Here is a 72089-nt window from a genome sequence, read left to right on the forward strand (position 1 = left end):
CATGTCTTCCCTGGACCGGAAATAAGCTTCCTAGGACCGGTTTCTGGCATTTCAGCCGTCTTCAGCCAGGCTTGCTTGAATCCAGTGGCAAAGTGAGCTAGGGACTCAACGTCTGAGCATACCCTGCCAACTTATGGCGAACAAAGCGGTACAAAAGGGGGTGGTGATGGACGGAGCATCAGAACCAATCAAACACTCACACCCATGCCAAAAAGAGCATTTTGTGCATTTCACTGCCCAACGTGGCAGGCACTACACTGTGACTGCCACTTGGTGCAGTGAAATGTTAGGGGGTACCATGGGTACCCCCCAGTGCACCCTCACCTCCCCCCACCACAAAGGGAGCCCGCAACGGGCCCCTAAGACCAAACTCCGCCTGCCGTTGAACAGCGGTTGCACCGCCACGGAAAGGTTGGCGGACGGTGCTTGCTAGGCACCGCCACCATTTTGTGGATGCAGATCGCTCCACTGGGCAATCGTAACGATTGCCTTGGGCGGTTCTGTGGCGAATGGGCTTTACCTCTGCCACCATCTGAATCCCACCGCCGTAATGTGGCAGTAGGAGAATTGCGGTCCGCAGGGCTGGCGGACCTCACCGGCGGTGGCGGCCCTTCCGCCATCATAATGAGCCCATAAGTTCTTTTTTTTAAAAACTATTTTCTTATTTATTGTCGGTATTCTCTTTCACGATTTTTTTTACTAATTATTTTGGTTCTTCCCATTATAGGTACAGGAACATGTGTAAGCAATATTTTAGACACCATATTTGTGTTGCTTAATATTTTTGATACTGATATTCTGTTATAAACCTGAAGCCCTGATAGCTTCCCTGTCAAATTCTACAAAAACATTTTACCGCATTTGAGCAAACCAATGGCGACCTCTTTCAAGACATTCGCTCACTCAAAAGGCCTCACCATTATGACATATCCTTGATCCCCATACCGTGGAGAATTCCTGAAGAACTCCCATCATACAGACCAATAGTGCTTCTAAACTCAGGCGCCAAAATAATCACAACTAGTATGGAAACTCTTGTGGGCCTGATTGATGAAGTGGGGTTTATCAGACACATGGACATCATTTAGGGGTCACCAGGGGTCACAGCTGCGGCCCTTAGCTTGCCCCTTGGTATCCCTGGTACTGCCTTTGCAACCCTGGCTTCAAAGGTGGCAAAATCAGTGCCGTGTACACAGGGGTATCTCACATTATCAGAGTCAGGCTCTAACCTTGTTTTATGCTCATTTTATTACATTAATAGTGAATTATTATGTATTATTCACTATTGGTGTAATAAAAAGTGAAGTAGCAATATCTGTACCTTCACTGGCTTAGATAAGAAAAATACGTTGATTTTGATGTATGTTGTGTGCATGCAAGTGGGGGAGAGAGCTTGTATATGTGTGAGCATGGATGGTTGTATATGGGATCGCAGATGTGTGTGTGTGTGTCAAAATGAGTAAGTATAAGTGAGTAAGAGTGAGTGAGGGAGTGCGAATTAGTAATTCAGTGTGAGAGTAAGTGCATGAGAGTAGGTGAAAATGAATGAGTGCAAGTCAGCGCTACTGATACAATGAGTGTGAATAAGTGGATGTAAGTGAGTATGTGTTGTTATGCTTGCAAATCTGCTGTTGGACCTGGCATGCATCTTAGCTTATAGAAGCACTCTTGACAAAATGTTGTCACTGAAATACCGCCGGTATTACTTGCATTTCGGATACCCTCGTCAAAATGCTACTACTGGCACTCTGTAGGTAATTTTTGGCAGGAGCACCCATGAAAAATGCTACCACTGGCCTCTTCAAGAAGATTCTTGGTATGGTTGGCACCTGTGGCAAATTGCTTGTGATGGCACATTGGAGGAAATACTTGGCTAGTGGGACAACAACTGTGGCAAGGTTATGGGGCCATCCATGACAACATTTGGTCCTTGACATATTCAAAATAACCGTTGACATAAGGGACCTCCATAGTGCAAGAGAAGCATTATTAGGAAAATTGTGGCAGTGGCATATTGTATTTAATGTTTGGGCAAAAGGGACCACCATGGCAAAATTCTGATCCTAGCAACGGAGGTAATTTTTGACATACAGGAGGGCCCATAAGACATTTTAAAAACATAATTGGGTGAACTAAGAGGGACCGTCAGATTTCGGTAGCTTGGCACACCATGAAAGGACTTGAATGTTTAGTGAGTGTTTTTTAGAGCCTATGACTTTAGCAACTGTATGTGAAAATTGTGTATTAAAATGCACTAGTAAAGCCCATTGTTTTCAAAATGTTCTCAGGGGAGAGAAACCCCCCCCTGTGTTTTCCCCTAAAAGAATATATCATATAAATTATGCAATTATATAACTTCATCAGTGTTAATTATCGTGATGCCATCAGGATTAAGGTTATGTGACATCACTTCTTGGGACAATGTACAGTAAAAGGTCATATGATGTCACTTCCTGTGACATCATTAAGGTCAAAGGGTATATGATATCACTTCGGCTGCCCCTGGCATTTTGGTGAATCGATGTCCATGATCAGACAGTGGCATAACTTTAGGCATTTGGCCCACTAAGTAGAAAAAGCATCTAAGAAAGGACTTCATGCTATCTTTAGATGCCGGAAACATTTGATTTCCCACGCTTGGATTTCTTCAAACAGTTGCTGGACAGGATAGGTCTTGGTGTGAGGACGAAGGGGAGAATCAGGGTGGGATACAAATGTTCAACGGCAACTGAATAACTGGGCAGAGGTTCAAGAAAGTATCTATACAGTGTGGTATTTGGCAGGGCTGCCCTCTTTCACCTCTGCTGTTTGCCCTAGTGGTGGAGTCTCTGACTGTGAGAGTTAGAATGATGGCTCAGATGAAGAGAAACCCATTTGGAGACGGCATCCTCCTAACTCTGACAGACCCAGCTAATTCCTTGAGTGAGGTACTGAAAGAACTAGACCAATTTGAGAAAGGTTTAAAATCAACAAACAAAATAAATCAGAAGTCCTGAATCTAATGGTCCAAACGTACTGGAGGCCCTCAGTCCTTTGCGATGGGAAACATACTTCATTAAGTACTTAGGGTTAAGTATAACAAACATGCTGGAGGAAAGCAAAGAGGCTGGGGAGAGGCAGCTGGCACAGGTAAACGCGGTGTAGGGGCGAGAAGTCGACAGACGACGGAATAGGTATAATTAAATAAATAAATAATCCCTATTCCATCATCAGTCGGCTAGGGAGATCAAGATGGCCGCTGGGAAGGAGCTCCTCAACAAAGCTCCCGGGCGCTAGGCTCAGCAATCTAGGTGTAAATCTCTGCTTGCCCCCCTGCACGCCCCTTGTTGCCGTTCCCTCACCGGACCAGGCAAAAAGAGGTCTGAAGCTGGATTCAAACGCTGCCGCCATCCGCAAGAATCGACATAATTAACCGGACGAAAGACCAAAGCCAAGAATCCGAAACTGAAAGTCCCTGGGGCCCGGGCACTAGGATCACCGACACTCGGTGGAAATCCCTGCTTGCCCCCCCATACCACGTCTGCCGCTCCCCCAGCACCGTATCGCGTAAGATGGGGAAGGAAGCATCACTCACCGCTGCCACCATCCGCTAAAAGCCATTGGGAAACTGGACGAATGAAGTGAAGCCCCGGAACGAAACTGAAAGTTCCTGGGGCTTGCAAGCTCCCACCGCCCTACAAATCGGCCGTGGACCCCCTGGCGGCTCAAAGAACACTGGAAGAAAGAAGAAATAAAGGCAGAGGGAACACAAAAGTGCTCTGACCCCCATTGCCCGCAGATGAAGGATCGCGGACCAACAATTGAAGAAACGCGCTCCTGACCCCTACCGACGCTCTTCTGGGTAGAAAATAAAAAAAACACCAAGGCACTCACCTCTGGGCGAACGCCTCGTGGGCCCCGCTTCCAAGACAGGAGCAGCAAAGGATAAAACTCGACGCAGAGACTCTGGGACAGCACCGACCCTCGTAGCCCTCGGATGCCTGACAACAAAATGGCCGCCCTGGCCGGACTCCACAAGATGGATTCTCGATACAGCTGTGCCAATAAGTGAGTAAAAACAAAGAGGCACTCGGAACCACTGAGGTACAGTCATCCACCCGTCCCCAGTAAGGCGCGACCCCCCTCCCTGCTAATTAAGACCTGAGCCCCCACCACTCGCCTATGCCTGTCCCCAAAATGGCTGCAATGCCTGCAAATCGGCAGGAAACTGAAAACGAATGCCCCACCTAGAAGTGATCTACACCTATAGATTTTAGGATTCGACCTGTCCCTAGTGCAGCGTGACCCCCCCCGCCCCCCACCGCCGCAACCTTTAACCGACTCCTCCCCTCCCGAGGGGCAGAGCTCTCTGGTGCCAACCACAAGATGGCCGCCTAAAAACACCTCCCAGACCTGCCAACCACCTAACTACCACCACTGAATGGCACTTTTCCCCCCTCGGACAGGAGCTACACGCCGCTCAATGTGTGCATCTGGTCTGATATCTCCCTTATCTCATCTGGTCAATTTTGACCACTTTTGAAGTGAAAAACACCACAGGCTAAACTCTAGGATGCTCCGAACCCACCACCAACAGGAAAAAGGGAGAGAAACCGAACGCACCTGCGACCTCCATCAATTCACCCTTAACTTCTGGAGGGACGCCCAGGAACATAACTCTCAACTGAGGCGACCCCGCAATCCACACCACCAGCACCCTATCCACCACATCCCTGAGTCTGGCCTCCTCTATTAGCCCACGTAATAACCACCTGAATCTCGCAAAACTTGAATCTCTCCTCCCTCACCTATTACTTTCCTGAGGACTCGCCAGATACAGCTTCCCAATCCACCACACCCCGGAGCTTGCCCTCCTCTAATAGCCCACGTAATAACCACCCGAATCTCTCCAAATTTGAACTCCTCCTTCTCTCACGTACTACTTTCCAAAGACTCTCCGGACACAGTTTCCCACCGTCCAATACGGAGCCCACGTAATAACCACCCGAATCTCTCCAAATTTGAATTCCTCCTCTCTCACCTACTACTTTCCAAAGACTCGTCGGATACAGTTCCCCACCCTCCAATACGGAGCCCGCTCCCCCCATACCATACACACACTATGCCTCCCGACACGACAGCCCACACCGCCCCCCCCTTCTACGAACGACGTAACTCCGCACGGCCCGAACTCCCTCTCGATATGCTTCCCACCTGACCTCTCACCCAAAGTGAAGAAGAACTTTAAACAGAAACTGATCCGACAGCCTCCCGAATCACTTTTTGCAGACACCTACCACTGCCCCTCCAAAGGAAAGGTAAAAACTGACCTTATCTTCCACACTGAGAGACACGAAGCATAGAAATCCATCCTCAGATCGCACCTCATTATTTCAAAAACCACCAACACCTCACATAGCTGTAACCTAACAATATCACTCCCCCACCGCTCAAGGCATCCTGGAAATACCACGGTGACCATCTACTACAACGGCACAGTCCTGATACAAGCCAACAGCGACCATCTAGAGTCCTTTGACACCCTCTTCCCCTCACTCCGGAACACACCCTTTCACGCTCCTCCTCTCCCGCCCCTACTCCCCCCCTGAGGAACCGGACCAGCCATCTGAACTCACCTACCGCTTTGGAACTCACTAACAACAGCTCTCGCCCCCTCAGTATGCGACTTCCCCCCACCACCCCCAGAGAGAACACGTCCCCTCCTCTTCCCCTGTCCGATTCTCATCCCCACCTGTCACCCACATCTCTGATACCCCCTAGCTACACCGCATGCCCGCCTCCTCGCAACACCCCACGCTCCTCTCACAGGGAGAACAGGAAACATTTCCTTCCCCATCAGCTCTCACTGCCGCCTGCCACCTACTGCCCGATACTACCTAGTAACCCCACACGCCCCCCACTACATGACATTCCCCTCACCATCCCCATAAAAAACAGGACCCCCCTTACTTCCCACCCTCGGCTCTCACTCCCACCCGCCACTTGACGGCTCGCACCCCCTCCCACCACTTGCTGACTCTCACCCCCTCCCACCACCTGCCCCCCACCCACCCCAAAGCACGGCGAACAACCTGAACACCCTCCTACCCACAGGCAACAAAGCTGCTACACCCCAACTAGGCCCCTCACCACAAGACACTTCCCTCACCACCCCAGAGAGAACAGGACCTCCCTACTGTCCACCGTTGGTGCTCATCCCCATCCATCACCTGCCTACACAACACACGACATCCCCCTCACCACCATCATAGAGAACAGTACCCCCCTTATACCCACCGTTGGCTCTCACCCCCATCCGTCACCTACCGGCTCTCACCCTCACCCACAACCTGCCCTCCACTCTCCTCCTCACGCCGAACAACCTGAACACCCATCCCCCCAAACACACAGGCAATAAAGCACCCACACCCCAACAAGACCCCCACCCTGCACTCACGGCCCCGCCCAGACCCCACACAGACAACACAGCCTCCATTAAGCTACCGAACACCCTGAGACTCTCCACCCCCAAGCCCAACACACTCGCACAGATCCAATCCCGCTACCTCAACTAATTAGTGACTCAGCAGCGAATTTCCTCGCTGGAAACCTAGATAACTACTATAATCCGGGGCCTTAGTGAAATCCTAGCCAACCTCGCAGCGCCCCAGCAATTGCACCACACTCACTCTTCCATCACTCAGATACAACAAAGACCATCCACTATCCCCCTCAGAGATGGGTAGCTAACCCCCTCCCCAATCTGTCACAGAGACCGAAAAGAACCAGAGACGCTATGTCTGAGAACGAGGCGGCGGATCTCGCCTCTTGGTACGACAATCCTATTGCTGTCACCCCCCAATCCAAAATCCAGGTGATCACCAGACTAGAAAGAGACCTAGCCCCCAACTAACCTAGGCCACTGACCACCCGTACTAACATCCCCACGGCCCCCCTCACGAAGACACCAAAAACAGAGACGACCCCCACAAACTGCATGCTCATAAAATGCAGATCAGCCACCAAACATGCCACAGAATTAGCAGAATCCATCCTCACTCATGACATTGACATAGCATTCATCACCGAAACCTGGCTTAACGACTCCTCCCTTCCACTCCTGGACACCCTCGTCCCCCCAGGCTTTACAATCACCAACAAAGACAGAAAAGACCAAAGAGGAGGAGGCTTAGCCATCATCCACAGAGACAATATTTCTGTGACGGAAACAGAATCATCCAACTACAACACCTTTGAGTGCCTAACTGTCAACATCAACACCTGCAACAAAAAAACACTAACCTGCCACCTTATCTACTACCCCCAGGCAACTCCACCACTTTCACTGAACACCTGTCTGACCTAATTGCCCACTGCTCCCTACGGGATGCGAACAACCTTATTCTGGGCGATCTCAATTTACACTGGAATGAAGATAATAATCCACTAATCCAAAACCTGAGCGAGTTACTATGCAATAACAAACAATCACAAATATGGTTTTAAGCACCGCAAAACATCAGCAGCAAAGGAATCAGAGTCCGTGATCATACAAGAATAATAAGAGTAGATTATGTTCTTGATGTTTCAATCTTCCATTTTTATTATTTCATTTTAATCAATAGCGGTATTGCTTTTTCTTCATCAGCCGACGCGTTTCGTCCTATTGACTTAGGACTTCTTCAGGGCAAAATGGTGGCACACCGACCACCCTTGATTTAAAATATTTGTATGTCCATATAACCGCATATTTCTATATGATGAACCGGACGAAAGTCGGTGCTCTTTTTGAGTATAAGTCGAATTGGACACCATTTGTCTCATTGATTCCAGACTTTCCTATTGGCTGTTTTTGGCAGATATTGTTGTGAAAATGTCGGTTAGCAAGCCATTCTTGTCTAACGATAGTCAAGTTTCATCACAAGACATGTATTGGACGTCTTTATGTATCTGGGAATTTTTGGGAAAATATTCGATATAGAAATATGCGGTTATATGGGCATACAAATATTTGAAATCAAGGGTGGTCGGTGTGCCACCATTTTTCCCTGGAGCAGTCCTAAGTCAACAAGACGAAACGCGTCGAAAAAGCAACACCGCTATCGATTAAAATGAAATAATAAAAATGGAAGATTGAAACGTCAAGAACATAATCTACTCTTATTATTCTTGTATGATCACAGACTCTGATTCCTTTGCTGCTGATGTTTTGCGGGGCTTACAACCATATTTGCGGTTGTTTGTATTGTATCTCCTTCAGTGCGGAGGTGCCCCTGGGCAGGGAGTCCCTTTGGTTTTTATAGCACGCCACTCATCATCTTTACTATATAGGTGACCTACGGTACAGGTGCTGCCACGTGTGTATGGTCCACTGCTCCTTGTTTTTGTATTGTGACTATGCAATAACAACCTCATGCAACACTGCACAGAAACAACTCACAACAAAGGAGCAACCCTTGATGCCATCATAGCCAATCAAGGCACAGTGATGATAAACCACACCCTGTCCGTAGATTGGTCCGACCACCACCTAATCCTCTTCCACCTCACTCAGCCAGCCATTATTCAACCCCCCACCCAAGAACAGCCCAAATGGACCAGAAATCTCACTCAGATCAACATGACTGACCTGGAGGAAAAAGTCACCTCTCTCCTCACTACCTCCTCAGATGATCTATCCATGGCAGAACTCACTGACCACTACAACACATCCCTGACATCCATTTTAGATCAGATAGCCCCTCTGAAACTAAAAAAAAACAGGAACATCCCATCCAGATCCTGGTTCAATACAGACATCAACAACGAAAGGAGATAACTTAGAGCCATAGAAATACTCTGGAGAAAAAACCCCTCTGCTAGCCTTCTCAAACAACTCAAAGCAGCTCGGAGAAAATACAAAAAACACATCCACAATGAAAAAAACAAATTTTTCTGCTCTGCACTGGACAACGCAAAAAACAGGTCCAACAAACTATTTAAAATCATCAAGCAACAAAACACTAAGCCCCCCGTACACTTCACCCAGGCCTCCAAGGAACTGTGCGAAAACTTTGCCATGTTCTTCGAAGAAAAAATCACCAAGATTGAACACTCGCTAGACATCAGCAACGATCCCGCCTGCGAAAGCCTGCCCCCAGCTCCTATAGAAAGCACATGCCTACACCGCACAACTACATGGAAGTCCTTCATTCCCATCACGGAAGCCGAGATTATCAAGCTAATCTCCACCTCCAAACCTGCTTCTCACCTCCTGGACCCCATACCCACTAAACTGACTAAAAAACTCAAACTCTCCATAGCCCCTTTCTGGTGCAGAATCATCAACAGCTCCCTGAGATCAGGCATCATACCTGAATGCCTTAAAGTCGGCCAAGTAACACCACTACTAAAAAAACAGGCCTTGACTGCATGGACCTGAACAACTTCAGACCCGTCTCCAATCTCCCCCTCCTATCCAAAATCCTAGAGAAATGCGTCCTCTCACAACTGACTTAACACATGGACAACATCAACCTTCCTGACCCCCACCAATCGGGGTTTAGAAAAGGTTTCAGCACTGAGACGGCGATCCTCAATATCACAGACGGCATCCACAAGTCACTAGACTCCAGTCAATGCTGCCTTCTCATTTTCCTCGACCTATCGGCAGCCTTTGACACGGTAGATCACCAACTTCTCATCAAGGCCATACAAGAAAGGGTTGGTGCCTAGGAGAAGGTCCTCCACTGGTTCACCTCTTTCATCCAGAACTGCTCGCAAAAGATAAAAATCAAAAACTTTACCTCCGACCTCCACCCTGTCAGCAGAGGTGTGCCCCAATGCTCAGTGCTCTCACCACAACTGTTCAACATATATATGGAACCCCTCACCACCACACTTAAAAAGGCGAATATCCCCTTCCACCTATATGCCGATGACACCCAGATCTATCTAGAAACCTCCTCCCCAAATGACATCCTCAGACTTAACAACACTAAAAGAAATTCAACGCTGGCTATCCCAAAATCACCTTAAACTCAATCAGGAGAAAACGGAGATCCTCCTCATCTCCAACAAAGAAGAGAACCCACAAATCGCAGAGTGACTTAAAGCTTTGGATGCTCTAAACGGTAATCTCACCCTGGCTAAATCCGTAAAATCCTTAGGAATCACCCTAGACCCCAAACTGGACATGACCAACCACATCAAAAACTCTGCATAGACTGCCTTCCTCAACCTAAAGCTTCTATACAAAATCAAACCATTCATCCCTACTCAGTCAGTCAATAGGCTTTATTTTGATAAAATCTTATCTTAAAAAGCAGTACATACAATATGGTAAAAAGACAAACAAATAAAACAAAGCCATAACAATACAGTACAGTCGATAAAATATACCATAAGCAAATGACATTAATAAGTTACCTTGAACACACAGATTTAAAATCCTCCAATTAAACAATTAATTTAAGCCTTCTTGATCTGATCACCCAGGCCCAACTTAAAAACTTTGCCATGTCACACACAATTAGGGGCCGTGTGTCTGACTTCAATATTCTCAAGGCTACCATATAGTGCCTAGTACCCAACTCCTTACATACTGGTTTTAACCACCTAGATCTAGGCGCTTTGTAGGCAGGGCACTCAAACAATAGATGGGCAACCGACTCAGTCCTCTGCGAACAGAAAACACACAAGGGACTAGTTTGAGCCGGGATTTTCCAGCGGGCAGTCAATTCTCCCACTGGTAGAACCACAATTCTAAATTTAATATACAAGGCCCTGTCTCTGGATTTTGAAATTATGTCGAGATAGGGTTCCCGAAACGACACATCCTTAACCAAGAAGAATTCACTGGAAGATCTACATAAGTTTGGGTTAGAGTTGTTCCTACCCACTACCCAATTCCAAAAAATCTTCTTCAAGGCGGATTTGGGAGGGGCAGACCTGGAATACCATGACTCCCAGAGACCCAATTCCCCCAGCAAAAATTTAACATCCCTTAACCACCCAATTTTTGACCAGCCGAGCAGCGATAAAATCTCCCTCAGCCCATCTGCATAACTCACTAATTCAGGGACTCTCCATAGGCGAGCCCAGAGGAGCAAGGGGCGAAGCCTGGCCTGATCACTAATAGAGCGGCAGCCCATATCCAAAAATAGAGGTAAGGACGGGGTACTATAAGGGAGGTACAACAAATCTTCCAGAAATTTACTCTCTGAACATGCTAGCAGGTCAGTGTTCTGCAAACCCCATAGCTCAGCACCATACAGGGCCGCACTAACCCCTCTGGCTGTGTAGATGTCCAACACAGGAGCAATGGGTTTGGAGGTGGATAATCGTTGCTCTTTAAGAAAAGCCCCTATCACCCTTTTATGACTCAGCAACATGTTCTGGAGATGGGAAGTCCACCGCATAGTATCAGTGAGACGGATACCAAGGTAATCAAACTCCTTGACCCTTTCCAAAGACACCCCGTTTAAAATTGGAAATTTTCCAAGTTTCTTCGGGGGATTAAGGATCAGATATTTGGTTTTATCTGTATTAATTTGAAGACCCCTTTTCTCGCAAAAAGTTTGGAAACTGTCAAGGAGACTTTGTAAGCCCATCGGGATTTGGAGATGAGCAGGGTGTAATCGGCCAATAGTAAGGTGGGTATTCTCCTGCCCGCCAGGGAAGGTGAATTGGTAGGATTTTCCAAAAGATGCTCCACCACACCGTTCACATACAAGGTGAACAGAGTGGGAGCAAGCACACACCCCTGGCGGACACCCCTATTCACCGGTCTTCTCCCCCTGCTTGCCCCACCTCACCTGTGCAAAATGTCCTGTGTGGAGCTTCATTACCAAGGATAATAAATATGCAGGCATTCCCATTTCCGACAGAACCTTCCACAAAGAGCCCCGAGGGACAAGGTCAAATGCAGAACGTAAATTAATAAAGGCAAGATACAAACTGCCTTTACCCAGGGCAACCACTTTCCAATACAAGAGCATCAGTCTAAGTGACTGCTCAATAGTCCCGGTGCCTGATCTAAACCCAGCCTGTAGGTCTGAGAGAATTTTCATGTCATCCACCCACTGAAGCACTCTCCCCAGAACCACCTTCCCCGCCCTTTTCTGGGAAGAGTCAATTAGGCTTATGGGCCGGTAATTAGCTGGGTCGTCCCGGCCCCCCTTCTTGAAGATCGGAACGACCTCAGCACCCATCCAAGAATCAGGAAGTGGTGCATCACAATACGAAGCATTTAATAGTGAAGAGATAAGTAACCCCCATTCTGTTAAGTTAAGACGGAACAGATCCCCCGGTATCCCATCTGGGCCTGAAGCTTTGTTGGGGACAAGAGAGTTAATAACCTTCTCCACCTCCTTAGGCGTAAAAGAAACATCTTCGCTCGAACCAGGAAGGCTCAGAGAAGGTAAGACAACCATCCCACTGGTATCGTCCTGGGAGGGAGAATAAAGTTTGGAGAAATGATTAAACCACATCTCCTCAGAGATGTTACAAGTTAACAGAGAGTCAACCGGCCTGTTCCTCGACCTAACTAGGTCCCAAAAACCCCTCGAGTCCCTCCCAGCACTAGCCATTTTCAAATCACACCAGAACTTATCGTCCCACTCTTTCTTAGCGATACTGATAGCATACCTATATTCCATTCTAGCCACGCCAATCAACTCAGAACTCTTGGACTTCACAGCTTCAATTAAAACCCCTTTCGCTCTCTGACATTCCTTGGAATACCATCCATAGTTGCCCCCAAATTCCCTACAGACTCTTGTTGAAGAACCCTTATTCCGTATCACAAATAACTCTCCCAGGGCTTCAATAGTGTCACAAAAGATGGAGGGAACGTCAGGATAGGTCAGGGGGCCAGTACCTAGTCCTAACATAGCCTTAGTCAAGGTCAGACCTATTTCTTGAACCTCCCCCTCGTCCAAAATGACCTTTTGCCACTTAAGACGCCTCCCACAATTTGCTGGACAGACTTCCCCAGTTGACCGCAAAACTGGAACTTCTTGAGAGCGAATACGGGCTGACAGCATAGGGGAGAGTGACAAAGAAAGCGGGTTATGATCACTGTCTATAGATGGAAGGACAGCCATGTCAATCATATGAACCCAGAGCTTAAGGTCCAATAAAACATAATCTATTCTAGAGGAATGGCCGACCCTGTTGAACGTATGTGCTCCACAGCTTGTTGACATCTTGGTCGCCATTCGTGACGGCGAGGCGAGCCACGAGACACGCCCACCTCGGTTGGCCACGCCCCCTCACCAAACCTATAAATAGTGCGCGCAGATCTCTTAGCGCGACACTGATAGAGACTCCTGAGGCGGAAGCCGGGAGGGCGAAAGACATCTTTTTAAAAATTTGTGATAACATGTACCTTTTAATTACTGCTTGATCCTTGCTTCTCCTGAACAGCGCGCCTCGCGCTGCAACGCTTGTTGACATCTTGGTCGCCATTCGTGACGGCGAGGCGAGCCACGAGACACGCCCACCTCGGTTGGCCACGCCCCCTCACCAAACCTATAAATAGTGCGCGCAGATCTCTTAGCGCGACACTGATAGAGACTCCTGAGGCGGAAGCCGGGAGGGCGAAAGACATCTTTTTAAAAATTTGTGATAACATGTACCTTTTAATTACTGCTTGATCCTTGCTTCTCCTGAACAGCGCGCCTCGCGCTGCAACGCTTGTTGACATCTTGGTCGCCATTCGTGACGGCGAGGCGAGCCACGAGACACGCCCACCTCGGTTGGCCACACCCCCTCCAACGCCCCGACCAACCAACATAAATTATGTGCCTTGGCAGGAAGCGCAGCGGACGAGCGCAGCGGGCGCGACGATTGCGCGCCGAAGGCGCGCTTAAGGCAAGCTCGTCTGCGCTCGTCCGCGACCGTCCGGGGCAAGGGGCACGCCACTCTGCCTGCTTTACCACCTACTCACCTGCCCAACTGCGCTGCCTTCGGGGCCCATGGCCGTTACCTGCCTCCACCTGCTCCCACATCTCGTCTCTTGGCTTAGCTCCTCTTGCCCCTCTGACAATACCTTGGCCACAACCTCTGCCCCCGACTCCCTCTAGCGGTAGCGCTTCTCCAGCTGCTTCTAGGTCTCTTACGGCGTTCTATCTGAACACTAGGTCTGCAGTTGCCCACGCCCATGAACTGTCGGTCCTGCTGGATCTCCATGCCCCCGACCTTCTTTTCTTAACAGAAACTTGGTTCCGCGATGACTCCCTCCCCACCTTATTGGCTACTCTACCAGCTCCATATTATGCTATTCGTGCCGACCGGGCTAATGGCAAAGCTGGAGGTGGGGTGGCGGTCATCGCTCGAACCGACCTCCCCTTTCAGCCCCTGTCCCTTCCTGATATCGCTACTACGGAATTTTTAGCCATCCGTACCACCTCCATCACGCCCCCTCTCACCTGTATTCTCATCTATCGTCCCCCCCAATCTCCCTTATTGTTCCTTCCGGATTTCTTGGAAGTTCTGGCTACTATCACAGTCAACAACTCTTCCATTTTACTTTTGGGTGATTTTAATTTTTGGCCTTCTGACCAAGCCGAATGCCCATCTTCCAAGGAGTTCTCAGTTACCCTTTCCTCCCTTAACTTTACACCCCACATTCACTCTCCCACCCATGTCAAAGGTCACACTCTCGACCAGATCTGGTCCTCCAATTGTCCCGTTGAATCCCTTTCAATCTTACCCTGCACCTGGTCCGATCATCACCTGATTTCCTTTTCTCTTCCCATTCACCCTCCGATCAAGCCCCCGCTCCCCAAAAACACCTGGGTTCGAGCATGGGGCCGAGTAGACCCTAACAGTCTATCCTCCATACTCACTTCCTCCGCTCCCCTCCTCCAAGATCTATCTACCTGTTCCCAGGTCACGGCCATTGACCAATGGCTCTCTGCAGGCTGTGACACCATTGCTCCTCTGAAGCGGGTCTCAACCAAACGAGAGAAGGACGCCAACCAGTGGTTTAATCAAGATCTTAAAGCCACTAAACTGGCGGTGCGGCGTGCGGAGCGGGCTTGGAGGAAAAATTATTGCCCCTCCTTACGCTTAGAGTTTATAAACATCCTGACCCTATATAAGAAAAACATCCTTGAGACAAAAACCATCTACTTTTCCTCCAAAATCCTCGCAGCCGAAAGCAAATCTAAGGAAATCTTTTCGATTGTTCACAACCTAGCGTACTCGGACAGAACCTCTCTCAAACCCACCCCTTCTCTGGAACTCTGTCACTCCCTAAATAATTTCTTCATTCAAAAAATCGAAACCATTAAAACCAATATTCCCCCTCCTTCCCCTGCCTTTGTGGACCCTCAGTGTCCCCCTCCCAAGGACCATCTCACCACCCTCCCACCTCTAACTAAGGAATCAATAATTGCCATAATCCCACTTGTTAAATCAGGGTCCCCGCTAGACCCCTGCCCGGCTCATATCCTCCGTCATATCTTCTCTAACTGCCCAGATCCCCCCCTTCACCTTCTCAACAGCTCCTTATCCCAGGGTGTGGTACCCAACTCACTTAAATCTGCTGTAATAGTCCCTATCCTGAAAAAGCCTGGTGCCGATCCATCTATTCCAGCCAATTTCCGCCCCATCTCTCTCCTACCTTTCCTGGCGAAAGTACTCGAGCGTCATGTCACCTACGCCCTGAGTTCTTTCGTGGAGAAGAACGGGGCTCTTGCCCCCCGCCAGGCCGGGTTTCGCCCCGCACACTCCACGGAGTCGGTAGTGCTCTCAGTCCTTGATAACCTCAGGGAGGGAATGGATACCAACCAACCTCAGGCCCTGGTTCTCCTCGACCTCTCAGCCGCCTTTGACACGGTGGACCACTCCATCTTACTTTCCCGTGTCAGGGCGGCGGGGATCGGGGGTACCGCGTTGGTCTGGTTATCCTCCTTCCTGAGGGATCGCACCCAGGCTGTCCGCCTGGGTGATTTCACTGCAGACTTCCGTGACGTTCAGTGCGGGGTTCCCCAAGGCTCCTCCCTTTCCCCCCTCTTATTCAATCTTTACATCTCCCCCCTTATTTTTTCATTGCAACAAATGGAGGTCACCGTATTTAATTATGCGGATGACCTCCAGCTTGTGTTCAACCTCTCCTCTTCCCCCGATTCTGTCTCCAACTTTCAAACTATTATGATTCACATCCGAGACTGGATGAACCACAACCATCTTAAGCTCAACCCAGATAAGACCGAGCTGGTGTTGACGGGTGGTTCATCCAGCCCCTGGTCCCCCATTTTCTGGCCCCCTTCCCTTGGTGCCCCACCTGTTCCCTCCACCTCGGTTAAAACCCTAGGCATCAAGCTCAATTCACAACTCACTCTTCACTCCCAGGTGAGCTCTGTGGTTTCTTCCTCCTTTCTGGCTCTTCGCACCATTCGCAAGGTGTCCCGTTTCTTTTCTTTTGATGCCCTAAAACTTATCACTCTTGCCATGGTCGTATCCCGCCTGGATTATGGCAACGCCCTATATGCAGGTATCCCTGTATATAGTCTTCGGCGTTTGCAGCAGATCCAGAACCAGGCGGCACGCCTGGTGTTCAAACTCCCTAAATCCTCCCACACCACTCCCCTTTTGAAAGCTTTACATTGGCTTCCCGTCTGGGCCCGTGTCCAGTTTAAGCTTGCATCTATCACCTTCCAAGCACGACTGGGCACGGCGCCAGCTTTCATCTCCTCGGAGATCATTCCCTACGTTCCATCTAGGGAACTGAGGTCATCTTCCCAATCCCTTCTCACTGTCCCACGGTTCCGAAGAAAGAAATGGGGAGGCTCGAAGTTTGCGACTCTCGCCCCGACTTTTTGGAACTCTCTGCCTGCAGTACTCAGGGCTTCAACCCCATATCTGTTATTTCGGAAACAACTCAAGGCATACCTTTTTGCCAAATCCTTTAATTAATACCTTAGTCTCTCTTTTTTCCCCTTACCCGGGACTTCTTCTCTGACCTCTTTCAGTTTTTAGCGCCAAGAAACCGCTGGTGTACGTGCGCTGTACAAATAATTTTAAATAGAAATAGAAATAGAAATAGAAATACAGCGGTCCGAAGTTGTTCTGCCATTTGCCGCCCTTAAACCATATTCCAAAACTAGGGCATTAAGCTGCATGGCCCGTTTGGTCCACCCTTTTATAGGTGCTATTGCTAAAGGTGGGATATCTCTCCTCAGATCCTCCTCTGCAATACCCAGGATGTCATCTACAGCAAGAGGCTCAAAGGTGCAATTAAAATCTCCATCAACAAAAATATGCATATCAGGACCACACCGAGTAAGTTTGTCTTCCAGCCCTGCTAAAGACCTCAAACAAGCCACCCAATCGCTGGTGCTATCCAGACTCGACTATGGCAACGCAACCTTAACCGGCGCCACAAAATCCCACATGGCTCCCCTCAAAACAACCCTCAACGCAGCAGCCAGAATGGTCACTGGAATCAGGAAATACGACCACATTTCACCAGCACTAAGAGAACTAAAATGGCTCCCAGTTCAACAGCGAGCTACTTTCAGAACGGCATGCCTCACGCACAAAGCCCTCCACAATGGAAAGCCGGACTATCTGGCCGCCAAACTCAAGAGGGCCAGGCAGACAAGAAACCTCAGGAGCTCGAACTTCCTCCTTCTCATCCCCTTGAGAACACGCAAACACAAAACAGCCGCGAGGTCATTTGCTGGAACTCCACCAAAAATCTGGAACTCCATCCCAGCAGACATCAGAACTATCCCGTCCTTCACAAAATTAAAAAAACACCTAAAAGCCCTCCTCCTGAACCGCGCCCTCCCAAATGGATAGCCACCGCCCTCACGCTATCCCTGACGCCGGTGCTCTATGACTATACACTGCTCAGATCCTCCTCAGCCCGCTTCAAGACAATTGTGCAAAAAGCATTAAGCTGTCTCAAGTTCTTCGGTCTACCCCAATTTAGCATTCAACGAGGCTACCTCAGGACTCAACCACTACCTCAAGAAGCCTCAGTACTCTCGGACTACCGAACTTTATGTTCAAGACTGCTCTACTATGTTAACTGGCATGAAACACTGCTGTAAAGCGCTCCGATACCCTAGGGTCAGGTCAGCGCTATATAAAACTCCAAATATAAATAAATAAATCAGTCAGCCCCCCCCCGCGGCGCCCTGCCCCGCCCCACCGCCACACTGTGTTTACCTGAGCCAGCTGCCGCGGCTTCTGGCAAACAGAGGTGTGAAGACCTAAGATGATGGAGGACATTTTATATTTCCTGGCTGGGATGTATTAAAATAATAAAAATTAGCATCCTGCAGAGGGTACTGTATCTGTTTCAGGATCTTCCTGTTAATATATCAAACTGGCCATCTTAGCCCTCCAGAGAGTTGGTTGAATGTGTATGGGATAGGAAGAAAGAGCAAGTGCACCGGCAGATACTACTGGCTCCCAGAGATGGGTGGAGGAGCTGGCCTTTCTCAATCTTTTGCAGTATTGTTGGATGGAACATTGGAGGTTCCTGATGGCATGACCCATGAGAGTGAGAAAAATGGTTCTTCATGGATTTGGCAGAGGTGGGTCAGTCCATATGGACTTTTGTATGCTTACAGAAGACACAATGCCCTCAGAATGCACATTCAGGGTTGTTTTCAATGGGAAAATTAATGAAAACAGTCCTGGAGGTGTGGGACTGAGTAGCTGAAAGACGGTGTTAAATCATTCCTAACATTATAAACACCTATCCACCACAATCCAGACCTCACATCAACCATTAGTGGGAGCAGCTCTCAGTGGTGGGAAAGAGGTTACTGCTGAAGCTTGGCAGATTTATTCTACAAGGGTGAGATCAAATCATTTTTCCATAGCAAGTCAGATTGAGAAGTGGGTGAGGCTGATAGGCTACAGAACTGTCAGCTTTTACACTGGGCAATGTATTCCTCCCCACAACTCCCCTCTTCCCACATGCAAGCCACCAAAAAGCTGAGGGTATGGATATAGAAGATAAGAATACAATATTTTTAGCTATTACTAACTTTTAAAAAATATTGTTGTATATAATATCATTTTATTTAATATTGTTGTAAAAGTATAATTTATTTTAAATTAGTTTGATAAATATTAGTTATTTTACTATGATAAGTAAGGCTTCCAGTTTTCCATTTTAAAGATTTTTACAGAGAAATACAAACAGAAAACAGTCTATTTCCCGTCAGTATTTATTTTTAAAAGTGGAGAAATACAGAAAATTGTGTTTCTTTTGAGTGACTCTTCTTTGCTGTCCTTCATGAATTCCAGACCAACTGCTAAGCAGATAGAAACCATGGGGATTTAAAAACAGAATAAGATTCCTTTAAATACATGCATTTCAACTTATATTTGTATATAATGCTAATTTTCCTGTCAGTGTCATGTTTTGTTATATGTTTTGTTATATTTGGCTGCTTAACGTGCTAAAACGCGACAGACATCAAAGTATGAACACTTATCAGTTAAATAAATGTTGAAATATACCATTTTAGAATTCCATTTAATCTTAAAACATAAAATAAACATGGATAAATAGCAATAAAAAGGGGAAAAAATAAATATGGATTATTAAAGAATGAAAAAAAAATACTATAAAACCGGGAGCCCAAATTTGAAGTTACTAGTATTATAATATTATTTGTGTTTAACTAATTTTAGTTTAGTTTGTAAGTTTTATATGAAAGTATATATTTTTTAAATGTAATTAGAAATGGTTAATTTAGTAGTGGAATGTTCTGTTTGTAGGGAATTAGGATTGCATGTGTTTACAAATTTGAATTATTGTTTTTCATGTATAATTAATTTCTATGTAATGTACTTTTTTTATTAATAATTATGTAAAATTGTTGATTGTTTTTATTTTTTTATTTTTTACAATTGTAAATTAGTTGATCAGTTTAAAGTGTGCTAATTCACTTTATATTGTGTTTTAATTGTTTATTAAATAATACATTTAGTATTTACACTTTAATTTTTATAATATTTTATATTATCAATGAAATTATTTTGTTAGCTTTCTTTTAGGTTATTATTAAAATATTTTAAATATGTTTTTAATTATACTTTTTGTTATTTGCATTTTAAAATGTGTATTTTTTAAATGCTATTTTGTTTGTTCAATATTTAATGAATACATTTATTCTTTTAAATATCTGATATAATTGTTTTGGTCTATATTTATATATTTTACTTAATAAAAAAAATAGGAGTGGAAATAATAAATATATAACCCCTCTAAAGTCCTTCACTTTCCAGTCTGTTGCATAGATTGGTGTGGGAACAGTAAATCTGATCACTCAAAATAACAACACTTTCCATAGTTTTGCTTACATTGGAGTGGGAATAGTAAAAATGATCCCTCAGAAGTCCAGCAATGTCCTTACTGTTGCTTAGATTGGAGTGGGAATATTAAATGTAACCTTTCCACAGTCACAAATTCCCTACTTTTTTATATAGAAGAGTATGTATGCCACAGTATTATGAGTAGATGTACTTGGTATTTTAACCTGTAACCTGTCATCAACAATGTTCCATGTATAAAACAGCAATAAAAAAATCAAATGTAAGGATGCAAACAATAAAGAAGAAAATTGTTGATTGTAGTTTGTGTCCATTGTTCTTGTTTAATCTTTGGTTTTTTAATAATTTTGAAAGGGATTGCCTTGATAATGGCTGCACAACTCTAGTTAATCCATACACAGCTGACACATGTTTCATACCCCTCGACCAGCAAGCCTAGTGCCTTTTCAAGGCTGAAAAGACAGAGCACATGAAGGCTTTTTCTAAATAAAAGTAGGCAATTTTAGAGTAAGGTACCACACACTTTTTGGATACACTTCACACTTTTTTATTTTTGTGCTCATTCACCTCGTTCACCTCCAGCTGCCTACCCCCAGCTCCTTTGTTGCCCCCTGCTGTTGTCAGGGGTCAAAAGTTTACTGAGCTTGGGAAGATCTTATTGACCCTTTCGATCTGACCAGTACCTACCGGGCTTCCAAGATCCAGATCTAGTACAATCATGGGTCAATTCGACTAGGATTCCTCCATGGGTTTCTTCCTTATCATAAATCTCCCCTGGTGTCCTACCTCATTCCAGATAATCAGTGGCGCCATATCTGCAATCTTCTTGCAGGTGTGGTGTGTGTATCCATTTTTAAAATGTAACCTTACAGAATCAAATCATTCTGATTTGGTAGGAGGTACCTTAGATATCCACTTACTGCAAATGTCTCTCCTTACCAACAATATCAAATAGAATGACAACTTACTGTTGCTTTTAGTCAGCTTCACAGTCTCTTCCATTCTCCCCAAAATAATTATACCAAAGCTTACCTTGATATCTACTCGGATGATTCCACTTATAATCTTGCCCGCTTCTTCTCACTATTTCTATATGCTGAGACACTTCATAAATATGTGGATGTTGTCAGCCTTTTCTAAACCACATTTCATACAGGATAGAGAGTCCTTTTTCTGGCAGCTCCCAAAAATATTTTGGAGTCCAGAACACTCTGTGAAGGGAGAAAAGATGGTTCTTTCTTAGATAAGCATAGTTTACTGTGCTATAAAGTGTGTGCATTGATACGTGCCATAAATCTTGAATCTGCTGGCCTAGCAGGTTTCTCCCCATAATACCTCTGATAGCACAAAGTCCCCATCCATGATGTCCAGTATCAGCCAATAACACTGCAACCCCTCTTTCCTCCTTGAATTCACTTTTAGTAATTGCTCTTCCAGCTCGTTGATATTCCCATAGTCCATCCTTAAAACTCTGGACCAGCGTTTTAGTTGAAGAAACTTAGGGCCTGATTTCGCATCTGGCAGACTTCCAACCGCCAGATTCGCAGAGGCGCAGCAGTGGCGGTCCACTGACCGCCGTATTACAACTCCTAAAGTCGTTGCGGGGGTGGACTGTCGGCTGCGCCAGGGAACAGTTGCTCCCTGGCGGTGAGGTAGGAGTGCCACAATGCAATCTCCTGAGCAGGGACTGGCACAGTCCCGTTCAGCATACTACGGGTTCCTGGCCTGTCAGCCTTTTCATGGGGGAGCCCCGCCATGAAAAGGCTGGCGGTGCAGGTACATAGGGGGCCCTCATGGCCAACCCACTATGGGTATACATTGAGGGGGCATCACATGTGCCCCCCTGTCTGTACCCCAACACTAAGTCCCAGCACGGCATGGACTTCAAGGTCCATGCCGTGCTGGAACTTTTTTGCTGTTCCAATTGCGGTGCTTATTTTCCAGGCACCGCCGTGGGAATAGCAAAGGGCCACCGACCGTATCACGAGCTACACATTTTTGACTCATAATACGGTCTGCTGTGCTTGCGTGGCTTTGGCGCAGCAGAGGCGGCATTGCACCGTCTCTGCTGCGCCAAAGTCGTAATTAGGCCCTTAAAGCTGGAGATATTCCCCTGGACTGGACTGCCCTCTCTACATCCTTCCAGGGGTAAATGTTGCCATCCTGTAGTAAATGGTTCCAACATTGTATACTCATTTCCCTAATCTGGGTTGCTAGCTTATCCCTCAGACATTCTGGAGTACCAGGGACTCCCAAATAGGTGCATGCCTACTATAGAATGGGAGCGTGGTGGCCCGTCTTATCTGTGACCAAAGAAAGGCCATTGCCCGCAGGACTCTCAATCTCACCTTCTTGTAAAATGTCACATCTCCAAACTTACACAAAAAGTGACATTCACCCTCGCTAACGTCTTTCAACATTGCCTCAAACAGGCAGCCCATACTCAAGCCATCTACATTATTAAGTAAACACATACAATTTTTTAACTGAAAACCTCATGCATAAAGCTGAAAGTCTGGCAGAGAAAACCATCCCTTGTTGCGTCTCCTACGAAGCTTCTTCCAAGAGATCCTTGCGCCCTATGATGCCCAAATAAAGGTGTTATTTTCCATGCAGCTTCTTCAGCCACTCCTTAAAATGCTGGGGATTATGTTAAAAAGAAAGGTGGATTTTGGCAGGATGGTAATTTTTAATTAGATTGGTTCTACCGAATTTTGTTAGAGATAAGTGGGACCAACTCACTAACTATTTACCGGTATCCTCAAACGCCTACATTCCACACTATTATTTCCATTTTTGAGGGGTTCGCTACATAAACCGACACCTCACCAAACTGTTACCAACTGCTCAATAGTCGGGAGAGCGGTTTACAAATCTGTAGTATAGATCATTAAGTTGTCTGCTTAGAGGGAAACTTTCTTTTTCCAGATGCCGTATCTAAAGGGACTTATTCCACTTCAATATATAGGTTAAATATTAGTGGGGATAGTGGGCAACCCTGCCTCATACCTCTTGTTATTTTAACGGCTGGTGTTAATCTACAGTTTAAGAGAATTCTAGCTGAGGGATTCGTATGAATCAGCTGCATTTCCCTCTGGAATTTATCACCTATGTTATAGAGTTTTAAAGTTGTGTTCAGATAGTACCAGTTGACCCTATTGAATGCTTAGCAGCATTCAATGACAACACAGCAAGTGGAACTTTAAAGGTTGTGGCTTAATCAATTGAACTTATTAACCCATGAGTCAGCTCATTCAAATATCTTCCCTTCATAAAATCTTTCTGATCCTCATGGATTAGATCTCCCACAACCTGACTCAACCCCTTTGCTAAAATATTAGTAAATATTTTGTAATCACTATTCAAGAGTGATATAGGTTCATAAGGCTCGCAGAAGGTAGGATTTGTATCTGGTTTCAAGATTAATGTTACTGTGTCTTCCTCCCTTGATTGAGGCAGAGTTGTCCCATTCTCTAAAATGTCCCTGAACAGTCTAGTCATAAATGGTATAATTGAACCACCCAACACTTTGAGAATTCATTTGAAAGGCCATCTGGGCCTGCTGCTTTCCCTCTCTTGCTAGAGTTGACTGCCTGCCAGACTTCACTTTACGCAATTTCCTGATATAAATATACCTTCTGAAATGTTATCTAAAAGTCACCCTCAAGCCATTCATTAACCTTCTCCTCTGTGTTTGCCAAATTTTCTGTATACAAAAAATTAGGAAAAGCTTTTTCGATATCTAGGCTATTTGTTAAGCGTGATCTTGAACCCTCACACCTTATCTAACACAGCATTCCTGGCTTGGTCTGTTTTAATTTTCCATGTCAGCAGCTACCCGGCATTTTCTCCATACTCAAAATGGGCCATCTTCCTCGCCTCCCATCTTGACCTTAGTTTAGTCTCCATTAGCACAGTAAGCAGATTCTTCCTGTCTTGTAGCTCTCTCTTGAACAGTGCTTTGTTATTAGCTGACAGCTGCTGATCCAGTAGTTGCCTCTCCGAATGACCTATTTCCAACTCCAGTCCCTCAATATCCCTTCAATATGTCCTATTCTTCTGAGCTGATTTTCTAATTAGCTTCCCCTTCATAAATACCTTAAAGGCAACCCAGACTAAATTCAAAGAAGCTGTACCTACCTTTAATTTCATTAACTCCTCCGTCTTTACCCTCAGAATGTCAGTGACCTCCTCATCTAGTGGAAGTGTATGATCTAGGGTCCACCTCTTTGAGTCTTGCCTATTAGTAGGTTTCATTTCTAAAATAACAACCACGTGGTCAGACAGGTGAGCTGTTATGTGTCTAACCTCCTGGATTTCCTCGCGTATGACTTGATCAACTAAAAATAGTCAATCCTGGATGAATGACCGTATTTTTTATTATGGAATGTGTATCCTTGGTCCTTTCCAGCCCTTATTCTCCATATATCGCACAAACCTAGCTATATAATCTTTTTTTTAATATATGATTGCATTTTCAGGGACATAATAGGCCTACTATTAATGGATCTGTCTAGCTTGTTATCCATGATAGCATTACAATTGCCTGCCATAATAATGAGAGGGGGGAATTCTAATACATTTAAAAATATCATCCTGGGAAGTTCAAGGTTTTCAACGTTTGACCTCAATACCCCACTAAGGTGTATCTTTTATCGGCTAATTGAAGGTTAGCAATTTCCCATCTGACTAACCTATCTGTCACATTTTTTGTTATAGTAGTCTCCACTTTTTTTTTATTATGATAGCCACCCCTTTAGCATGGCCACTTTGATCTGTACAAGTTACTTGTTGGACTAACCACTGTGCACTAAAAAGTCTGAACATTCTTTTCTAGTTAAATGTGTTTCTTGAAAAGCAATGATCTTAGCTGTTGAGTCCCTTAAATACTGAACTGTTATTGATCATCGTCTACTCATGTGAAGCCCATTTACGCTTCAGGAGAGAATTTGAATTGGTGCTTCCTTCCCCCTAATTCTAACACCCATGTGCAACATATTGTACTGTTGGGGTGAACATTTTTAGTGTTGAAAGAGATACCTTAGGACTTTGTTTTTTCGTTTTTTTCCTTTGTGCTTCCCACCCTGTGCTCCCATCCTCTTTGATCTCAGCTTCCCTACCCTTGGAGAACACTCCCATACTTAACAGCCCTTTGAGTGCTCATTGGGATGCAGAAAAGAGATAATAATAGAAAAAGAAAAAGAAAGAAGACCGATTGACTCTTGCATTACACCACCTATTAATCGCCTATGTGACCCCATAACAGCATAATACAAGTGTAATACTTATGGCGGATTTCCTTTCATTATAGTTTTAATCAAATCATCCACCTCCTTATGATCCCTTAAGTTATGCATTTTATTATGAAACATTACCCTAAGGGTGGTGGGAAATCTCAACTGGGCAGTGGCACCTAGTTTCCTAAATTCTTCTAGCCTTATCCCCAACTCCCACTGACTATTCAGAGTGTCTCTGAAAACGTCAGACTTGATCTCAAAAGTAAACCCACTTGCTTTTAGGGATTTCTCCTCCAATCCCTTGGCTAAAAAACGCTTTTTTACAGAGTATGTAAGAAAGCTTATTAAGATCTTTGGGACTTGCTTCTGCTGGGGTGCTTTCTGGATTGATCCCCATGAATCCTTTGGATATCCCTGGTCAAATCTTACTCTGTGTCCTCCCACACTCCCCCTGCTTTGAGCAGAACTATGACAAAATTCTTAATGTCCTCTCCTTCGGCCTTCTCCTGCACATTCAGAATTCTTAGGTTGTTTCTTCTAGCACTGTTCTTCAACGCCTCTAGCTTGTCCTCTCAATCCCTCTCTCTGCGTTTCATAGCCCTAATATCAACCCTATCAAGAGCAGTAGAAGCATTTAGCTCCAGCACCATTTCCTCTAGAGCCTGCATTCTTAGCGTCAGGGAGTCTAATTTTTTCGCCAAGCTTTGGCACACTCCTTATATTGCTCGCTGGTTGGTTTCGGAGGTAGTGAACCCATTTTTAACCTCCTTTGAGGGAGTCTACAGCTTAAGCTCGACTGGATGTACCAAAGCTGCAGTGGTAGAACAGCCTGGCGAGGGGACAATCTGAGCTGTTCTTTCCACTGAAGCCTCCTTACCTCCTTCTCCTACTTCTCCCACTCCTATCGCAGAACGTCTGTCTTTCTCCCCTGCCTTCATCCATGTCCACCAGTGCCTGATACTTGTTAGTATCAGTAAGCCTTAAATGTCATCCATTTCCAATTCCACTGATCTAAAGGGCTGATCTATGCTTGCCTCTTAAACTGCTGTAGCTGACACTTTAGAACCGTATCCCTGCGTCCCTTTGGCCCCACAGATTCCATGGCCCCTGAATTATCCACAAACACCTCAGAAGTAGCAATTTTAGGCAAAATCTTAAAATAGGACCTCAGAGAGGGGGTTACTCTAAATTGCTGTTGTTTTTGCAGGGCACCCACGTTCCTGTGTCTCCCGGGGCACTTGGGGGAAATGGTGGTGAAATGTGTGCTTAGAGTCTCCAGTTTCTTCAATGGGGCCAAACACCATGCAGAACAGTCAGGGTTGCTCACTTTGCCCCCTTGTTTTTAGTTTTAATGATAGAAAGCTCACAAGGCTGTATGGTTTTACACAGGGGTGCTTTGTTGTAAAACTCTTTTACCGCACTCCTCAGGTAGTATCTATTTCTTTTCTCCTGCCCACTACTTCCTATCCCTTCAGTTTGACCCTCTATTATCCTACCTTTGTCTTTGCGAATCTCAGGTCATCCAATGGGCTTGTGTTATTCTCCTCTCACGCTAGCTTCTCCGCGCTGTTCGACGTGCAGGCTCCAAACCTTACAGGTTGGCTTGCAGCGAGGTCACGCTGAGCAGTCAATGTGCGTGTGCTGCCTCTACCGCCTTTCCCCCTGAGGGGAATCACAGCCACTGCCCTATGCCTTTTCCTCAACTCCAGCTCACCTCTGGTCCAGCGCTTGGTGTCGGCCTTGGCTGCAGCGGCTATACGCACCGTGGTTATTCGTCGGAGGGCAGAAAATGGAGGCTCAGCCCCCCAAATACACTGTACTGAAAAAGGGTGTTGTTGTGGCAGAAAGTGTCCCCAAAGAAACAATAAGTAGGTCCATATCAAATAAACCCACGAGTCAAATCGCCGTTATTTTGCATCCCAATATCGAGCACTCTATAGTAACTAGAGAACTAGTAGTTGGCCGCCATGTTCTCTCCCCCGTGTTAGGCGTGGCTGTTTCACACCCCTTGGCCAACAGGCCTGGGACTTTTTCAAGGCCGAAAAGACAGAACACATTAAGGAAGGGCTTTAAGTGGGCCGGTTCTATAAAGCAGGAGCTGAGACGGGTCCCTTATCGGGCTCTGCATTTTGCCCTCACCCGCAGGGTAATTTTTTTTTTTTTTAACTCTGCAGCAGTACCACCACCCTTCACTGCCTGTGATGTAACATCAAATAGTCTCGTCATAGCCATAGTTGTTGCTTATTTATATTATGCATCTATTAACCATTGGCAAAGCCAATAGTTCTGGCTTGTTGTAGGTGTAATTTTACTTGTTGTTTTATATATCTGGATGCAGTGACAGAAGCAGCAAATTACCAGTCGGGAGGCACACTTTTCTAAGCACAGATTTTTTGCTTCCTTTATAAGCCACGCCCTAAATACATTGGCCGCGCCCCTTTGGGAGACCCCAGTTTTTTCATCCCACTTAAAGCCCTACATAAAAGCATATTTCAAATGCCAGTTGGCAATTTGAGAGTGAGATGCACACTCTTTTTGTACAAACTGCACGCTTTGTGGATACACTGCACACGCAATCCTTAGCATTACAATTACTGCTAAGGTGATTTTTTTGTTGTAATTTCTAAAGGGATTACCTTGATAATGGTTCCACAGCTCTTTTTGATGTTTTTTTCATTAATCCATATGCAGCCGACGCGTATTTCACATAGCGCTGTCAGCACACCTGCGGCTTTTTCAAGGTTGAAAAGACAGTGCGCATAGAAGCATATTTCTAATCACAGTTAACAATGTTAGAGTGAGGTGACACACGGGACAAGTGATCATAAGCATTTACTTTTACTGTTACGGTGATGGCTGGTGATTCGTAATGGTATATGTGTGAAGAAAACTTATGGTGCACCTGCTTAGGGGGTTCATTTTTATAGCAAGAGTACTTTATTTTTCCATTCTCAATATGTTTTTATATTTATCCTGTATGGTCTGTTTGGCTAGTTAGTAGGAGAACACCCTATAAAAATTAGAACAAGGTATCAGGTTTGCCTATTTTTATGTAGATTTTATTGTTAGTTTCTGTGCTATAGGCACACACATTTCTATGGGTTGTGTGCTGGGCCCTAGGCCCACATAGCGCAGGCAGGACGACACGGACACTTAGATAGTCGACTGGAAAACTAACAACCAGCACGTGCACTCGGGCTCTTTTATTTTCGGGGTCACCTGACTGGTGACGCCCGTGTTTGATGGGTGAGAGGGTGCGTGTGTGGGCCAGCCCTCGGGGGAGTGGCTGGCAGAAACACTAGACTGTGTCCAGCAGGACACAACATTCCTCCCAAATATTATTAAAACGGAAAGCAACAAACAAGAGTCCAACCTATGGGAAGGAATGAGAAAACAAACTAAAACAAAGGAGGTCTCAAAGTTCACAGATGTAGCTCACAGGACAGCGGTGGATAGGTGCAGCTGGGAGCACCCGGACATCTTGGCACATGTTCATCCTTTAACCAGGCATATCTGGATACGAACACGGTGCTGATGAAGTCCGGACCTTTCAGCTTGACGCCAGCTGAGTGACAGTCCACCTAAGTGATGTACGTCGGTCCAGCATAATCTTGCTATGAGGCAATTACTGTCTTGTTGTTCAAAATAGGTGCACCAGGAGCGTAGGGGGGAGTCCATTGTAAAGCACAGGACGATTATGACGCTTGATCCTTTGACAACGGTCTTGGCATTCTGTGACCTGTTGAATTCTCGTTGTATGGCCTGGCTGCTTCCTGGAATCCATTGGTGGGGCAAAGTAAAATCTATCTCTCACGCTCTGGGAGGCCCCTTGGATGAGTTGCCCCGGGACTCTGGAGCCACCGCCTCGTCACTCGTGCAAACTTCAGGGGTGGATTTGTCTTGGTCAGAACATGCTCTCTCTACCAGGATCAGGACATGCGCCAGTTAAACAGATGGTCACTGTATCTTCAGGTCGTCGCTCGGTATGGCAATGGTGCAGGACTCGTCGTGATGCTTGATGCTCCAGGGATGGTAGTGATGCACATGATAAATGATAGAGTAGCTGTCATGAGACAACTGTACAACAGATGGTGATGACTGGCAGTGATTTGGAGTGTCTGGCGAACCTTTGCCGTCATGATACTCGTCGTACGCTGGGTGCAGCTCTTCTTGTTTGGCATGTGTGTGTGCAAACAGGGATGCCATTTCCTTTAAGTAGCCGGCGACAGGTGGCTGGACGGTCTCTGTGAAGAATGTCGTCACCGCACCCCAGTGGCTGTCGTGTCTTAGAGGGTGCACTCCGGTGATGGTGCGAGTACTCGTTTTGGTCCCCTTTTGTTGATTTCTACTGCACATCTGTTGTCGTCTGTTTACCTGGAATAGGACTGTCACCATCCTATATATCTCCACTCCTTATCTTATCTGAAATGTGGAGACAGGTCACGTAATGCAGGTCGCTTCTTGCTGCAGTGGCATCCTCCTGCAGTGGCATCTTGCTGCAATGACATTGTGTTGCAGTGGCATCATGCTGCAATGGCATCGTGCTGCAATGGCATCGTGCTGCAATGGCATTGTGCTGCAATGGCATCATGCTGCAATGGCATTGTGTTGCAGTGGCATCATGCTGCAGTAACCGCGCAATGGAAGTCGCTTCAACACCTGCTTTGAATAGTGGCGAAAGGCCACGCAACGCATGTTCCATCAGTACATGCTCTGAATATGTGGCAAAAGGGCCACGCAATCTCACAGGGACCTCCTGCTCACTCCGTCGTGTTCTCTGGGCTTTGCATTTTCTCCAATTACCGACCACTCACCGGTCCGGTCCTTTCAAATAGGACTGGGTGTCTTCTCAGGTGCGTCAGCCATTTCAGGGACGGCAGTGGCGATAGGAGCGCTTTGATGGATCCGTTCTGTAATGCCTTCCATAGCCTTCTTCTCCTTGACAGAGTATTCCGGCTGTAATTTAGGATCGCTGTGGGAGGTAAGTATCTCCCTTCTCTTGCGTCAGTTGTGGCGGCACGCCACTCGGAGTGCAGAAATCTCCGCATGCCTGTAGAGGACCGATGCACACCACAGTCTTAAGGCAGTATTGGAGGCACTCTCTGAATAGTTTCTGGCCCACTGCTGGGCAATGTTGGTGCAGGTAGGGTGACCACAATCTCTCTTCTTCCTGCGTTCGGGCCACACGGGGCTCCTCTCTCCTCTGGGGATCTCCTCGGTGCTGTGCAGATAGCGGGTAATCTCCCTTCCGCCTACTCTTCGCTCGAAGGTATTACTCTTGCACCATAAGACTGCACCGTCATGCCGTTGGAACCTGCCTTGGTTTCTGCATGCTTGGCAGGGTTGGTAGCTCCTTATAAAATCCTTCTAGACAGTTCTGGGGCAGCTGGCTGGCACGCATTCCTCCATGTAGCTATTCACTGTCCATGCGCACCAGTGAGTAGACGCTCAGTCTGTCGGGTGCATTGAACATAGTGGCTGCTCCTCTCTTGAGCTTCCTGCTTATGCAGTCTTGCACGGTCCATTAAGGTACTGGCTCTCATGCATGTCATCCTTTCTTGTGCTGGAAGAAGGGCATCCGTGGTGCAGCTGGGCAATGGCTCTGTGCTCCTTGCATCTGGGCCATTTCTGTATCATCTTTTGGGGGCATGCGGCACCCTCCGCCATGGTGGGTTGACCTGTTGGTCCAGTGACGTTTGTCGCATGTTCCTGGCAGCATGTGGCACGGGTGTACCATGGGCTTCTTCAAGGGTAGGTGCAGGCTTTGTTGGCACTTGTGGAGTTGCAGCTGTCCTTCTCCTGCTGCAGTTTATTTTCCAGCAGCGCTTCTCTGTGGAGATGTCTCTATCTAGCAGGCACCTGCCCGTGTTGTCAGGATCTGGGTGTTGGCGTCGGTGCACCTCGGAACTCCGCGCTCCTGGTCCTTGCTCAAGAAGCCCTCTTCTTGTGCTTGCTGTTCTTGTTCTTCTTTCTTGCGGTGGTGGCCGTTCACCCTTTTGCCATGCGGCGCAGCTTCCTCGCTTGTGGTGGAGTTCGTAGCCACTGGGGTTGTGCGCGCGCGGCGCACATTCTACTTGTGCTCTTCATGGGCTAGCTGCATTTATCTTGGGTGCTAGGGTTTAGCTTGGCTCTTGGGCGCTCTTAATCCTTGGTGCTTTGTTTCTCATCTGGTTTGCCGGGCCGCGCTTGGAGAGGGGGATCAGCAGTCTCTTGCTACGGTGTCTCAATAGAAATGTAGGAAGTCGGTGCTGCTGTCTGATTAGCAGGACCTTTGGGGAAGTGAGACAGTCTCCTCTGTCCGGGCGATCAACGGTTCTTGTTTCTCATGTGATAGCAACGGGCAGCTATCAGAGGCATGTGGTGTACTCAGCTTCCTCTCAGTTCTTCTGGTCTCCTGCTGCTCCTGGCAGTGTTGCATTAATTGACACTTGAGGTCACTGCAGCCTGCATAGTGTTTGTTGCTGGCTGTTACTTTTCAGGATTGTTCAGTTTATTGTTCTCTGTTCAGCAGTGTGCATTACCTCTCAACGGCCAGTAGGTGGCACTGTTGTTCTCATTGCAGGCTCGTGCAGCTTCACCGGGGCTGGCAGCTTTCAAGAACGGTACGAAGAATGGTAATTTGTTATATATTTTTTCTTTCTCCCCCGGGCTGTCCTTGGCGCTCACAAGTGCACAAACCTGTTTGGGGGCTAGATTTGACTCGCTTGCATTAGTGCGGGAGTGTCCTCCGAGGCTGTATCTCGAGCCGTGTGTTTTCGTGGCCCACTTCCCTAGCCTCTGTATAGGGCGGCAGCTGTCAGCACAGTGGCCCTGTAGCCACTCTTTTATTTATTTATTTTTTAAGTCCTCATACGCCATTATATATATCCAAAATCAGCTTTCTTCTTTCTGCGGCCTCCCTTGCGTTTTATAACGCCGGCAGTTAAAAAGTGCTGATCTGGTCTTAATGGATGGACTTTGCACTGAGCCTCTCCTAAATAGTCAGTTCAGTTTTTTTTCTAGCTGGATGACCCATGAAACTGATCCAAGAGATGATGCGTCTGTGCAAAGGCGAAATCAGTGGACAGATGGATCTCTGTACTCACAGGTCATCAAGCCAGCCCATACATGGCAACCAGAAATCTTTCTTGCTCTTCCAGATGGCTCTATCTAATTTTAATGTATATTTGATGGCGTTTACCCAATCTAGAAAAGTTGGAGAAGTTTTCTTGAGCCAAGATTTGCAAATTTCTCTGCGAGCCAGCAGAACCAGATAGAAAGACAATTTGCTTATATCCCAGGGTTGCGACTCATAGTTCGGGAGAATTCCAAAAAATACCAACGAGATGCTCACCTGGCAGTCACACCTGAACATTGCCTTCATACCTTCCATGACCGCTCCCCAGAAAGTATGCAGCATTGGGCACCCAAAGAACATATGTATGTCATCTGCTTTTTCCTGCTGACACTTCGGGCAGCTGGGAGTGGGTCCCCTAGAAAATTTAGACAGCCTAAGAGGAGACCAATAGACTCTGTGAAGAGAAAAAAGATGGTTCCTCTTTAAATTGGCAGCTGACACAGTAGAATGTAGTAAATCAAAGGATACTTGCCAGACATCCGATGGGCTATGTTCCAACGAGAAGTCTCCCCAGAGCTGAAATGGTAAGGTAAAATCTTCATCTGTAATATCGATCAATATCCAATAAAAATTTGCTATTTCTTTCTTATTCCGAGGATTCATAAGTAGTGCTCTCTCCAAATCATTTAAGATGCCTACCGCGGTGTCGATTGCCTGCCACCAGCTACTTATTTGTAGGTATTTAAATTTAGATAATCTGCAGTCCAACATACTGTTCAGCTCATCCCAGGAAATTAAGGCGCCCTCTGGAAAAAGTGCCTCGCCCCGCTTCTTTCAGAGGAATTGCCAATACGTCTTTAGTCCACTCCGGTGATCCTGGGGAATCCCATATCGGGGCCAGGGCACTATAGTAGATAATTTTCGCAATCTTTCTAACTTTGTACCAGATGGACGCCATGTCTCTTAAGATCTTTAGACAAACCTTTTTAAAGAAGCGTGGGTCTCCAAACTTGAACAAGAAAGCTTGATCGGCTCCTTTTAACTCCCCTAGCATAACTTTAAACATTTTGCCTATATCTGTGTCATCTGGCTGGCTCAAGAGCATTTTCCCCGCCCTTGTTAAAATCACCCATGCATAAAGGATTAAATCTGGTGCACATAATCCTCCTTTGTTTTTCTTCCTTCGTAGTTTCTTCTAGGAAATTCTTTTGCCCTTGCAGTCCCATATAAAGGAATTCATTTTGGCCTGAGTTTTCCTTAGAGCCTCCTCCTTAAACGCTAAAGGGATATTCTGAAATAAGAATGTAAGTTTAGGTAGCAGCATCATTTTCACTAAGTTGACTCTACCTATTAGTGTCAGAGGAAGAAACGCCCAGTTTTTTAAAGAGTCTGCAATTTCTTTATCTACTCTACGTAGATTTGTTTCGGGGATATAATTTATATTTTGAGTGATTCTGATGCCCAAATACCTTATCTCATTTTTCAGAATGGGGAGGTGGATATTCATATTCCATGCCATACATTCTGTCTTTGACTGATTGATCTTATACCCTGAGATTTGACCAAACTCTGAAGCTATATTGTAGATTAAAGGAATAGCTACTGCGGCATCTGACGTGTATATCATCATGTCGTCAGCGTAGAGGGATACTTTCTTTTCCCAATTTCTAAATCTGAAGGGGATTATAGAAGTTTGCTTTCTGATCCTCTCCGCGAATGGTTCTATATAAAGATTGAATAGCAGCGGACACCCCTGCCTTGTCCCTCTTCTGATGGTTACAGCCGGCGATATATTGCCGTTGACCAGAATTCTGGCTATGGGCTTTTGGTAAAATGACAAGATCGTTCTACAGAAGTTTTTGCCCAGATTACAGCTGTCTAAAACCTGGGCTAGATACCCCCAGTTCACACAATCAAATGCCTTTGTGGCATCTAGAGTAACAATAACTAAAGGCAATTTATGCAGTGTCGCTATGTCGATGGCCCCCACCAGGTTGTAAGCCAAATCCTGTATGCTCCTACCTTTGACAAAGCCTTTTTGGTCACTAGATAGTAAATCTCCTATGACCCTATTTAATCTATCAGCTAAAATCTTGGCAAAAATCTTGTAATCAAGATTGAGTAGGGAAATAGGCCTATATGAATCACATTGATTTGAAGGCTTGGATGGTTTTAAAATCAGGGCCACCGTTGCTTCGTTCCATGACGGGGGAACCTTCCCTTCATTCTCAAATATATGAAGAAACAGTCTATGCAGCACGGGGCAAGGGTTCCCGCTAAAGCTCTATATAGGTCCGCTGGCAGCCCGTCTGGTCCTGGTGCCTTCGCCTCTTTACCAGACTCATTTGCTTTAATTATCTCAGTGGAGCTGATAGTTTTATTGAGATAGATGGACTCACCCGTTTTAATTTTGTTTAAAGGCCACTGTTCGAGCCAAGAACGGATCGAGTTCTCTTGTGGAACAAGGTCTTCCCCATAGACCTGTTCGAAATGCTTAAAAAAGGCCACTGCAATGTCCTCAGGTTTATCCAATAACTTGCCAGAGGATTCGCATAATATTTTCCTTATACTGTTTTTATTCAGATCTTGTTTAGTTTTCCAGGCCAGGAGCTTACTGCAGGATTCCCCATAATCAAAATGAGCCATTTTACTGGTCTCCCACCTTTTCCTCACACTGGAGTCTAGAACCCCCATCAGCTCTAATTTACATGCAGCTAGTGCCCCAGCAGTATCCCCTTGGGCTGGGTCCATCTGAGTCGTGAGAACTTGCTCTATATTACGGATTTTTGCCTCTATTTCAGCTATCTCAGCCTTGTATTTCCTTTGCCTAGCAATTTGTATAGATGTAATCTGGCCTCTCAAAAAGGCTTTATACGTATCCCACACCATTTCTATTGGAGCGGACTCTAAGTTGCTCAAAAAGAAGTTCTTTGTTTCAAGAACCAGTTTCTGCACCACTTCTTCCTCCAATAGAATAGTTCTATCCAGGGACCATCTTTTAGTGGCCTGCCTTATGGGGAGATTCAAAACAAGTGATATTGCCGAATGGTCGGATAGATGGCTTCCTAAATGGCTTGAGTCTGTGACCCAACTTTGCAACTCCACACTTAACAAGAAGAAATCTAGTCTGGACTTATGCCCATATTTTTTATTAAGAAAGGTATATCCCCTTTTGCTTCCCATTCTGCTCCTCCATATATCTACCCATCCCATCTGCTTCATTGCACTTATTATAACAGATCTCATTTTACAATTTTGTACCGATCTGCTCTTATAGGTTCTGTCCATTAGGGGGTCTAACACCAGGTTAAAATCTCCGGCCAAGATTAATGGCCACTCTTGATATGCCGTTGCAGGCAGTAAGGCAGTTCATGGCTACACGGTCCCGGCAGTTTTCCTTACCAACGGGTCACGCTAGGGCTGAAAATGCTGGCATGGGGCCTCTGCATGCGCTTCGCAAAATCAGGGCAGCCTATGTCTTCTCCCATGTACCTCCACGTTTCTACTGCACGTCGAGGAGCGCTTCCGGCCAGGTGGGTGGCAGGCCTGCTGGCTTTCTCACCACTCCGGGCTCCTTTATCGTGACAGTGAACGCCTGGGGGCGAATGGCGGCTCCTGCAAATGTAGTGGGGGTATTGGCTCACACCCATACGAAGGCGGCTTCAGGCTGCTGCTGCACATGTATTGTGACTTTGATATGTGAGCTCTTCCTCACCTTTTCAGCCGGTTGTGAATTTGGTATGGAGGCGTAGAAGGTGACCAGTCTCCTCTCACTCCTCTTTGACGGCAGAAGGCTGCATCTGCAATACCGACCCCGACCTCCACTGCAGGGCAGGCGATATCGGCAGTACCAATGGGGGTCTATACACCCCTTTTGTAGATTGCCGCAGGCAGCACGGCGGGAGCGCAGTCCAGAAACGTGCTATATTCCTTCCAATGGGACGATTGGAGGCTCTGTCAGCAAGCACACAGGGTCAAGCCCACCTCGTCGCCATTGTTGTGTGCTGGGCCCTAGGCCCACATAGCGCAGGAAGGACAACACAGACACTTAGAAAACTAACCACCAGCACGTGCACTAGGGCTCTTTTATTTCCGGGGTCACCTGACTGGTGATGACCGTGTTGGATGGGTGAGGGGGTGCATGTGTGGGCCAGCACTCGGGGGAGTGGCTGGCAGAAACACTAGACTGTGTCCAGCAGGACACAACACTATGGTAACAGAGAGTCGTTGTTCAGTCTGCACTTTAAAATGTATTTTCATAAGAAATAAAAGAATTTAGATAAAACGGCTTCAAAGCTCAAGCAAATCATAATCATTATGGGGCGTAAACTATGGCGTTTTCTTGGGGAAATTGAATATTCATAGAATCATTAACAATGCAGAAGGCATTCATGGTCATGTTATGAAACATTTACATATTTAAAAAGTATGTTGTGATAATACCCTTGTATTATTTACTTTTGGACGTATAGGACCAAAAGTTGGTTCCTTAAGCTAATATTGGAAGAAAAGGATTTCTTTAAAAGAAGGATCGGAATCTTACTTGTGTCTGACGTATTGCCAGATGGCTGAGTCCGGCCCTCTAGACGTCTCTCCAGTCATCCTGCTCTGAAAAGAGCAGTCTTCACATTCTTGATGAACACGATCTTCTAAGGGGTATGCCAGCAGCCCTGCAAAGTGCCCAGCCTCATGCATTAGCCTAACACATTTTAAGGCAAGTCCCCGCATTACGCATCAAAAATAAATTTCACGCATTTATAGTGACTCTAATTAGACCGATACTGGCTATTCTACTTTTTTTCCTCTCTTGTTCAACATGATCTTAACACAGTCCAATATGGTGACGTGGTGTGGTCGCTCTCCTTGTTACGCCCCATTAAACCTTTACTTCCCCCACCATACACTTACCCCTCCGTCCTCCGTGGTGCAGAAAGGGGGCGGGCCTCCAATGACCTCTCAGCAATTCCGCTGTGGGACTAACTGGAGGCAACAGAAGGGGTTGTTGGCCCCCAAAGACCCTTGGGAGCCAAGGGGACTTTGTCCCCCAACGAGTAGTGCGCCAGGAAGCATGTTTGCAGAGTGGTGGTAAAATGGTTCGGGGTCTCTAGTGAGTTTGGGCAGCCTTTTTTTTCTCTTTTCTTTTATTAGGAGATGGGAGCTGCATCTCCCCCTTCCCTGGGCCGATTTCAGCACCAGAAACACCGCCAGACCTTTTTGTAATGGTGGAGGGGAGCCGCGTGCCCCCCCCATGCTAAGCTGTCAAAGCTCTCGCCAAGTCTAGGCAAACTTCTTGAGTGACAGTCCCCAGGGCCATTTTTGGCTCCAGGAGGGAGGGCCGCATGGCCTCCCTCCTTTCTTCTATTTGCCGTGGGGAGGTGATTGTTCCCAGGGTTCAGGGTGGGGGGGGAGGGTCCGTGCGGGCCCGCATCATAATAAAAAAAAAGCCCTGGGGGGTGGTGGTCTCCGGGTCTCAGGGGTGTGGGGGTCCATGCACCCCCGCATCCTAATTTTCATAAGCCCCGGGAAGGTGGTGGTCCCTGGGCTTGGGGAGTGTGGGGGTCTGCGCAACCGTCCTGCCTCAAAATGGAAACAAAGCCAGAGGGAAGTGATGGTCCCGGGGCTGTGGGGGGAGGCTGTACTAGCCCCCACGTACTATTACTTTGTTTTTCCCTGGGGAGGTGGTGGTCCCCGGGGGGGGCCGCACATGCCACGCCTTTATTTACTTTGTTTTGCCCCTGGGAGGTGGCAGTCCCAGGGGCAGAAATCTAGCTCTTGGTCCAGAATAGTGTTTTTTGTGATTTGGTGTAAATCCGTTCAGTAGTTTAAGAGATATTAACCAAAATCCACATTTGTATATCTAGGGACGTGAACCCTCCACTGAACCACCCACCACTGCAGGGCTCTGATTGGCTGGCCACAACCTGAGAGAAAAGTTGCAGTCGCCATTTTATGTGCCGGGAAACGGTTCCCGGGGCTGAAAATAAGCATGTAAAGCACATGAAGGGGTCAGGGTAGAGGTGCCCTGAACCTTTGGGTGTGTTAAAAATTAGGGCAAAGCATGTTTAATGGGCAGTAAAGTGCCTGAAAAGTTTTTTTGTCACTTGCGAAATCCACGGAGCCATCGCTGGGCTTAGCGCAGCCCCATGTAAATCCCTGAACCGCGCTGCAAAGCTACACAGGGATTATAGTATCTAAACAATGGGGTGACCCTGTGTCCCTCAGAACCTGGGTATGATTATTACAAGTAAACAATGGTTCTGTCGGGTATGAGCAAGACAATTACTTTGTTATACAAATGAATCAAGGAAAAATAAGGAATCAATCAAAGATGGACCACATAAATTATGAAGTACAGATGATGCGTACAGAGTAAGAGTACAAATCACGGTAAAGCCAAATTTGCAGGGTGAAATGCTGTTCTTTATATATAAATTGCATCATTTATATAGACACCCATATCACTTATAAGGCGAGGTTACCAAAGTAATGAACTGTAAAGTGAATCAGTGAGTCAGTGACAAAGTGACATAAGTGACAGAATTGTGCATAATATATACAGAGATTGAATACAAAAAAACTTTATGTACAAAATATACAAGAAGAGGGCCAGTATTAAGGAGAATCACAATGACACCGTTTCATGAATAAATCAAAGTATGTATAGAAACAGGTCTTGAACTGGTCCTAACAATTATCGTCGACGTTTCAACCCAGTGTAAGCGACATTAAATCGTCATGTAGGGTCTTCATCAGGACATTAAGATAAACGATGGCAACCTGTAAAGGCAAGTAAAGTACGTATCAATAATGTGATGTGTAATTATTTTAATGTGTGGTCCTGAATGACAAGGGGCCATAACTCACCTAGCCAATGGTCTAGGATGGCCTATCAATCAAGCGTTCAAGTGTTGAAGGACAGAGCGCCTCATCCAATGGGGTCTCTGAAAGTCAAATAAAGCGCGCGATGACGTCAAGACACCGCTAACACTAATTGTCAAGCAACATTGAAACTGCGCCTCGACAATATTTAAATTATAAGGATTCCGACAATAGGAGAGTGAAGATTAATCAAATAAATTAAATAACTGTGAAAGTTGCGGGTTAAACACAAACATCTTAGGCACTTAGAAGGGGCTCACCTCAGACGGCGTTTTCCTGTAAGAAAGGCCGAGTCGGGTGAATGAAGTGCGGCGGATCCAATCCGAATTAAAATCCCGTATAGTTATCTGTAACAACAAGTGTACAATTGGGGAGGACTCATGGCTGAGTAAGGAATTCTAGATAACGGGAAGTGGTGGGAAAGTGACTGCTTACGTCAATTGGAAATCAATGCACAGCGATCTCGACTCACGCTGCAGCACCACCTTTCTTAGTTGGAGGAAGCCGCAACTGACAGGCCGGCTGCTAAATGAAGGCAAGCCAGGGCAGTCCTGTCTGACGTAGGCAGAGTGACGTATCAGGGAGGTTGCCCGGCAACCACGTTCGCTTCCAGGACCTGAAGCAGCTGGAGCCAGCGCGAGTTAGTCCGCGCGCTTAGTTGACGTATGCCGACAGTCAAATTGTTAATCTATGTGATTGACAGGGTAAACGAGGGAACGGCGAGCAATGCCTATGTGTGAAATATTGTAACCCGACCCATGACATGGTCAATTTGAACCGGTTTCAATCGATAATCATATGCAGGCGAGTGTGGACTACTCTCTTGCATAGGAGATGCCTGTGACACAATTACGTGGACGTAGGAAAAACAACGTGTCAGGGAGGTTGCCCGGCAACAGCAGACGCTTCTCAGACCCGAAGCAGCTGAAGCTAGCGCAAATGTGTGCGCGCGCTTTGCTGGTGTATACGGACAGTTAAGATGTCAATCCAAAGCATTAGTTACAATGATATATGTTCATGGAGATAATTTTTATTTTTTTTTATTTTATTTTTTTTAAAAACCTTTATTTTCAAAAGTCTGGACACAGCTATTCAGCCGACAGCCCGGAGGTTCGGCAGCTTCGGTAAAGAGGAACAGAGACGCGTCCACAGTACAGTGAAGGAGGAGTGCAAAGATTCCATTTTTTAAATAAACACAAAACACACAACAACCCCCAGCAAGGCAAGAACACTGGATGCCCATGGTGATAGCCCCCCAGGGGAGGCAGGACCCCAATCATCTACCATTTACAGTATCGTGAAAAGAGGAAGAAGGGAGACAGCAGGGGCCAAAGAAGTCCATTAACCATACTGAGCTGGAAAGAAGGTTAGGAGGAAAGCTGTTCCTCGGGGGGATCCAGATCAGGGGCAAGACAAATTCCCCCCCTGTATTGGTTCCACCGCCCCCAGATGGCATGCCACTTCCGAGGGCGGCCTCTAGCGCAATATACCGTCTTCTCCCTTAGCATACTCCAGTCCATATTTTCTTTCCACGCGGTCAATGTGGGGGGGGCCCACGGATCCCCACAATCGCGCTATAGCTCTTTTAGCGACCATGTTGCCCAGAGTCACCCATTGGGTCTGCGCCGCATTGTGATCAGTGGGCCCCCAGACATTCAGGAGACAACACCGCGCTTCCGGCTGCATAGCAATGCCCGTCACCTCCCCCATCACTGCATGGACTCTCCGCCAGAATTCCGTGATGACACCACATTCCCAAATGATATGCAGGAAGGTACCCACCATACCACATCCCCTCCTGCATAGGCCGTCCTCCGAGAATCCCATGTGAACCAACCTTGGCCCCGTCACGTACACTCGATGCAGTATTTTAAGCTGCACCAACCTCAGACGCGACGGGATCGCAACCTCCTTAGGAGAGGAAACAGCAGACTGCCAATCCTCGTCATCCAACTCGAGGCCATCCCTAGACCACTGGTCCCTCAACCCCAGAAGCATATCCGCCCGGACGTTTATCAGTTTCTTATAGATGAGCGAGATCGTGCTCTCGGGCATATGACCATCAAGGACCCGGTCCTCCAAAGGAGAGGACTCAGGCACCTTCTCACCCTCTATGAGGACTGATCGGAGGGCGTGACGCACCTGAATATAGCGGAAAAACTCAGATGGCCCCAGTTCATACTCCTTCTGCAACTCTTCAAAGGACTTCACCCTCCCCTTAATCAGGACATCTCCGACCCTGGAGATGCCGATCAAGTCCCATTTGTCAAAGCCTTTTGTGTGCAAAGCCTACCCAATCTCTCAGATTCAAACAGCGGGGTAGCGAGGGTGAGCCTATCCTTCCAGCCCAGCGAGTCAGTTGCCATCTTCCACACACGCACCGCCACACCAGTGGGCCCCGTGAGGGACGAGTCCAGGGACCGCGAATACAACGCCCTGTAATAGTTACCACCACGCAGCAACCACCTGTCCATGGCATACCCAGGGCTGAGGGCCGGGCCATAAAACCCATGATTAATCGCACTCAGCTGGGTGGCCCAATAGTACCGTCGGATGTCTGGAAGCGCAATACCCCCGTCGTACCATGGGAGCGTCAACTTTGCAATAGCTATTCGCGGCCGCCCGTCCCACAGCAAAGCTCGTTGGAGGCCTTCGACCTCCCGAAAGTAGTTGGCCGGTACCCAATCCAAAGTATTCTGCAGCGCGTAGAGGAACCGGGGAAGAGACATCATTCTCCGCCAGCCCTCCACATCCCGCCTCAGGCGCGCTAGGGGGGGGAGCAGGTTCCTCTCATATCGCACGGCAGAATCCATGGAGATAAAGATCCCCAGATACACGAAGCCCTGCTGAGCAACCTGGATCGAACAAGTTCGAGGGATCGGTGGAACCTCGCCACTAAGAACATATAAATACGATTTACTCCAGTTGATAACGAGACCCGAGTTCCTACCGAAAGATGTGAGTACGTCACAGACCACTATAAGTGATTTCTTGGGTGAGGCAAGATACAACAGGATGTCATCAGCATAGAGCGATATACGGTCCTCGTGCTCCGGCGACCATCTAAGTCCCCGTATATCCGGGTGCCAGCGTATCCACGCAGCCAGCGGCTCAAGGGCGAGGGCGAACAGCAATGGCGACAGGGGACAACCTTGCCGAGTACCCCTCCCAAGCTGAAACGGAGTCGACGCCCGGCCATTTACCACCACACTCGCAAGAGGGCCCTCATACAACAACTTCACCCAGCTCACAAAACCGTGGCCAAAGCCGAACTTGGTCAACACGGCCCACAAATATGCCCATTCCACCGTGTCAAAGGCCATCGTGGCATCGAGAGACGCCACAATAGCTGGTTCACGCAGCGTGCCCGCCCTGGCGATTACACCATGTAGGCGCCGAAGATTTAACGCTGTGTTACGGTGCGGGATGAATCCGGATTGATCCGGATGGACCAAGTCACCGAGTACCCTGATCAAACGGGCCGCCAGGATTTTAGCCAGAATTTTCGGCTCTGCGTTAAGGAGTGAGATAGGCCTATATGAGGTGCACTTATCTCGGGGTTTGCCCTCTTTGTGTATAACCACAATCGTAGCCAGTCGCTGATCCAACGGGAGGGCCCCACTCCCCCGCGCCTCCACGAACATGGCGCGCAGGTGAGGGGCAACCCTATCCGGAAATAGCTTGTACAGGTCGACCGGCAAGCCGTTCGGACCCGAGGCCTTGCCCGAGTTCAACGCGCGGATAGCCCCCGCCACCTCATCGACCGTTATGTCACCATCTAGATCGTCCCTATCTATATCAGAGAGACAGGGCAATGCAATATCACGCAGGAGGTCATGCGAGTCCTCGGGCGGCCTGTCCGACACTGAGGCATAAACCATACGGAAATAGTCCGAGAAACACTGCACAATCCTCTCAGGTTCCACAATCACCTCTCCCCCCTCTCCCGTCAACTCCGGCACTACTCTATTGACCCGTTCTTTTTTGTCCAGCCAAGCCAGGAGTTTCCCGGCCTTGTCACCAACATCATAAAGACGGCCCTGCTGTTCCCTACCGAGGGTCTTAGCGGCATTCGTCACCAGGTCCTTATACTCGGATTGCTTCAAGCACAGCTCATGCAGTGAGGCCTCTGTAACCTCCTCCTCCAGCGCTCCCTCCAAAGCCGCGATCTCCTCCTCAACCTGCAAAACCTCGCCATCTCTCCGCCGCTTGGCAGCCACTACAAGGGAGAGGGCTTCCCCTCGCAACACGATCTTAAATGCTTCCCACAGCGACACTGCCGAGTCCACGGATCCCTGATTGTCCTTGAAAAAATTATCTACTGTCTTTACCAGCGCGCTGCGCATCTTGGGGTCTCGGAAATACCAAGGGTTGATAGGGGCCACCCTTCCCCCTCCCTCTCGACCCAGATCCAGCCTGACCCACACCGGCGAATGGTCAGATATACCACGCGCCATGTGCCTGGCCTCAGACACCAATGAGGCATGCACAGCCAGAGTGAGTAGGTAGTCAATCCTAGAAAGGCTACCATGCGCCCCGGAGTGGAAAGTGTATTGGCTCTGTGTGGGGTGCCGGAGCCTCCAGCAGTCTATCAGGCCAAGCGTATCTAGAAAGTCTGGAGGCCACTTCTGAGCCCCCCCGTGTCTCTGGGCGGGTATCTATCCAGCAGGCCGGAGCCAACAGCGTTGAAATCACCTCCCACTACAAGCATACCCCCCGGGAGATCCAGCAGGGCCCTACCCAGATCTGTGAAAGTGGAGGCCTGCAGGGCCGGCGGGACATAAACCGAAACTAAAACCAAAGTTCTTCCTTCCCACCGCCCGCCACCGCCACAAACCTCCCCCTATCATCAACAATGGTGGAGTCCACCTCAAATGGTAGCGAGGCTCTGACTAGGATGCCCACACCCCTGGACCCAGAGGAGAATCCCGAATGAGCTATGAATTTATAACCCTTCCTATTCAGGGCATAGCACGTATTACCTATAAGATGCGTCTCCTGCAGCAGGGCGACATCCGGCAATGACCGTTTCAAGAATTGCAAAACAATCCCACGCTTAATGCGATCCCCCAAACCATTCACATTCCAGCTTATAACACTTAAACCCCTACCCCCCATCCCCAAACGTAAAGAGGCCCACCCCACACCCGAAGAGCCCCCATGGAACAGTCCTGGAAATAATCACTATGCCTTGCTGAAACAAACCCCCCAACAACAACCCCAAAATCCCGGAAACCCCCCCCACCCTGCACCCCTGCTGCAGCTTACAAAGCCCCCCCAACTTGCAGTGTGCCTGTCGCCCTACCAAACCCAAAATCTACAAAAAGTACCCTAAGGGAGGAAAGAGCTCCCCTCGTCCTCCCACAACCTCCGTGTTTACTGCAAGTCATTATCTAAAGTCAGTCCGAGTCAGTCCGGTTCCGAATACATCAACCTTGTTCATCCCGGCCACTGTCCCCGTCTACGGCAGTGTCCTCTTCCGTGCGTGGTCGAGGCAGAGCGTCCAGCCATTCATCCGCCATGGCAGGTGACTCAAAGAAGAATGTTCGGTCTTCAAACACCACACGTAGTCTGGCAGGGAAGAGCATGGCGTATTTCAGATCCCTCTCCCGAAGCCTCCTCTTCACCCCCAGGAAGCCCTGCCGCTGCCTCTGTACCTGCTGGGTGAAGTCAGGATAGAAATTCACCGACGCGTTCTGGCAGGGGACCGGGCCCGTTACCCTCGAGGCCTGCAGGATAGCGTCCCGGTCTCGAAAATGAAAGAGCCGGGCGACGATCGGCCTCGGTGTGGCTCCCACCTTGGGCCGCCCACCAGGCACTCTATGGGCCCGCTCAACTGCGAAGAACTTCCCTAGACCCTTAGGCTGCAGATGATTGAGCACCAAGTCCTTCACGAGCAGGTCCACTGAAATCTCGTCCGAGGACTCCGGGACCCCGATAATGCGCACGTTGTTGCGCCTGGCCCGGCTCTCGAAGTCCTCCAGCCGTCGGGCTGCGAGATCATGCTCGGTCCGCAACTTACGGACCTCGGTCTGCAGGTCCGAGACATCATCGGCGAGGCCCGTGGTCTTGATGTCCAGGGATTTGACCCGTTCATTTGTTTTGCCCAAATCCGCGCGGATCAGATTAACATCCACCAAGATGGTATCCACTTTGTGCGCCAGGGCATCAAACTGTCTCCCAATCGAAGTCTGCAGCCCGTCAAGTGCACCCATGACATCCTGCAGTGAGAGCTCCGGGGCCAAGGGTGAAGCAGTCTTCTGTGTATCCGGGGACTGGCTCGGTGCACCCGGTGACCCCTTCTGCTGGGCATAGCGGTCCATGTTATTGGCTTGAGTGTAGGCTCCCCGCCTGGTGGCCTTGGGCTTCGGCCGATCCACCTCTGCTTTGCCCGACATGGTGGGCTCGAGCAGGTCGGGTCAAACAGGACTGCCCTCTCTCAGCGAGAGAGAGCAGGAGTGCTCCGTCTTACGATGGGTCGCCAATGTGGCATGCAGAGCGTCCAAATGATAATAAAGCAGACGCGAGCACTCCCTGGGCTGAGCAGACAAAGGGCGAGAAAGTGAAAGTGAAAGGATAGGGACCTCCGTCCGGCAGTTCACACCTCGCGTGGCCGCTGTTGTTCAATTAGAGGTCGGGCATCCTGCCAACTCGAGCCCCTGGCATCCCTCGGAGATGGGCCTCAATCTTCCACCATGCATAACTCCGGTTCCCGGTGGCCGATTCGACCTCGGGTGGCATCGATCGCCTCCCTGACAAGTCATCTACACGATGCCATGCATACAAACAGGATTATATACAGGATAGACGACGGAGGGCACGAGGGTCTCGGGAGCTCAAAGCTCAGGCGGCCATCTTGGTCAAGCGCTAGGCTCCTCGGTTCATGGAGATAATTGATTATCAGCTCCATATCTTCGTGTACAATTAATAACAAGACGTGTTCATGGAAAAATCAAGTGTCATAGTTTACATCACATGTACAGATAGACAAAATGTAAAACAGCAAAATTAAAGATTAAAAAGCATTGGATGAGTATAGCATAAGGGCCATCCCAATTGTACATGTGAAAGGATCTGTTTGCAAAGAGAATATCAAGGTGCAAAGGTGACCGATCAGACTTATGATAACAAAATCACATATTCAGAATGCGGAAGAGCCAATGGATATGCCAATACAGAATTCATCAAGAAATGGTTTTCTAATCAACTTGTCACAATTGACCCATCTCCCTAGATGTTTCCTCAAGGCTATTCAGACTTTGCTGAACAGTGTTGAGAGAGTGAATCCATCTACATTCTTTTCTCTTTAAATTGAAAACCATTGAACCACCTCTTGGAGCCAAACTTACTTTTTCTAGCACCCACCATTTCAAATCTTCAGGCTGATGGTTTTGTGCTAGAAAATGATCCACCATGGGGGCCCCTTGTGTCTTGCATCTAATGCGACTCATGTGTTGAAGTATCCTCGCTTTTATTTTTTGTGTTGTTTGTCCCACATATAAAGAATCACAAGGACAACTTATCACATATATGAGATTGGAGCTGTTACAGTTCGTGAAAGTAGAGGAGTTATATGTTCTGTTGTTGTGGGTGAAGGAAGAACCCTCTATTGACAAAGGACAAGCTTTACATTGGCCACACTTGTAATGGCCCATGAGGGGAGGTAAACCCAACTGCTCTCTAAGGCCCCGAGGCTTGGGTGGCTCAAGGTATGCCTTGACAACACTGTCTTTCACATTTTTGCCCCGCTTGAAAGCAAAGATAGGTTCTTCAGCAGTAGAGAGCTCACTGGCCACAAGATTCCAATACTTTTTGATAATTTTCTTCATACTATTACTCTTTGTGTTGAAGGATGTGACACATACAATATTCTCCTTTTTAGATCTGTTCTCCTTGACCTGTAGGAGTTCGTCTCTCGGGCAATACCAAGCGCGTTTACGTGCGCGTTTCAAAAGACCCACAGGGTATCCACGTTCCTTTAGCCGAGCGGTGAGGATCTCGGTTTCCTTAAAGAAATCAGCTCTTCGTGTGCAGTTCCTCCTTAGTCTAAGATATTGACCATATGGGAGATTATCTCTCAAGCTACGTGGATGGTGAGAATCATACTTGAGGAGGGTGTTCCGTTCCGTTGGTTTCCGGAAAAGGTCACAGATTAGTTGTCCATCATCAACTTCAAAGGTGAGATCCAGGAAATCGATGGTGCTGTTGTCGCTCGTCATGGTGAACTGGATGTCATTAGATCTAGCATTCAGCCAGCTGAAGAATAGATTGAGTTCGTCCTTGGTACCCGACCAGATCATAATCACGTCATCTATGTAACGTTTCCAAACAGTAATTTGGTCAATGAATGGATTTTGGTGGTTGTAAAGATGTTCCTCTTCATATGCATCCATGAAGATATTGGCCAGGCTAGGCGCATAGGTAGCACCCATCGCCACGCCTTTACATTGGTAATAAAATTACCATCAGCCTGAAGATTTGAAATGGTGGGTGCTAGAAAAAGTAAGTTTGGCTCCAAGAGGTGGTTCAATGGTTTTCAATTTAAAGAGAAAAGAATGTAGATGGATTCACTCTCTCAACACTGTTCAGCAAGGTCTGAATAGCCTTGAGGAAACATCTAGGGAGATGGGTCAATTGTGACAAGTTGATTAGAAAACCATTTCTTGATGAATTCTGTATTGGCATATCCATTGGCTCTTCCGCATTCTGAATATGTGATTTTGTTATCATAAGTCTGATCGGTCACCTTTGCACCTTGATATTCTCTTTGCAAACAGATCCTTTCACATGTACAATTGGGATGGCCCTTATGCTATACTCATCCAATGCTTTTTAATCTTTAATTTTGCTGTTTTACATTTTGTCTATCTGTACATGTGATGTAAACTATGACACTTGATTTTTCCATGAACACGTCTTGTTATTAATTGTACACGAAGATATGGAGCTGATAATCAATTATCTCCATGAACATATATCATTGTAACTAATGCTTTGGATTGACATCTTAACTGTCCGTATACACCAGCAAAGCGCGCGCACACATTTGCGCTAGCTTCAGCTGCTTCGGGTCTGAGAAGCGTCTGCTGTTGCCGGGCAACCTCCCTGACACGTTGTTTTTCCTACGTCCACGTAATTGTGTCACAGGCATCTCCTATGCAAGAGAGTAGTCCACACTCGCCTGCATATGATTATCGATTGAAACCGGTTCAAATTGACCATGTCATGGGTCGGGTTACAATATTTCACACATAGGCATTGCTCGCCGTTCCCTCGTTTACCCTGTCAATCACATAGATTAACAATTTGACTGTCGGCATACGTCAACTAAGCGCGCGGACTAACTCGCGCTGGCTCCAGCTGCTTCAGGTCCTGGAAGCGAACGTGGTTGCCGGGCAACCTCCCTGATACGTCACTCTGCCTACGTCAGACAGGACTGCCCTGGCTTGCCTTCATTTAGCAGCCGGCCTGTCAGTTGCGGCTTCCTCCAACTAAGAAAGGTGGTGCTGCAGCGTGAGTCGAGATCGCTGTGCATTGATTTCCAATTGACGTAAGCAGTCACTTTCCCACCACTTCCCGTTATCTAGAATTCCTTACTCAGCCATGAGTCCTCCCCAATTGTACACTTGTTGTTACAGATAACTATACGGGATTTTAATTCGGATTGGATCCGCCGCACTTCATTCACCCGACTCGGCCTTTCTTACAGGAAAACGCCGTCTGAGGTGAGCCCCTTCTAAGTGCCTAAGATGTTTGTGTTTAACCCGCAACTTTCACAGTTATTTAATTTATTTGATTAATCTTCACTCTCCTATTGTCGGAATCCTTATAATTTAAATATTGTCGAGGCGCAGTTTCAATGTTGCTTGACAATTAGTGTTAGCGGTGTCTTGACGTCATCGCGCGCTTTATTTGACTTTCAGAGACCCCATTGGATGAGGCGCTCTGTCCTTCAACACTTGAACGCTTGATTGATAGGCCATCCTAGACCATTGGCTAGGTGAGTTATGGCCCCTTGTCATTCAGGACCACACATTAAAATAATTACACATCACATTATTGATACGTACTTTACTTGCCTTTACAGGTTGCCATAGTTTATCTTAATGTCCTGATGAAGACCCTACATGACGATTTAATGTCGCTTACACTGGGTTGAAACGTCGACGATAATTGTTAGGACCAGTTCAAGACCTGTTATTATACATACTTTGATTTATTCATGAAACGGTGTCATTGTGATTCTCCTTAATACTGGCCCTCTTCTTGTATATTTTGTACATAAAGTTTTTTTGTATTCAATCTCTGTATATATTATGCACAATTCTGTCACTTATGTCACTTTGTCACTGACTCACTGATTCACTTTACAGTTCATTACTTTGGTAACCTCGCCTTATAAGTGATATGGGTGTCTATATAAATGATGCAATTTATATATAAAGAACAGCATTTCACCCTGCAAATTTGGCTTTACCGTGATTTGTACTCTTACTCTGTACGCATCATCTGTACTTCATAATTTATGAGGTCCATCTTTGATTGATTCCTTTTTTTTCCTTGATTCATTTGTATAACAAAGTAATTGTTTTGCTCATACCCGACAGAACCATTGTTTACTTGTAATAAGCTACACAGGGGGCCGCGCGGAGTATCCCAGAGGATTTGCGGAAAAACCCAACCAAATTGGGTTTCTTATCAGGAAGCATGGAAAGGGTTAAAGGAATTCTGACCATTTATAAGTGGTATAACACAAAACAAAGATAAAAGAAAGTCTGTGATTTGTTAACTAGAGCAGAATAGATAAGAATACATGGTGAGGGGTAACCCTTTTACCTGCTCGTCTACTGAGAGAGGAGGTGGTTTGCAGGAGTTCTGACTGGAGAGTTGGAATGAACACAGATGTTACCAGACATAGAAATATTACTGGGAGAGCAGCATAGAGCTTTAAGAGGTATGTTAATCAGGTTGTAGTATATAAAAGTATATTTAGAGAGTGTATGTAAACCGAAAGAAAATGTGTACCATGTAGACACTAAATTAGACAGGGAGTAGCAGGGATCTTAGAGGAGAATATTAGCTAAAATAAAGTGAGCAGGAAAGGAGAAAGAGAATTTGGTATACTGAAAGAACAGTGATTTTATTAAGCCACTATAAATGAATGTGTTTAAAATTAGATTTCGGTGTTTGCTTATAGTATGTAATTTACACATGTTCAAAAAGTCAGGTAAGCACTTACATATCCAGTTAGACTCCCACAAAAGCACTTATGTTGCCACCTCTCCTATCACCAGACAGTGAATGCAACACTTAGTCAGATAATCATAAAAGCATTCACACACCCATTTACTCACCTAAACGTCCAAGTTTGAGTACTAATTCGCCCTTAGAGCCTGGAAGGACATGCGCAGAATGCAATCTGCATGACAAGAAGAGATTGAAGAGGACTACTTCAGCACTCTTGAAAAGGCAGAACCCTGATTGTAGTTGAGCTCAGAATCAGGGTCCCAACGGGTAGTGGGTTTTAGAAGGAGGGAGAAGAGTGGAGAAATGAGTGGATAAAGTCTCCAGAGGAGAGAGGGGATCCCTTAGTGAGATACGTCTCTATTAGATACAGTGCAGGAAGTGCTGTCTCCTCCCAAACTCAGTCACCTGAGGACTTTAAGGACACATAGGCTGAGTCAGAGCTAAGACCACAGTTGGCTCAGGTGGGTACAGAGAAGAGAAAAGGTGAGGCTAAGAGAGCCATTGAGGATAAAAGGGTCTTGCTGGCTGTAGTTTTAGGAGGTGCACTTGAAGGTCAAATAGAGCTTAGAGGCTAGCAAACAAGGTGTGAGCACCACTAGCGTATTCAGTGCAGAAGAAAGAGTTCATATATTCAGAGACTTGATGGCTGACTTTAAGGAGGGGTTTGATACAGACAGGTTATTTCCCTCATAAGAAGTAGCTGTGTAGTGGTACAGAGGATCTCTCAGGAGGATTGTAGAGGTGCCCTTTGGAGTCATATTCATAGTGATGGGAGGGACAGCATAGTTGTTCTAGAGAAGGGGAAGCGGTTGAGGTATCCCACTATAAGGAGGTCCTTGTCTGTTACTATAAACTTACCCCAGAGGAGTGGAGCTTGAAATTCAGTGTAAGTCAAATACTGCGTGACTACTACTGGGAGGATTTATGGGGTAGTTTTCAAATGTTTGTTAAATGTATTGTTTTTTAAGAAGGAGTCTCTAACAGTTTTATACTTTATCTTTTTTTTACGTAGGACTGGGAAGAAGCAACTTGAGGAACCTTTTCTTCAGACACTTATTGGAGTTCTTTTAGATTGTTTATCTGATATAGTTCAATGGCATAATCTATTTTGAATGCAGTATATGGATACTGTAATTCTTATATATTTCTTAAGATCTACTTCTATCCACTTTTTAAACTGTTCACTTGCAGGCAACATTTCTTCCATCAAGCAACTTCCATGTTAGAAAACATCGTCATCTTTATAGTACATATTATTGTCTTTAACCCCTTCCCCGCTCATGACGGAGCCGCTCCGTCATGAGCCACGGTTGCCGTGTGCTCATGACGGAACGGTTCCGTCATGTCACGGCCGTTGGCGGCCGCTCCGCCTACGCGGTGCTGTTTCCCCGCCTGTGCGGGGGGACAACGCAAATGGGCGGAGTCATGACGGAACCGTTCCGTCATGAGCACAGCTCAACCGTGGCTCATGACGGAGCGGCTCCGTCATGAGCACAGCGCCACCGCGCTGCCCCCCCGCACCCCCCAGCGCCGCGGCGGAATTCCCGCCGCGGCGAAAGGGTTAAGATATAATGTAGCATTCTTAACGTTATTTACATCCACTAGTTCCTGCCAGTTTTTTTCCGTTTTTCTTGGGCACACCTTTCACTAGAATAACATGTAGTTCTTCCAAATCTCCTACTATACCCACAGTTTCAATATAGTGTTTCACATGCAAAGTCCTTTCAGAAACTCAGTAAATGATACGTTAAATGTCACAGTTTGTTTCTTTGATAAAGTGATGTAAGTGATTCCATGGATATTCTGCACAACTCAGGGTTAGAAACCAAGCTAGTGTTCCTAAATTTCACAACTTGTAGTTAAGCTCAACATGACAATGATTCCAGTACTCAATCATCCCAATATTTGCAGAGGTAAAGTAAATAGACAATAGCATTGCCAGTACATTAGTGGGTTCCTATTGTATCAGTTTAATCCTGGAAAATCCTACAAATACTACTACACTCTCATTTAAATACAGTAGCATGTCTAAACCTCCCTTGTACCTCTTCATCTACTTCTTTTACATTTTTAGGTATCATCTTTTCTTTTTTCCTATGGGGCTTCTTTTTGTTGTAAAAGTTCAAGTTTCGGTTTGTTTCTGTATTTGTAAATAGTTGAAAAGTGATGTTATGTTTGTTTCTTAATTGTTTGGTTTACATTGTATTGTAATATTTTAAAAAAGTATACTTGCAAAGTTATAAATCTGTTTATTATTAAGTTAATATAAGGTTCACAAATATACCCATACAGATACTCATCCATGTACTCACAGACCTATACAGTCATTCACACAGGTACAGAAGAGAGGGATAATGGAGCCACAAAGACATTTAAGCAGCAAACATGGGGCGTTTCAAAAATTGAGGAATTATCTCACTCAAATATTCACAGGCTGCTGGTATTCTGATAACCGCAGCTGATGAACATTCTTCCAAAGGTGCTCTAGTGGTGGAATGTTCTTCTGCATTTAGTTTCTGGTGCATGATTCAGTTGTATAAGCTTTCATGAATTGGTTTCAAGTGCTTACAATTGGAACTTGTCCCGTGTGAATACTTCTTGGCAGCGCTGCTGGGTAACTGTATGTCTCAAATATTACACTGCACATATTATGCTGTTACCTTCTTTTCTCCAGAAGGTATAGTAAAGTAGTTCCGAACATCAGTTTCTTTTGTGGTGTAGAGATATATTTGCATGTGTTTGAAAACATTGTATAGAAAATTATATTTGTAAATAGTTAATAATGGAAAATAATAGTTAAATAAGTGGTCTTATATTTATTTGTTTATTTGTAGTGAGTGCAAACCATAGTGTTGCTTAATTGCAATATTGCATATTTGTCTGTTTTTATGTACCGTCTCTAAGATTGTTTTTTCCTCACTATTCTATGATGTCTTCTTAAAAAGTACATAATTTGCGGTGTATGAGTAAAGCAGCTGAGAACAGTCAAAAAGGGCAATTGAAATGCTTATTCATATTAATACACAGCTTTACAGTGTGATAAGTGTCTAGTAATTTGTTAGAATTACGTCTTTATGTATTGTTGAAACTATAAGTTACATACATTTTAAATCGATTTCTTGTAAAATTAACAAATATTTCAGTTTGTTTCTTTTTATGCAGATCATTGACACCATATATTGGGGTAATGTACTTTTAATTAGTTCTTGCAGTGTTGTTCCATAGCTTTACATTTTGAGGATGTACACCCAATGACAGATTGCTACAGTTATTAACATACCTAGGCACACATCAGTACAGTAACTCACACAGACAGGGTGATGTTAACCACTAATTTTATATTGGAGAATGTGTGAACTATTTACAGCTAAGTAAGTAGTTCCCACTATCGCCAATAGAAGTGTCTTTTTTTTGCAAGTGTCAAAATGTCTTACATTTCCCCCTTGAAGGAGATCTCTAATTATGAGACAGTCACCTTCCCTCCATCTTATGGACCCCACACCTGTTCTTGCTTATGGAATGTCAGGATTCCTGATATGGGTGTGAAAGGTGAAGGGAATGTTGTGATGTCTTTGTATTTGGACGTCCCAACACAGATTTCTATTTGTGGTTGCACTAGTTCTGCCATGTAGGCTACCCATGGACTGTTCTTTTTAGAGGGCCAAATTAGCTCCATATCGTTTTACCTGTCTGTACCCTCTACATTTGTTTTTGGCCTCTGTCATGGACCACTTAAATACGACCTGTAACTGAGCTGCTGTATAATAGGTCGTTCTATCAGGGAGTTCCAAACCTCCCTAATTTATTGTCCACTAGTATTATGTTCCTCACTACTTTAGGTTTCTTATTCCTCAGTATAAAATGACTGCATGACTTTTTGAGGTTTTCTGGGAGATTCTACAAGACTAGTTTTGGTAAAGCCTGAAATAGGTATGGTAATGAACAAGTTACATACATTTTCTGGTAGAGACTCTGTTTAACCTCACCTTATTAATTTCCCCCAGGTGCCAATTGGGTGGCCTCATCTTACTGTGGCGTACCACTGTTTGGGACTAGCCCTCCTTCAGTAGCCATTCGTCAAGTTATGGGAAGACTGGTATTCCCAACCGCCACAGATGGACTGTGATCACTTCCATCATCTTTGCGAACACCCAAGGTGCACGGGTAGGGCCAAAGGAGAGCATGGAGAGCTAAAAATGCTCTTGGCCCACCTGAAAACGCAGGTAATGTATGTGGGATCGCAGGGCAGGGATGTGGAAATTGGTGTCCTGTACATCCAACACCACCATCCAGGGCATATCGAACTGCGCTAGTGTTTGAATTATAAACTTGTCCTTCTGGAGAATGACATTCAAAGGGGTTAGATTGAGAATAGGACGGAGGTCATTTGTCGGCACCAGTAAATAACTTGTGTAACAGCCAGTCCCGATCTTTGATGCCAGTATCCTCTCTATGGCTCACTTGGCCAAGAGATGATTAATGTCTCCTACAGACAAGTGGTACTCTGGAGGCGTTCCAGTGTGGGTGGCATGTCAGGGGCAGTGAGATGAAGGGTAGGTAGTAACAGTGTTCTACTGTTTGGAGCACCTGTTGGTCGAATGTGGTCCTCTTCCACCTGGGGAGGTGAAAGATTATGCGACCTCCCACTAGGTGATTGTGTGCTGCAGATGATGAACTAAAGTGATTTTGTGGCCGTCACAGGAGGGTGGGGTCTGGGTAGATTGCTGCTCCTGCGGGCTTGGATGCTGTCGGCCTGATCCCCTGCATCTACCTCAAAAGGACTAAGAGGCCTGTTGTTGTTGAAGTACGTTCTGACATGCCTCTGGTGGTACGCCTACTGGTGCCTTGAAAGAGGCAATATTGCTGGGGGAACTACCAATCAGGCAGAGTTAGGCCTAAGGAGCATATAGTGGCTTTGCTATCTCAACTTCGACCAGGGCTGAACCTTCTTCGATTTTCTCTGAAGTTCTGCGATGGACATTCTGGCTTTGCGGTCACGGATAGTCATCGTCGTGTAGCAGGGATGCCTACCTCTGAGAAATCAGAGACCGACTTTATGGGTGTCAGTTGCCAACATCTGATGGAAGCAGTCCTTACACAATGTAAACCCTGTGGTTTTTTGATAGGACATGTCCCCTGCCCACTGGTCATTTCTTGAGGAAAAACATTCTGTTGAATTGACAGGATTAGATGGAGCTCAGTATCCCCATCGGAAGGCGCGAAAAGGAACTGATGTCAGTGCGCAGAGATAGTGCCACACGGTGCTACCTACTGACGCGTGAAGGAATCTCTATCGAAAGTTTCCAGATCCAGTCTGGCACCTCCAGAAAATTCACAAGTAATCTGCAGTTAGAAATCTCAGGCAGTATATTAATTTCAAATAATGGCTACTTTTCCCATCCTGGCTATAAACAGAGTGTTGGGACAGCAAAGTCCCTCACAAGATGATTGATATGTACTCCTGCCCTGAGTGCCCTAGCTGCGGTGATACCTGGATGCTTGGTAATGATTTATGGTCATTAGTGAACACAGATCTTGCAAGTGTGCTATGACCTAGGCTTGGCTCATTGATTGCAGGTTGCTTAGACCAGGTGGGGTGTCCAACGTTCTACCCTCAAGTGGTGAAAGGCTACTGCCTTCACCTGGAGTTAAGTAGCAAAAACACGGTAGTGGCAGCATACCGTGTTTTTGGTTTTCATTTATCAGTAGACTGTACAGGCTTTGTTTTACCTGTATCACGAGAGTGGCGCCTCCTGGCTTAACTCTGGTAAATGTCCCCAGCTCTGTGCTTAACTGACTCTTGACCTGCATTGGATGGTCTGCAGTACTGGGATGTATGGGTGTTCTTGGAGAGGCATAGTGCATCGGGAAGTACCACACACTGTTGCGTGGTGGGATAAATGTGATCCTGTAGCAAGGTGCAATGCATCAGAAAATAGTGTGCATGGTTGTGTGTGCATGCAGGGCTATGAGTGAGTTTGTGAGCTGATACCGCATGTAGGAGATAGCCACAGGTTTGCGTGAGAGCTGTGGGATCTATGATGCCAGTGCAAGGATACACTACATTGGAGGCTGTGAATGTGTGTATATGTGTGTGCAGTGGTGTGTGTGCAATGAACACAATGCATGGAAAACTCTGGGTTCCATTTTGGGAGACCCAGGGATTTCAGGAGGAACATGAAAATGTAGAGGTTTACCCATTGACAGGTTTGTGGATTCTTCCATTCCTAAGAGCTGGGAGGAACACACATTGGAGGAAAGACGAGCAAGGATCTTTTGTGCACATCAGTAGGGGCTCTTTGGTTTTGAAAGGTTACTGGTTAAAGGAGCCTTTGGCACACCTGAGGAAGGAGATGGGGCTGATAAGAGAATCATAAAGAGTAGGGCTGGAGCCCTTTGATAACCTTTTGATCAGGCCTGGAAAAATCATATCAATATTACAAGACCTGCAGGTCTAGTGACCCCAATATTTCATCATGTTTCCTTTTTCTTCATTATCACAAACGAGTACACCATCAATTATGTGAGTTCAGCATGTCTCCTTTAGAAAACTCCTTTCTTTGATTTAGTACACTAATCTTTTGCTCCATGTAAAATAAAAACAACTAGCCCAGATATATGCTACACATTGCCCTAGACTTGCCTCTTAGTTCACTGATAGCATTGTCATCAGGGCAGGGCAGGAGTGTTTCTCAGTTTATGATTAAAAACTCTCACTTTTATTAAATATATTATTAAAGCATGTTGTGATAGTGTATTGTTATTTACAGACAGTGCATTCCCATTGTAATGGCTACAAACATCCCTACTGACATGCAGTTTTATTGATAAAACTATATAGCGTACAAACAATAATGTGTGGAAGTCAGGTTTCACCAATCTTTTTTTTTTTTTTAAGTTTTTTATTAGGTATATTTTCTTTCCTTTTCATATACATTTCATAATCCAAACACAATAAAGACTTCTTACCCTTGCCGCATGTCCCACCCCCCTCCCTACCCTTGATCCACTACAGTATTATCTTGCATATTTGGGCATAAAAAAGGAAGTATGTCAATATTTACCACACAATTCGTTAATCATCATGCAAGAGATAAAGAAAGAGGCAAAAAAAATAATACAGAAAACACATAAGTGAACAGGCACCTATCCTGCTGTAGCACGGTGGAGAGGTGACAGTAATACAGGGAGATGTTACAAGAGCGTTTTATTATGTGGTTCAGTATATAGGACAGCGTCCCAGAACAACAAAAAAGTAGTGGCCGTCTTCACTCTCTTCCTTCAGAGAGCAGAGATCATCTGGCTTTCAAACTCCGGAGGGTCAGAGGAGTGGATCCCGCCGTGCAGCAAATATCAGGTTCCGGGAACCGTGAATAAAGAAAAGAAAACAGGAAGACTCGATCAGGGCAGCGTTCTAGGGCCTTGAAACCAATCAGGGAGAGGGAGTGAGGAATTATTCACCCGACCAACACCGTGATGCGCTGCTTCTTTCGCCAAGGGTTTTACGCGCTATGAGGCTATTTAGCGGAAAATTATTAGTCCCTATACCGTATTTATCCTCGATTTTGTCAAAAGGAAGTATGCCCCCTTCTTCAACAAGGTCCCCTATTTTCTTCAACCCCGCCCATCCCAGTGTTTCATATAACCATCATGAAAAATAACTGGGAGTAATTCATTGTTATACATAGGAGTGTATCTGTGTATCCGGCCCAATCCAAACTTCTTCCGGACTGCTGGCCATACCTTAAATGCACCTATCAGAGTCTTGAACTTAACCCTTTTAAAATAAGCAAAATCAATGTGGCGCGTGAGACACCCTCTAGCCTCTCCCTAGTATTAACTCATATATGGAGAAGGAAGGTTCTTCCTCCAATCTCGTTCTTTCCCCTGTTAAAAGGCCTGCCAACTGCTGTAGCATTGACGCCCAATAATATAATTGAAAATTAGGAACGGCCCAACCTCCCCGATCTCTTGGGAGGGTCAAAAATGTTAAGGCTCTTCAGGGGCGTTGACGGGCCCATAGAAACCCAGAGATCAGCTGGTTCAGAGCTTTAAACCGACGAGTTGTCAATCTCTAATGGAATGGCTGTAAAAAAATATACGATTTTTGGTAAGAAGATCATCTTAATAGCATTGCTTCTTCCCATCAAAGTAAGTCCCAAATTGTTCATTCTGGCAAAGTCGATTGTGAATTTCTGAAGCACTGGGTCCAAATTTAATTCCACTATTCTCTCCACATTTGCCGTGATCTCAACGCCAAGATTCTTGGCATTTGGGACTACTTGAGCATCATTTAATTGTATCATGTAATTCATAACAATTTAGGTCTTGTTTTGATTAAGCTGGTAACCTGAAATATAACCAAAATTGGTAGCTCTCCTTTCGATTTCCATGAGGGCATCCCTCGGGTTGGGGGTAGTAATCGCCAAATCATCTGCATAAGCTAAAATCTTTGAGTTTCCTCCAATGTTTTGCATTGCCAGAATACCGATGTTTTCCTCGATCTTCCGGATTAAGGGATCGATATAGAGGGAGAACAACAAGGGTATCCTTGACGTGTACCTTGAGTGATCTTGATAAAATCGAACAAACCGCCCATGGCCGCTACTCGAGCAACTGGATTCCGGTACATGGTTTGTATTGCTCTTATAAATACACTACTCAGCCCTTTCCTCTCCAAAATTGCCCATAGAAAAGGCCAGGAGACCCTATCGGACGCCTTTTCTGTGTCTAACAATATTAGCGTCATAGGGTCTCTGGTAATCTTTGAAGAGTCAAATAAAGTGATGGTTCTCCAGATATGATCAACTGTACCGCGCCCAGGGCCAAATCCGTGTTGAAACGGGGAAACCAGCTTGTGAATTACTTTAGCCAGTCGACCAGCCAAGATTTTAGCATGAATCTTAATATCGCTATTAACCAACGTAATTGGGCAATAAAATCCCAGTTCGTTAATGGGTTTGCCCTTTTTCGGGAACACTACAATGTTGGCCGATTTTCAAGATTCGGGGCAGCCTTTACCCCCCCCCTGATTGTGCAATTAAGAAAATTTGCCTCATGAATTCATGTAGGCAGGGAGCACATTTTTTATCAAATTCACCCGGGATTGAGTCCTGTGGAAAGGGAGTCAATAACCCTCCCTATTTCATCCTCCGTTATAGGAGCCTCTAAATCCTCCTTTTCCCCTGGAGATAGTTGTTCCCCTGCCAGGCCCATTAAATATTCATCTATTGCTTTGTCCTCACGATAAGTGTCTTCAGTGTAAAGCTGCTGATAGAACCTCTAAAATGAGGAACGCACCGCAGCAGGGTCAGAGATTAGGCCTTTGATTGGGTCTCTAATTTCAGCGATGCCTCCCTGAGCTATCTTTTCCCTGGTACGTACGGCCAGTAAATGACCCACCCTTTCGTTATTTTCATACACCTTGCCACGCCAGGCCATATAGCTTTTTTGCTGAAATATCAATAATAGCGGATTTCCCAACTAAAACTCTAGATTGCGCTTTGTCCGTGTCTCCCCTTTCTGCAATCACCTCTATCAATTGTGTTTCTGCAACCACCAGTTCCGTGTATAGATCTTGAAGCAGCTTCTCCTTCCTCTGGGTCGCCAGCCATGCTTAGAGGACTCCCCTCTTATCCCAGCTTTAAAGGCATCCCAGACTATGTCGATGCTAGCGCTCCCTTTATTCACCTCTATGAACCTGGGGGCCCAGTTTTTTATGCGTTGAATAAATCCCTCGTCACTAAGCAAAGCCCTATCAAACGTCCATCGCGACACCGCGGCAGATTTAGCTTGAATATTTATCTCCAGCACGAAGGGGTTATGATCAGACATAACTCTTGGATATTTATAAATTTTGCGAGACTGTACTAATTCCCGTGAAACATAAAAATAATAAAGCCTAGCGTGTACTTGGTGTGGAGCAGATAAGTAAGTATACCCCGGATCCCTGGGTTCTTGACTCACCCAGACGTCTGACAGCCCATGAAGTGCGCATAACTGAGATAGAGATTTAAAAACTTTGGGTTTGCGGCCTTGATACCCCCTTGTTTATCCTTTAGAGAATTGATATTCATATTGAAGTCTTCACATATTATTAAGGGGAGGGGCCACATCACTAATTCAATATTCAACCAGTCAAACCGCGCCAGGTCATCTAGTACTGAGCCATACACAGAACACAGAGTAAACATACTATGCTCCGTAGAACATTGGGTGATCACCCATTTTCCCATTTTATCTGAGCTAGATTGCGGAAATCTGGCTATCCCTTTCCTTGCCATAACTGCCACCCCTCTTGTTCGTGTCCCCTGTGTAGTGCAAGAAATAAGTTGAGAACCCGCCAGCTCTGTTACCTCCCGCCTGCTTGCTTCAACATGAGTCTCTTAGAGACATACAATATCAGCTTCCAGAAACTGAACGTCCACATTGATTCGCGGTTTTTTCTGCGGGTTATTTAGGCCACATATATTTATAGAGGCTATTCTATTCTTAGCTTGCCCATTCACACAGGTGTTGATTTTCCATTGTGCCCATACATTCTAATAATTACAATTTTAGCCCCAAAAAGATTCTTTGGCTCAATGACCCCTTCCATGGGCAAAAAAGGTCCGAAGACCCTTGTGATGCCTCCCGTATTCTGCTGTTGCCCGCCGCCGCATTCCCTCTAAACTTAATCAAATAAAGAAAGAAGTGGACCCCCAAAAGAAGAAGAAGAATAAGCCCTCAAAAATATATCTATATAGGAAGGAATCGGATGATACAGCATATGACCCACTTGACCCTTCAAGAAGACTTAGATACAACCATTTCTCTATCTTCGTGAAATCTCCTGCAGGAACTCTTGGGCCTGCATTTCTGAAGAGAACACCCTGGTGGATCCCTTAAAAATGACCTTAAGTCGAGCAGGACTCATTAGGAACACCTCACTGCCCAATTTCTGAAAGGGGGTGATTAACAGACGGAGCCTCCATCTCCTCTCCACCGTAGAGTGGCAATAATCAGGCCTAACGAAGGAGGTCTGCCCCTCTGCTGAACGCCTGGCCTCGGGTCTAGCTTTGTTAAATACTGCCTGCCTTAAAAGAAAATTGCCAAAAAAGATAAGTATAGCTCTTGGTTTGGGATTCTGATCGCTTTGTCCCGCTCTCTTCTTCAACATCAGAGGGAGCCGGTGCACCCTCTACACCTCCGCATCCCAGTCCCAGTGCGCCAGTTCCGGAAAGGCCCCCTTGAAAAGCCGAAGGACAAACCCCCGAATGTCATTCCCTTCTGAGTTCTCTTCAATGCCCAAAAGTCTCAAGTTATTCCGCCGCTGGCGCATTTTCGAAGTCCTCGAGCTTCCATAACACATTTGTCAATCTGGCTACGTTCGCAGTGGCTTGCTGCCCTGTAGCCTCGGCCCCTGCCTCCCGTACCTCCACCCATTCCTCCAATGCCGTTGCACGTTCCACAATCTCAGAACAAGCCTTGTTGACTTTTCTAATGGCTCCTAGCAGTTTTTTTGTCGACAAATGAGCCCTTTTATGCTCCTGTCGTGCCTCTGCCTGCGTCTGTTTAAGATTAGTGTAGATTAACCCCATAGAAGCAGAGGCTTCTATGTTAGATTAAGGTTCTGGGAAGATTTTGGAAGCTTCAAGCTGTACTCCGTCAACCTCTAACTCCCCAGCTTCGAGTCCAAAATGAGTAGTTGAGTAATCCCATTTCATCTGACTCAGATGATCCGAGTCTGAGCCCCTGCTCTTTCCACCCGATCTCTTCCCAAGTCAAAAAGGAAGATCATCCTGGACTCATTCTAGGGTCATCCGATGACTTCAGCCAGGCTATTCCTGTAATTATCTGGGGAAGTCATCCCAAGCCATCCTGAAGTCTGCCCACAGGGAGAAATATTTAAATGAGATGACTCTAACTGTAATCACAAAAACTACTCCAGGATGGTGTCCTGATTACTTCAATTAAAAATGCGTGATGATCCTTTACAACTCCAAGAATACTAATTGACAACTGCAGGATGAGTGTGAATTACTCCAGGATGGTGTCCTGATTACTTCAATTAAAAATGCGTGATGATCCTTTACAACTCCAAGAATACTAATTGACAACTGCAGGATGAGTGTGAATTACTCCAGGATGGTGTCCTGATTACTTCAATTAAAAATGCGTGATGATCCTTTAGAACTCCAAGAATACTAATTGACAACTGCAGGATGAGCGTGAATTACTCCAGGATGGTGTCATGATTACTTCAATTAAAAACGCGTGATGATCTTGTACTTCTCAAGGAATACTAACTGACAAGTGCAGGATGAGTTTGAAATACTACCGGATGATTTCAGGACAACCTCATGGTTACTGTTTACAACCACTGGATGATTTGCTAACATCTTCAGAATTATTATGCATTACTGTAGTATGATTTTATGACAACTTCGAATTGGAGTTAATGTACACAAGGGTATTGGGAAAATACTACGGGCATCACTGCCTAACAACCAAGAGTACTCCGTGGAATTATTTAGAAGTAATCCCAATTCGTAACATCCAAGAGTATCCACTGGATGGGCACTCTTGGCTATTGCAAATGGGCATTACTTCAGAATGGTTTAACCCCTTCGACACGCATGACGGAACGGTTCCGTCATGCACGTCGGTTGCGCTGTGCGCATGACGGAACCGTTCCGTCAAGGCCCCGCCCGCGCACGGAACCTTCAGCGTGGCGTGGAAATCCGCGCCGCGCTGAAGGGGTTAATAAAATGTTCTCGATGCTTGTATATCACTCCTAAATGTTTAAATACAGACTTTCCAAATGTCCTTTCCTTCATCCTGGATTACTCAAGTCTAATTTAAAAACAAATTTGAAATGAAATACTTGGGTGAAACATGGTGTCCCTTTAAAAAAGAAAACTGTATGGGTTTAAAACAGGATCCTTCTTTAACCAAGGACAATGATATAAAATGAATTTGTGAGGAGCGTTGGTGTTGGCAAGAATACCATTTGCATTGAGTAGCAGCCTTGCAACGTATGACCTTTCCCCATACTAATTGTGACAGGTCTTCATTTGAGCTAAACGACGTCACTCTAAGTTTTGATATGGTGACCTGTGGCAATACACCGAACAAAGAATTGGTTCAAATAAATGGATCTGAAATTACTTCTCACTGTGTGCTTTTATTTCGCCAAAGCATGTACATGACCTCAAAGAGAGATAGTATACTGTTCAGGATAACATTAAAAGTAAGGAAAGTGAATTTTAAAAAGTCAACAAAAGAAGCAGCTTTATTGTGTGTTGCCAGATTCAGAGTATTTTGTCCTCTTTTGCAATTGCAGATCCTTACGACAAGAGCCCTTCTCGTAGTTTGGTTGTTGAGAGGAAGCCAGCTTGCACTAAGATTTCATAACATTCTGAAAAGATAACAAAAGACTATATTAGTACACTTTCTACAATTGAGTTACTTTAGATTTTCTTTTAGATTAGCTGCCTTAATAAAACACTGGATTCCCCTCCACCATAAAGGGCGCCTTATGATAGGTTTTAACACTGCTTTGCTGATGCTTCTGGTTCACATTTGAACTTAGGCCATTGATCAGATGGAAGGTGAAGAAAGAAAATATCCCTTTCTCAACTGTAAGAGTGAAGGGGAAAATTAGATTCAGAACAGTCCCAGTTTCAATATTATTGTAAAAAACGGCTCTTTATCCTCAAGAGACGGCGAATTTTAGGTTTTAATCTCCGCCACACATTGACCACAGTTTGACAGCATTGTGCCTTTAATCACTGCTCCTCTAACATTCAGGATAAATTACAGATGTACAAAGGTAAAGAGTGGTTTCCCAGTTACCAGAGTCTGTAAGCCACTAGATGTAGCCTGTGCAAACAGGGAGTAAACTACCTTGGGTTCAACTTATGCTGCCTTCAAGAAGGATATTGGCGGAAGGTCCACTGAACTACGCTTGCAGCAAGCCCGTCTGGAAAAGAAAGTCCCAAATTCCCTTGCGGCCAGTACATGAATGCAGACAAGCAAGTGTTTGGACCAGGGATGCAGATGAAAGTATGAAGTAAGGCTGGAAGCACTGTGTGCTTTCAGTGCTGTCATGAAGATTTCTAGTTTAAGGCCTGGATTGCTTGCTTATTTGAAGAGAACTGACTGAAGGAGTAAAAAGGCAATACAAAGCAGCATAAAAGGAACACTGCAGCAATAACGTGAGCCGCTATGGGACCACTTAGGCCTTAAGGTTTTATAAGTCAAAACACATTTTTAATGTTAGTTACTGTTTTTACACAAACAATTTGCAGCTTTAACCTGAATGTTCGTTACCAGAAGGGTAATTAGATGATTTGGAATATCTTACCAAATAAATCTGCAATTTCTGGTTGATCCCTGCCCAATGCTCATCTCAGCACACAATTTCATAATGAATAGGGTTCAACAGAACCTCTACCAGCTGCTGCATATCATCCTGCAGATAACAAAGCATTAATATATATGCCATCATATATACATGATTTTAAAAGTAAACGTTTTTGTTTCTGGCCGGCTAATTGACATTCATAAGCACCATGTGTAACAGTGATCAAAAAATGATGCATTAGTGCCAGAAATACGCATTGGTACTCCAGAACCAATTTCTTTTTGCAAAGAACATACAATGTTTGTCAAAGCACACAGCACTGCCTGCAAATGATAAATAGCCTACTGATTTCCACACGTACTTCAGCTGGCCTACAATTCAGTAGGTGTTTTTATTATTATTATTTTTATTTTAAGGCACAGCTTTTGGTGAACAGAAACTTATTTCTGAGATATGCACGTGAGGAGTACAAAGTGCAGGAGAATTAGGAGTTTTAGGTTATGTGGTCAAAGTTGCTTCTACTCACTTGGTTTTAAAAGATGAGTTTCACTTACCTTTTGAGAAATCATTCTTATCTTGAAATTTTCTTACATTTGTTTGTATTAGTTTGAGCTCCTCATTCAGACCCGTAGCAGGGTAATCTGACGAATAGCTGTAATTTCCTAGAATAATTGACAAGCAGTTATACATACAGAAGGACAGCATCACAATACAAAGGTTTACTTTTTGCTTTCATACACTTTTTCCAATATAAAAATAATACCAGAGGTAGCCAACATATCATGCGTGCTCAGATATGGCCAAGAATGACCCTCTTTATGACTGGGCCAAAGTTTTCCAATGGTTGGGCATCATGCAATGGTTGCCTAGTTGCCAAGGAAAACCATTATGTGAGGATCAGCATATCACCAGTGTTGGCAATGGGAGCAACACTACTCCCTCAGGCACTCACAGAGCCTTGAATGTTTTTCTAGATGACATTTTACTGCTGTCACGATGCCAAATGGTGCTCCAGGCTGCCTTGCTTTTCCCCTCACGTAGACAGCAGCAGTTCCCCGATTAGTACTCCTGGGAGAAGTAGACGCGAGTCCTTTGGGTAGACTGCAAGAGACAACTGGGAGAGAGACGCCTACAAAAGAAACTCCACACAAGGTTATATCAAAAATGGCCTTTGTATTATCATAAAACACATTAGAAACATAATCACACATTTACACTGTGCCAACTGGCACTAGGCAATATTCACAGGAGATTATATACAGGACCAGGCCAATAGGGCCACGGTCAGAACCATCAGAACACGTAAGTAAACTCAAATATAAAAACACAACCAGTAACTACTGGTACCATAATGACCTAAGCATTATTGAACAAATTGTGTGATCCTGAGCAAATACCTTTTCAATTTTTTCAACATAATCTGTTTGGTCATTGTGATCAAATTCTAAATGTTGTAATAAACATTGCACATTAAAAATAAAGTTAAATATACAAGAGCTATGCTATATTTTACTACTAAACAGGCAGCCACAAGTGCAGTTACCTTGAAGACAACAGGGTAATGATTTGAATGGTGCAGCAGGTGCAGTGGCATCGGTTCCAAAAGTTGTCATAACTCCTCTAAACACCCAATATTGCTATTTTGACTACTAAACAAGCATTCAAAATTGAAATTACCTTGCAGTTATCAGGGACTTTATTTTAAAGGAGCAGCAGGTGCAATGGCACCAGGGCCAAAACGTGTAGGGACCCCACCAAACCCAGATCACTGCTAAATGATACTACTAAACAAGGCAGTTACAAATACATTTATCAAGCACGCAATAGGGTCATCATTTGAATGGTGCAGCAGGTGCAGTAGCACCAGAACCAATAGCTCTAGGGACCATGCTAAACACCTAATATTGCTATATTTTACTACAAAACAGGCAGTCACAAGTGCACTCGCCTAGCAGACAACAAGGTCATGACTTAATATTGCAATATTTTACTACTATAAAGGCAGGTACATTGCAGATAAAAGGGGCTTGATTTGAATGGTGCAGCAGGTGCAGTGACACTGGGCCAAAAGCTCTAAGGACCCCGATAAAAACGCAGAATACTGCTACATATTACTACTAAACAGACAGCCCTGTTTTCCCTCCGCCCACCCTCCCACTTACTGACAGTAAAAGAAGAAATGACACCCCCCTCCTGGAGCCTTAAATAGCCCTGGGACCGCCACCCCAAGGCTCCCCGTTGATCCCCATGGTTGCCTTGGGTGGGACTAGGGCACCCAGTCTAGAAGCCAGGCCCCGGGCAATGGTTTCCCAGAGGCAAAAATCAGCCCCTTGAGTGGGGCTGCGTGTCCCACCTCCTATGTAAAAATAACAAATACAAAAATAAAGGTCAGGGCCTGGGGGAATGTGGTCCCGGGGCGGGGACCATGTGACCCCCTTCCCTCCTTAAAATGCTGGGTGAGGGCTGGGCAGCTGAATCTTGATGAGCAAACGGTTCTGGGTGATACCAGTACTGCACAAAAATGTAAAAGGTATCTCCATAGTATAAAGCAAATAATGTTTTAAAAGGCGAGTTATTTCAGCCTCGCAGCATGAAAGAAAGCTGCGCGGCTGCTATGTTAAACATAAAGCGCGGTGCTGAGTATTGCATAAAACTTAAATTCAATGTCAGCAGTAAGCTTTTTAAAAAAGGTTTTCACACCAAAAGTTAAAGCGTGTCGCTGCAGCAAGCGCTTTTAGTAAATATAGAGGTGGCGTGCATTTGTAAATATAAAAGCGTACAAACAAAAAAAGTGAGCACGACTGCTATACTTGAAGCAGACTGCGCAGCTAAAATAAAAGCGGACGGCGTGATGTGATGTGGTGTAGGGGCAAATCATTAAACAAAATAGTGCTCACAGCCAAGATAAAGCAGACCGTGTAACGAGACAAGTAAAAGGTCCAACGGCGTGATGTGATGTGGTGTAGGGGCAAATCATTAAACAAAATAGTGCTCACAGCCAAGATAAAGCAGACCGTGTAACGAGACAAGTAAAAGGTCCAATTGTTATGGACGGTAACAAATGCAGACAAGGCGAAATCAAGAAGGGACTAACAAGCCTAATAACGACTCGGAAGGCAGCATTTATGAAGGACATTGACACAAGCCAATTAAAAATATGTGCGGAGAGTGGGCAGGACCTTAAAGCCATCCTCCAGTACTGCATGCCTCGCAGCAGCGCATGCGCTGCATAGGCTCGACCTAAACACAGATAAAAGGGAGAGGAAGAAAGGAAGAGATATCGGAGTGGTAAAGACGGATAGGGTACAGAAAGGAACGAGAAGAGTGAAGAGAACTGGTAATAGCAGAAACTGGAGTGCGAGAAAGGAGGCTGATAATTAAAAGTGGTAAAGGCATGTAAGGGAAAAAGGAGATCTGGAAAAGGAAGCGTGAAAAAGGTTAGAAAAGAAAGTGGGCAAGAAATAAAGAAAGGTGAAAAGTAGGTAGGGCATATTATCAAGGTCCGGCGTTAAAATTATCGCCGCTTTATCAGCAGAAAACTGCCGCTAAAGCGGCGATAATGGGCTTCATAATATGCCGTCGAGAATTCCCATAGAAGCCCATGTTCTGGTGTCAACATGGGCTTCTACTGGAATGCTCTGCGGCATATTATCAAGCCCATTATCGCCGCTTTAGCGCCAGTTTTCTGTCGCTAAAGCGGTGATAATTTTAACGCCGGACCTTGATAATATGCCCCTTTGTGAGGGGAGAGTTGAGAAAGACTGGATAATATAAAAGGAGCTTGGTGAAATTTGAAGGAAGAAAAGAACATAGTGCAGGTGACAGGAAAAGGATGTATGCCTCCGCTCTATAATATATATGTCTAGAAATAAAATATATGAAGTTTAGGGAGGACAGGCCTGTATCATTGCTGGGCTCACCATATGCATAGCTCTGCTGCCCAGACACACAATAGTGATTCATTCAACGTGACAGGGTTTTCTGCCATGAATAAGTTTTACTTTATTAGTTAATTGGCTCAGTGAAAACCTATGAAAAAGTCACCAGGAAAGGAAAATAGGCAGAGAGAATTATATTTATTATTATTATTCTCTCTGCCTATTTTTCCTTTCCTGGTGACGTTTTCCCCCGAAACAATTAACCAATAAGGTCAAATACAATAAAATGACAGATGAATGGCTGTGGAATGGGGAGGTTACTTCTAGATTAATGCTCTTGACATGGTTTGCAAAGTTTTTATGTTGGGAACCATTGCCTGCTAAAATCCCAGAAAGCCCCTTTGAAAAGAATTCTCTGAAGACATCTGCTTCTTGTCATGAAAGCTCGGAGGCCTACTCGGTGATACTGCACGCATGGGGCAGGCAGAAAATGAAAAAAATTAGTCAAATGAATAAAATGTAGCCATGAACAGCTAGGTTTTCACTAGGCAACTAAAACAGCTCATCATATCATCGCAACTTTCCTACATAATGCCCAGCTATTAAGTGTTATGCCCAGAATCACAGGATGGGGATCCCACGCTAGGACTGGAACCCGGGCCCCCAGTTTCAAAGTGTGCAGGTGTAACTGTGAGGCCATACCGAAGACTGGGTATGGCGAAAAAAAATCCCAACTTCAATCGCCACCACACATGATTTTTATTAATAGAGCATGTAATTGATCTGAGCCTGAAGCACCGATGTTGCAAAGGGAACTCACACACACTGCCTCAATAGGAAGTTACCTGCAGCGTCCCAAATGTCTACAAATTATGGGATCCAATACCCATCTCTAAGAAAAGCCCCAACATTTGGTAAAGTTAAGTGAGAAGCGGAATCCTACCTCCAGCTCACTCACATACCAGACATGCCAACCCTCCCGATTCAGGCGGGAGACTACCGATTTCAAGGCTAGTCTCCAGCCCCCCCCCCCCCCCCCGATTCTGCAAGCAAAAACCCGAGTCCTCGGGGTTTCAGCAGACATGGCGTGGTATTGTGTAACGTGCTAATTCTTCCAGCAATAGTCAGAGTAGCGATGCAGGGGCTCTAGAAGGGGTGAAAAACCAACAAAGCCCCATTAACAAGCGAATTATCTTTTAAAGATATGTGAAGTACTCGAGGGTGACTGTGTGTGTGCCTGGGCTGCCACATGGGGGGAGGGGGGTTGGTATATGCACTGCCAGCAACCTGCCAGGCCAGTGAGTGCAGAACACTTGCATAACCCTCTCTCTGCCTGCCATTGCGCTCCATGCTTCTGAAAGGTAAGAAAAAAACGTACATTTGCGTTTCAAATGTCCGATCCTGCAGCAGCTCACTTCCAAAGCCCATACATGATAGTAACCCGATCCAAGGCCCCATTCTCCCGATTTTTTGTAAAGAATCTCCCACTTTGCTCTTCTGAAATGTTGGCATGTATGCATAAAGCACTGCATTACAGCGCCGCATCTTAAAAAAAGGCGGGTTCCCGCCTTTCAAACAAAACCGCGGCAGAGTACTCCAAAGTGGCGGGAAATCACACCCACCTCACTTCCACATCTTCTCACCTGCACCCTCAGCCCCACGAAAAAAATACCTAAGAAATGGAGCACTTTGCTTCTTTCCCGGTGCAGCCCGATCCGTGTGCACATAACCCGGTCTCCTCACTCGGTCGGACACAGAGTAGTACTGTACAACTCAGCTTCCGCTTCCGTTCCAACCAGGGACGGGTGCGGCATGGTAGGCCTGGATCCTACCAAAACGAGCCCAAAGGTAGCCTGTAGTGCTGCTCCGAGGCAGGAGGGGCTGGGAAAACGTGATGCAAGCAATTAAGGAATGAAAAGACAGCGGCCGACTTTGAAGCTGGGTACAGTGTAAGTCTCCGCGGAGGCTCAGAATCCTGTGATTCTGTGCAAATCGCTCAAGACCAAGTGTTTTTATTTGCAACTAACCTGCATTCAGGTATGACCACAATGTAGCTGCAAGTAGTGCAGAAATAGTGAATTATTCCCTTTGTTTTGCAAAGCTGAATTTGAATTAAAAAATATTCTATGCGGAGTATTGTATTTATTCGTTGTTTTCGCCGTTTCTTAATATACATTTTAAGTGACTTAAGTATATCCTCTGTGCTAATGCAGCCAAGTATTCTTTTAGCGCGTAACAATCACAGGTTTCATGGCATGTTCATTGAATTTTAAGCATAAACAAAACGAAAAAACATTTTTGCATTCCTTCTTTATCAAAGAAAGGCCAAGGTTAATGTAAAACAGTCAGCGACTCAGACTCTACTGACTTCTGGAAAGCCGGAGCGATTAATGGGTCCTCCGTGACACAAAGCAGCATCTGTTGCCTCAGACAGGGATGCCAAGTGGGGCATAGCTAAACATTAGTACTAGCGCGAGCAGTGACATTTGATGTGTGATGTTTTTGAAAGGTCGCAAGTCACCAAGCTCCTATGTATAGCTACATACTTAGTGTGATTAAATAATTGAAAACAAGAACATAACTGACTGTGCTATACACTAACTTCATACTTGTGTTTGGGGCCCAGTTGTTGAATTTTAGTAATGTTTTCTAATTATTAGGTGTTTTTGTAAAGAACTCACCCATTGTTCTCGGGGGTGGGATTGTTGAACCTCTATTTTGTTGCTACCCTCTTCTGGTTTGTTACCCATGATATCGCAACATACATGGTGTGCATTTTATACAATGTTGTGAGCATAAATGTACCACTTAATTAAGCAATAGTGCTCTGATATGTATATTACATTGATTTGCACACTTCCTTGATTTCTTTTTCATGGATAATGTGTATGTTATGTTAAGCGCTCTAACACTCTGCATTGGGATGAGTTGCGCTATATTGAAAATGCAATCGGTCTCGCATTTGTTTGTGTTAGAGTTATTGGCATAGCACCCAGGCCTTCTAGCATTGAAGTCTCCGCTAATGCATGCACTGTAGGTTTAATTGCAGAGTTGAAAATGCAGTAATATGTAAATGGTGTTCATTATGCAGTAAAAAGGAGATTCTGAATTTTTTTTATTTACGTTTGAGTGCCTGTCATGTATTTCAGTATTTTATCTTGTAAATTGCACGTCGT

This window comes from Triturus cristatus, chromosome 1_2 (assembly GCF_964204655.1).
Source record: "Triturus cristatus chromosome 1_2, aTriCri1.1, whole genome shotgun sequence".
NCBI classification, from domain to species: Eukaryota; Metazoa; Chordata; class Amphibia; order Caudata; family Salamandridae; genus Triturus; species Triturus cristatus.